Below are 69,512 nucleotides of genomic sequence, written 5' to 3' on the forward strand. Positions count from 1 at the left end.
AAAAGCAATGGCACTTGGGGCTTCCCTGGTGGCGCAGTGGTTGAGAATCTGCCTGCCAATGCAGGGGACACGGGTTCGAGCCTTGGTCTGGGAAGATTCCACATGCCGTGGAGCAACTAGGCCCGTGCGCCACAACTACTGAGCCTGCGCTCTAGAGCCCACGAGTCACAACTACTGAGCCTGCGTGCCATAACTACTGAGTCTGCGCGTCTGGAGCCTGTGCTCTGCAACAAGAGAGGCCGCGACAGTGAGAGGCCCGCGCACCGCGATGAAGAGTGGCCCCCGCTCGCCGCAACTAGAGAAAGCCCTCGCACAGAAACGAAGACCCAACGCAGCCAAAAGTAACTTAATTAATTAATTAATAATAATTTTAAAAAGCTATGGCACCCAGGGCTTCCCTGGTGGCGCAGTGGTTGAGAGTCCGCCTGCCGATGCAGGGGACACGGGTTCGTGCCCCGGTCCGGGAAGATCCCACATGCCGCGGAGCGGCTGGGCCCGTGAGCCATGGCCGCTGAGCCTGCGCGTCCGGAGCCTGTGCTCCGCAAGGGGAGAGGCCACGACAGTGAGAGGTCCGCGTACCGCAAAAAAAAAAAAAAAAAAAAGCTATGGCACCCAAAACTGTGCAGGACCACTGAAGCTTCAGACCCTTCAGGAATGATTATTTGGGTCACTCCACCATGTAACAAACTCCAACTAGCTGAGATCCTGGCGAGGGCAAAGGGAACATAGAATGACAGTGGAAGAAAGAAGTTTATTCACTCAATTGGTGAAATATATATGATATATAAAGAGAAACATTTACTCAATTAAATGTATCTATGTATCTATCTATGCATCTGACAACTATGGCACTGTGATCAGTTACCAGAAGGAGGTCTACTGCAGCTATGTATATGTTCTTTGCTTGGTGTGTGTGTGTGTGGTGTGTGTGTGATATTAAGTGATTTTTTTCCCTCTCCTCTCCTTTTCCCTTATTATTATTATTATTTTTTTTTTTTTTGCAGTACGCGGGCCTCTCACTGTTGTGGCCTCTCCCGTTGCGGAGCACGGGCTCCGGACGCGCAGGCTCAGCGGCCATGGCTCACGGGCCCAGCCGCTCCGTGGCATGTGGAATCCTCCCAGACCGGGGCACGGACCCGTGTCCCCTGCATCAGCAGGCGGACTCTCAACCACTGCGCCACCAGGGAAGCCCTTCCCTTATTAGTTTAAGATTGTAAGCAATTGCTAACTTTACTCTTCAGTTGTAGGTGCAACTGTGACTGAATTAGAGTAATTAACGTCACTCTAATATGGATTCAGTGACTAACTCCTGGAGCTGGATACATCTATTGGATGTCGGGACTACTTGTTTTTCTCTTTCCAGGGAGTGAGTTAGAGTCTCTTCATTTGTATGCAGAACAGTTGTTAGATGGACGTTCAAACGTGTGGACTGACGTGTGTGGATACTGAGTGTCCAAAGGGGTGGGCGGTGCGAGTTATGAAGCTACTGTCTTTTCGTTCCAGATTCAGCCTTCTGTAATCTGCTCTGTGAAGCTGGAGCTGGGACTCTGCAAACCACATCAGCTTTGTCAGCTAGTTTTGACAACTAGGGACACTGGGGAAACACTGGAAGGCAGAAGGAGTGGAGATTTTCCTTCTTTGCTTACTAACCTCATCGGCAACAGCCTGGTAGCCAAAGCCGCTCCCAGCCCTCAGCTACTTTTCTGTACTCCCAGACAAGCTTCACTGTGTCCCCTAGGAGGTACTAGCATCAGCCAGACAGCACCCCCTCTCCAGACCTCTGAGCCCTAGCACTTCAGGGTTCCCCCAATCAAGCCTGTAGGTTCTGTTAGTCCCAACCTCTTCCCTGTACTCCTGCCTTAGGAGTGGAAGCTGCTTCCTGCAGTGGTTCTGTTTGTTCTCACCGTCTACCTACATCAGTGTAACCCATTCCCTATAGTAAAGTCTTTGTGTTGGAAAACCTAGTGTAGTTTCTGTTTTTCTGACTGGACCCTGACTGATACAAACTATTAGAAAAGTGGTACTCACTTTTCACTGGGGCACTAAACCAAAAGAAAGTAAATTTGGAAGTGCCGGAGGTCATTTTGAGAGGTCAGCCTGCCTAAGAGGAGAGCTGAGACAGAAGAGAGATCCCTGACACATTTAAGCATCTAGATCTAGCTGTGCATGAAGCCAAATCTATCCCCTGGACTTTTTAGTTATCTGGGCCAATAAATTTCTCCCTCCCTCCCCTTCCTTCCTTCCTTCCTTCCACTTAAGGCATATCGTGTTTCATTTCTGTTGTTTACAACCAAAAGAGTCCTGACTAATCCAAATCTCCTCGTCCTCCTGTGCAGCGTTGGTGGTATAGTGGTGAGCATAGCTGCCTTCCAAATCTCCTCATCCCCACCCCCAGACCAGATGCCCCACTCCACAGGCACTGAACAACCAAGGCCAACCACCTCCTGCTGAAAACTTTAATGAAATCAATAAGTTAATAAGTTAACAAAGTGAGGTACTTGCATATCCGAAAACCGGGTTGGTGGGGAACCTTGATCGTGGAAGCAGGAAGGGCTTCTTCCCAAGTCTCCTTTGGTCATAGGGTAATCCCATTCTCCTGCCCCCCTCCACAGCTCTGTCTCTCAGGGGGCGGAGGTGTGGCTCTCTGGGGACAGTGCAGTGCAGGTGAGGAGAGCCAGGATAGGCTCCATCCAGGGCATGATGGTCACATGCAGAGGGCACGTGGGGGCAGAGGCTGGGCACCATGGGGCTGAGCAAGATCCAACCCCAGCCCTGGCGCTGGTGCATGCAGGTCCCCAGTCATGAGATGCAGGCAGCTGGGCCTGAACCCCTTATTCCCTGGTGCCCCACAAAGGGTCACCATTGGTCCACTACCCATCACCCTCCTGCCACCTGCACTGGCTTTGCAGAAGAGGGACAAAGGGGTAGGGATACCAAAGAGGTGCTGGGGGCCTGGAGCAGATGGGGGCTTAGGCGGTATGGGGGCTGCCAACTGAAGTGAAAAGTGGAGTATGGAAGGAGGGGAAACAGTGCATGTGAGCGCCACATGCAGTTGGTGCCTGACAAATGGTACTCGCTAGATTCCTTATTATTCTCTCTGGGAGTGAGTTAGAGTAACTAGGAAGAGGGCAAACCTAGATGGAAGTGGGCCTGATAACCACCCTGCGGAAGGGCCTGTGGTCTTTCCAGTGCTGTCCAGGCCCCAGAGGCCTAGGCCTGAGTTGTGCTGTGGGGACGCTAAGGAGGGCCCTCGGGGGCAGGCAGAGGCAGCAGTTAGGGCTCCTGAACCTGTGCGGAGTAGATCTTCTTGAGAAAGGGGAGCTGGTAAAGTTCTGGAGAACTGGAGTCACGTCAGAGCTCCCTCTCCTGCTTGGACGTAGTTGGTAGGAGTGGACATTGCCCTGCAAGGCCAGTCCACTGGCCTCAGCTGCAGAGGCCCAGGAAAGGCTGAGTGGCTCTGTGCTCAAGTCACCAAGTGTGGGTGACTGTGTGTGTCAGCGCAAGTGTGAGAGACTTCCTGCATGTCTGGGGAAACTGTAGGGACATGTTTGTGTGACGGTGGGAGCATTGTCTACGGGAGGTTGGGGGGAGAACACAGAAACTTGTGTTGTCAGAGGTGTCTAGGGCCAGAGGGGAGTGAACATTGGCAGGAAGAGGGAGCCCCTGGGAGGGGACACCTGCAAATGGGAAGAAAGGCCCAGACACTGCCCTTTGGGAGGCAAGGGAGAAAGAGGCCCCATGCTGGGAGGTGAGCAGTTGATAAGCCAAAGAACAGGGATGGGGGTCATAGCCAAGCAGCCTGAGACCAGCTACTGCTGGGGGCCCATCTCCCAGTGGGGGAGGGGCAGAGGGACCCCATGGGGGTCCCCAAAGTTGCATATTTAACATAGTTTGCATATATGGTGCCCACCTGCCTTGCGGCAGGATCCTGTGCTTGTGGGTACCTGTATGGGCACCGTGGGCCCACCCCCAAGTGGGGCGGGGACTTGGCCGGAAGGCTTCCCTGCTCTGTCCAAAGGGCAGGCCAAAGACCTCACCTTGCATAGCTGGAAGCTGAGTCAGGGCCCAGGGCCCCAGCGCCCCGCTCCCACTCCCGGAGCAGTGCCCCTGCCCGGCGGGCCGTGTCGGGCCTTGATGGAACGGGCAGGGCACTGGGGGGCCCAGAGGCCGCGGGACAGCCGCCGCTGCTGCCCTCCGTACGGCCTGGCATCTCACGCTCCTGAGGTGGGGCGGGTCGCTGGCACCCACATCGCGTATCTCGCCCACCCAGGCAGCTCAATACTGCGTGTGGCCTCTCTCCCCACGAGGGAGCGAGTTCAAGTAAGAGGAGTCCGGAGGCCTCAGAGGGCGGTCCGAGTGCCAGGCCGAGGGGCTGGCCGTGTGCTACCCCGCCCCTGAGAAGCCCCTCAGTCCATGTTGGTGCTGACCGAGCGGGAGGTGCTGAGAGTCTGTGCGGAGACGGAGATGTCCTCGTGGTCCACAGGGCTATGGTAGTCGGAGGTGATGTCGGGGTCGAAGAGCGGCACTTGCACGGTGCCCAGGCTGGCCGAGGTGCCAGAGCGCAGGCAGCGCGAGTAGAAGCCCAACAGCAGGTCCAGCTTGTGCTCGATGGACTGCACCTGGGGGCGGGGCGCGGCTGGAAGCGGGGCCTGGCCGGGACTGGAGGCGGGACTTGGGGGCGGGACGCGGCTGGGAGGCGGGGCTTTCCCGGGGAGGGTCACATCTGGGAGACGCGGCTCCTCCGGGAGGGGGGTGCGACAGGAAAGGCGGAGCTTGGCCGGAGGGCGGAACGAAGCTGGGAACCTGGGGTTTATTCCCCGCCCCGCCCCCCACGAACGAAATTTAGTTGTGATTGGTTGGGATAGTCCGGGTGATCGACAGAGACAAGTGAGGAGGGGGTCAAATGAAGCAGGTGGGACTTCGACGGGCTTATCTGAGACGCTAGCAACCTAGGGCGGGGCTTGGCTGGAGAGGGTGGGTTTATCGGGGTCGTTTAGCAGGAGTGGGCGGGCCTCCTGGGAGGCGGGGCTTATCTGTGGGGCGGGGTCGGTCGGGCAGGGGATGCCTGCCCCGCGGGTGCTCTGGGTGCTCTGAAAAACGCACCCTCCCCTTGGGCTTGACCCGGGGGCCTTCCAGAGCTTCTCGGTCGACGACTAGCTCCACCACACCAGCGAAACTCCCTCCGACACTCACCTGCTTCTCCACCTTGACCACGCGTCCCATCATACTGATTTCATCCACCGCCTCCGTGTCGGAGGGCCCTTTGTCGCCCTTCTCCCGGGACTTCCGGTCCCCGGGGCTCCGGCCGACAATCTGGTCCACCCTGTGGGGAAAGGGAACTGTCAAAGGGCCCAGGCACTCGCCACAACTCTCTCCTACAAGAATTTGAGTTTGCCTGCTGAAAGGGGAGAGAGACATCCTGCAAGGTGGGAGCAGGCAATCTGAGGGAGGGGCCAGTTTGATCTGCCAAATGGAGGCCGAGTTAAACGGAGGTACCCGGCCGCTGCTTTGAGGGTTTTCCAAACAGGAGAGCAAAGGCACCACACGCAAGCATGACAAGTAAAACAGCTGCCTGATGGGAGGACAGGCAGGCAACGGTGGACTGGGTAGAGGGAGAGACAAAAGTGGGAATGTGAGTTATAAGGAGGACAAGGCTGGAACTGGATGCACGTTATTTTTCTACTCCTCTATATAGCAAAATTCTTGAAAGCGTTATCTCTACCCTCTATCTTCAGTTTCTCTCCTCCCTTCCTCTCCAAAACCTCCCCAATCAGGCTTTCATTCCCACCATTTCACCAAAACTACTGTTGTCAAGTTCCCAAACGACCTCCACGTTGTTAAATTTGATTCTCATTATACTTGACCTGTTAGCAGTGCTCAGCACATCTGATCACCCCTTCTTCCTGCATGTTCTTCATCTGGACTCCCAAACATCAGCCTCGCCCAGTTCTCCTCCTACCTCACTCACTGCTCCTTCTCAGTCTCCTTTGCTGGTTCCTCCTTTATCTCCACAATCTCTAAACATTGCAGGACCCAAGGCTCATTCCTGGGACTTCTTTATTTCTATTTACTCTCACTCGCTAACTGATGTCTTCAGTTCCAGATTTGTAATTCCTCTATACACTGTTGACACCAAATCTGCATCTCCAGCCTACACCTCTCCTCCCAACTCCACACTCCGCTGCCAGATCAACACTGCATTTAGATGTCTGACGGACATCACAAACCCAACACGTCCCAACGCTCCTGAGCAAAACTTGCTCCACTCGGGCTTCCCTGGTGGCGCAGTGGTTGAGAGTCCGCCTGCTGATGCAGGGGACACGGGTTCATGCCCCGGTCTGGGAGGATCCCACATGCCGCGGAGCGGCTGGGCCCGTGAGCCATGGCTGTTGAGTCTGCGCGCGTCCGGAGCCTGTGCTCCGCAACGGGAGAGGCCACAACAGTGAGAGGCCCGCGTACCGCAAAAAAAAAAAAAAAAAACTTGCTCCACTCATTGACCTCCCGCATGCCAATAAACAGCAACTTTTTTCCTCTTGCTCAAGCCAAAACCTTAGCTTTATCCTTGATTCTCTCCCTCTCTCTCTCTTTCTCTTACACCCCTTCCAAAAACCCTGTCAGCTCTACCTTCAAAATATATCGAGAATATGACCATTTCTCCCCACCTCAACTGCTGCCACCTGGTCCAAGTCCCCAGCATCTCTTGCCTGGATGTCTGAAGTAGCTCCCTCACTGGTCTCCCTGCTTCCATCCTAGCCCCTTATAGGCCATTCTCAACACAGCATCCAGGGTGATCCTTTTAAAATATACCTCAGATTTCATCAGTCCTTTGCTCAAGGCCCTCCAATGCTTGCATCTTACTCTAATGAACGCCAACATCTTTGCAGTGGCCTACAGGGCTTTATATAGTCTAAGTGCCATTAGCTTTCTAACCTCATCTCCTGCTTCCCTCATGCCAGGACAGGCGCACTGGCCTGCTTGCTGTTCCTAAATCATCACCCCAGGCACCTGCCCATCTCAAACCCTTTGCACCTGCTGTTCCCTCTGGAAACTATTTAAACAACAACCATGGGACTGTTTGCCTCACCTTCAATTTTTTTTTTCTCAAATGTCACCTTCTCGCCTATTTAAAAATCACAAATCCCAACACCCTAACCCTTGTTTTTCTCCTTAGCCTTTATCATCATCTGACATATTCTAGTTTCACTTACTATCATCTGTTCTCCTTCAGCTGGCATGAAAGCTCCACGAGGGAGGGGCCATTTGCTTTCTACCGTATCCCCACTGTCTGGTAAGTAACAAATAAATACCCAATAACTATTTCTTGAGAGAACAAATGAATGGGCAGTGAGAATGCAAGCCACAAGAGGAAAAGGGCGAGTTGTAGGTGATTGGGGTCTTGACGTGAGAATCTACCTATACGCTGGGTGGAGAGAAGAGGTGCTGGAGGGTTCCAGAAGCAAGAGGTGAGCAGCGTTGAGGACAATTTGCCTATTCCCTTAGGAGATGGGAAGTCACTGATTATCTTAAGCCTGTTACTTCAGGACGAGAAAACAGTCATCTAAAGACGTTCCCGAGGCAAGCAGGTCAGTAGGTTCGCAGGGAGGACCTGCGGCTTGGCGTTTCTTCAGGTTCAACAACAGGTGCGGTCTCTGGCTGCAGAGCGCTGCAGGCCAGAAACTCCAGCTCCCGCAGAGGGCCCTAGGGGGCGCTCGGGGCTCCGTTCGGGAGCCGGCAGAGAGGCTCCAGCGGACCTCGTGCGGGGGTTGGTGCCGCGGCCGCCCTGCCCCCCTCCCCCTTCGGAGGTCGGCTCACCCACCGGCCCTGCAGACTCTTGATCCGGCCCAGCATGTCCAGGTGCCCTGCTGAGTACTGCTCGATGACGTCCTTCACGTCGTATGGTCGTAGCGTCTCCTTGAATTTCCTTTTGGCTACCAGGAACTTCAGGATCCTGTCGGGGGAGGGGGTCTCAGAGGACAGGGATTCTTTTCCAGCCCCCACTCCGTCCTTTGCTACTTTGTCCAGCACGAGGGCAGCTCCTGCTTGGGCCACCGCAAACAGCCACTGCTGGGTGTCCAGCCTGCCTACATACCCGCCACGCTCCTGCCCCGGCCCCCTAAGTTTGTTTGGTATTCTTTAATGTGCCTGTATCTTCAGTCAGCTGGGAGGGCAGGGACTGGGCCTGGTTTCTCTCTGCTGGGCGGAACACAAGGTAGGCATCTGTGAACACTGTTGCTGATGACAGTTTAGGGAAAGACATTTTCGCATATGCCTGTTAGCACTGCTGTGCTGGACCCTGGGCACCCAAAAGGGCATCAGATCCAATCCCTGGCCTCAGGAACACTGGTCTGGGGTGGGAGACGGAGAGGACACAGACAATTTTGGGGTGACAAGGGTCATGTCAAGGAATGGAGAAAGAAGACTGGGGACCATGAGAAGGGAGAGCTCGGGTGGGGAGGTCAGGGGACAAGTCTTAAGAGTGATACTTTGCAGTCCCAGGGCAAGAGGTGGGGAATGAAGGGAGGCTTTCTGGACACAGACAGGCAAGGAGATGTGTGAGTGAGAGTCAGTTCAGAGTAGCTGGAACAGGATGTGAAGGAAGAGGGTTAATCCCTGGGAGGCAGGGGAGGTGTGTGTATGTGTGGTGGGGCTGAGGGGGGTACTCTGAAGAGCTCTGAATCCCCGGCAGCGACTGGGCCCTGGGAGGTCGGGGCAGTGGGGACGGCCGTGTGGCTTCCTCTGCTTCAGCATGACCATCCTCTGCAGGCCTGTGTGGAGGATGCCCCGGACGGGCAGAGTCCCGGGTGGGAAGACCCACTGCAAGGGAAGAGCTGGGAGAGGGCAGTGGGGTGGAGACACAGGACAGCCCTGAGCAGTGCAGGAGAGAGGACCGAAAGGCTTCTGAGTCTGAGTCCAGCATGACTCCCATGGCTTGGGCACCGGGTGGATGGCGGTGGCACTGCCTGACATGGGGACATGGGAGGAGGAACAGGATTGGGGCGTGCTGCGTGTGAGGCGTCAAGGAGAGCTGACCTGAGCCAGGGGGCAGCTCGGGCATTGTGTTCCAGAAGCTGGGCACTCGGAGGGGAGAGACAGGATGTGTAAAAAGCGGGTGGGGAGAGGCCTCAGACTCTCTGGGAGGAGGGTGCCCAGCTGACTCTGATTTAAAAGGGTTAGGCAGGTGCATGAGGCAGGGAGGAGAGGGGGTAAGTCTAGAAGGCCTAGGGGTGAAGCTGGAGCGGCAGTGTGGACACAGAGACTAGGCCAGAACTCCATTCCAAGGAGCGTGGGGCCAGATCCCTGGCTGGATGGCTAAAGGGCTCAGGAGACTCTGGCCCCCCCTGAATTGTTGAGGGAGACAGCCAGTAAAGCCAGTAGGGCAGGGGCCTTCAAACTTTTTGACCAAGACCCACCATAAGAAATACAGTTTACAGAAGCTAGTATACACACACACACGCACACACACACATACACACACACGCACACACACAACTGAAACAGAAGTTTCATCAACATTTTTATTCTTACTATGAGGGATGCACTCTGATACTTTCTATTCTTTTTTTTTTAATGTTGACCATGGCCCACTAAATTGATTTCACTAAGTTGATTTCAAAGTGTTGTGACCTGTGGTTTGAAAAATACTGCTCTGGAGGAAGTCTTGGGGAAGACAGACAGGCAGAGGTCAAGACACCCAAGGAGAGACAGTAAGTCTGAGTCACAGAGGCAAGAGGAGGATGAGACTGAGACACAGAGATGGAGCAAAACTGCCTGTAAGACAGAGACCCAGGGAGAAACAGGCAGATGCCGATACCAGCTAGGGAGAGAGAAATAAAGAGAAGAGAGCCTGACATAAAGTAAGAGAGAGGAAGGGGAGAGAAGCAGAGAGGACACCGCAGGTGTGAGCAGAGGGACCATGATGGGCAGCGGTGCCCACCGCCCCACCCGGCCAGCCCTCCAGACACGATGAGTCTGCGCAAACCCTGCTGGGAGCCATATGCCGTCTCTCCACCCCACCCGCCTTCCACTGAGGGGACCAGGCAGGCGGCAGCTGGCGTGCTGGATGCTAGGCCAGGCCTGGCCATGAGGGCGGGCCCCAGACGGGGAGCAGCAGTGGGTGGCCCACCTCCAGCTTCAGTCTCACCTGACAGAGCGGATGACCGTCTTCACGGCAGGCATGACATCGTCCACTGTGAGTTCACACTGGTAGCTCTTCTCCTCTGCCACTTCCTCTGAGGGGCCCTCTGAAAAGTCGGGGGCAGGGGGACAGGTGGTGGCAGCAGAAGGGGCCATTCCCAACCCCTACCACCACCCTTAGAGGTACGGAGAGGGAGACAGAGCCTCAGGAAGGGCCCAGAACCTTCCTGGGGGCACACTGCAGACCAGGTTCCTGCCCCCCTGGCTGTCCTGCCCAGAGTGAAAACCTCAGTTTGCCGCATGCCCGTCTGCCCTGTGTAAACATCTGCCTGCTGGCTGGCGCGCAGGAACTGCTTTAGGGCACATCTGGTCTGGCCTGGGGTAAACTGCACACAGCCCTAGAGGAAGTCCCACCCGTCCCACCACGCAGGCCAGTGAGCGCCAAAGACGAGGGGCTTGAGGCCTCCGCACATAACTGCGCACACAGCCTCATCCTTCAGCCAGGAGCACATCAAGGGACTGGGTCCCACCCCCCAGCTCTGCTACTGACGAAGCCTCTGAACCAAGTCATTCTCCCTCCCGCCCCCATGAGAGAAACAGCTTCTCCGAGGCTGGTGCCCTGCGCTGCACAGACAGGTAATGCTATCCTGGCCTCACAGGGGCAGGAGGGGCAGGAGGCCAGGCAGCTTCTTGGCAGGGAAGAGGAGGCCCCGGGCACCAGCCATGCCCAGACTTCCAGCACCTCCCAAAGACTGGTTTGTGGGGTTCTGTAACTTTCCAGGAAAGGGCTGTCTGAGTGGTCAGCCAGCAGCATGTTGGGGGCTGATACAGCACGGACAGAGGCACCATGGCTGGGTCCCCTCCCTCCGAGGTTCCCATCCCCAACCTCCATCCTTGTCTACCCCCCCAACTCCTTTTCCCACCCAGGGCCCTGAAGCAGGTCAAAGCTGGGAGAAGTCTTCCAGGGGACTTGGTCCAAGCCTCTTGTTTTCCAGAAGAAGACACCGAGGCACAGAAAGGGGCAGTATCCTACCTAGGTCACAGTGCAAGTCAGGAGCAGAGCTCGAACTCAAAACAGTGACCTCTCTAACCAGTTAAAAGCAACCCCACCAGGTTCACAGCCTCACATCCCCAGGCTGGGCTGGCAAAGAGGGCCAGGGTGGGGAGTGTGGGCCATGGAGCTGGACAGACGTGGCTGGGGATACCAGCTCTACCACTCACTAGCTGAGAGAGCTCAGTCTCCACATCCATAAAATGGGGATAGAGACAGACCCTACTTCCCAGGGTTGTTGAGAGAAGTAAACGAGATAATCCACCCCCCAACAGTCAGGGCTCAGTTCAGCAAGGATGGCTTCCTGCTCCTTCCAGAGCATGTTTGTAATACTTCTAGCTTTTGTTGGGCACTTACTATATTCCAGAACTCTTCTGCTCACCTACTGTGGATAATCTCATTTAATCCTCACAACAATCCTATGAAGTAGATATGCTTCTTGTCCCCATTTTATAGATGTGGAAAATGAGGCCCAGGGAGATTAGGTTACCTGCCCAACATAAGTGACAAAGCCAGGATTCAAACCCAGGCAGCCTGGCTCTAAAGTCTGTGCTCCTAACCACTACCAAATGCCACCTCTGCATTCTCCTCTGATTCTCAAACTGTCTGGAGCATCAGCAAAGCAGGTATGATGATGCCCATTTTACAGACCAGAAGACTGGTGCCCAAAGATAGTCAACCTGCTGCAAAGCTGGGGCTAGAACCAAGTTATTCCCACCCCCAGCCCAGACTCTGTGTCCGCCCTGCCACCCTCAGCAGGTCCTGGCCCCAGACCCGCAGGGGCTCACCCTCAGCGGAGGCACGGGGTTTGAGTCTCAGGGAGGCCCGGAAGCGGGTGCGGTCGTTGAAGCTCCAGCTCTTCTGCACCTTGGTGGGGCTGCTGGCCTCCCCCTCCTGCTCACTGCTCGGGGAAGTGGGCATCGGTGGAGGTGCTAGGTGCTGCTTGGAAGGGCCTGTCCGTCGCTGGGAGCTGCCCATGCGGATGCGGTCTTTGATACCCATCCGCCTGCTGGCACAGCAGGTCGGGTGGGGGAGAGAGCCAAGTTAGCCGGAGCTGGGGGCCAGTGCGAGTGGGGACACTGCTGACTTAGGGCTTGGGGGCAGCTACTGGGGCTGATTCTCCACCAAGGGGAGACTTCCTGGGATGGGACAAGGGTGTGGTGAGGGAGGCCCTGACTCCTATGAGAAGCTGATCCAGGGTCAGTCTGAACAGCTCCCCTCCCCACTCCGACCTCCCACCCCTTGTTGCCCAGACAGATAAGGGGTGCACAGGAGACAGATGTCAGAGTGGAAAGAGTGACAGAAACCCAAGAAGGGAGTCAGAGACAGACAGGGGGACTGGGGAGCTGGGCCTGGCCCAGGCAGGTGGGTGGGTGGAGGTGGTGACCCCTCTGGGGACAGACAGGCTGCTGAGGGATGGAGAAGCTCACCTGGCCACGCACACTGAGTTAGGCCCCCAGCTCCTCCCTGTACACAGGGGCGGGCTGCGTGGAGTTGAGGGCATGTGCATGTGTAGGGTGTGTGCTTGCATGCACACAGGTGCCAGTGTGTATACCTACGTCGGCATGTGTATACACGTGTCAATTTATATTTTCCTCCTTTGCCCACCGCTGGAGCTATCTGACCCCACACTGGTCAGGTCAGGGCTTTAGGACATGGTACAGTTGTACAGGCAGTGCACTGCAAAATTCCAAAGTCTCCATCACTCAGACTTCAGTGAGAATGGTGCCCCTGGAGGTGTGCAGTGCACTGGCCTGCTGGGGCTCTTGGCCCAGCATGGGCCCACAAGTATGCCCAGGCCATGCCTGGTGCCCCTCCTCCCAGTAAAGGTCTATAACCTGTTCTTCTGTGGTCTCCCCTGCCTGAGCTCTGCCCACCCAGACTGACGTCCTGCTTATGTGACCCCCCCCCAGCCTCCTGAGTCTGCAGTTCAACAGCATCTACATCTCCGTGTACGTGTGAACATACGTGTGTATCTGTGTGTGTACTCAGACTTCCCTTCCCGCACCCGAACTCCTCACCCATTCCCCAAATCTTGGAGGAAGACAGGTGAGGGGAGGCCTCAGGTTCCCCGCGACAGGCCCTGCTTAACCAATATCTGGTAGAGTAACTCTGTGTCCAAGAGGTTCAAGGACCATGTTGTCGCTGTCTGAATAGGACCTATGCAAACATCCCCATCCCATGGCCTGTGGTGTCACCACTGCCTCCCTGCTGTGGCTTGCCACTTGAAGGGCCCCCTTCAGACACGTCTGGGGCCCTTCCACCCCAGACGTCCAGGGCCCTGGCTCAGGAGAGCACCAGCCAGTCTGGGAGGAATTCTCAGATGGGCCCGGGGCTGGGGGAGGACACTGTGTCACCTGGTCTCTGGGACTTTCAGATCCAGGGTTGAGGAGAGGACAGACTCTGGTTTCAGGGCAGAGTGGGAGCTATGGTCCTCCATGCCCAGGGCATGGGGGACAGAGTATAGAGCCGAGGTGCTGAGGTGAGGGAGACCTCGAAACCAGGGGCACCTTCAGCAGGTGCCTTCAGGAAGGCAACTGGGATGTAGGGCCATCCTTGGGGGTAGGAACCTCTGCCCGGAGGGGAGAGGTTACAGGTCAAGGATGCGAGCCCTGACGATATGAGGACAGGGCGGCCCCTGCAATCCAGCATGCTGTTTGCTGGCCCAGGACCCCCTCAGCACATCCCAAAGATTCCAACCAAAGTTTGAGGTTGGCTCTCCCAAACTTTCCTCCGCCGAGCTGTTACTTCAGGCTCTCTTCATGCTGGCAAGCACCCCCCAACCCCGTCCGTGCAGCCCCTCCTTCTGTCCTCCACTCTTCCAAGGGGCAGAGGAAGAGAGGGGGGCGGAGAAGGCCCTGACACTCAGCCAAGGTCCCAGAACTCTGGACCTCTGTGGCCGGCACATCACTCCAATGGTGTTCTGGGGGAAGGGGGTGAGCTCCCTGTCACGAGAAGTGTGCAAGACTGAGTTTGCACTCAGCAGGATGGATAAAGGAAGGGGGTGGGGGCTTGCCCTAGAGGTCTTGAAAGGTCCCTCTCCAGCTCTGATTCTGTGATGGTTGAAGGAGCTTCCAGCGTGGTTTGTGGGTTCTGTAACCTTCCAGCCAGCCAGAGACCCTGGACTCCTCTTCAAGGTAACAAGGCACTGTTTTCCCAGGGGCGGCCCTGGATTCCAGCTCCTTGGGCAGCGCCCAGAAAACGGCTCATGTCAGCCTCTTTGAAGCCTAAAAGCTCAAAGAAAATGGAAAGAAACCTGGCACACAGTGGACATCGAAAGAGCTCCTTCCCTCCCTGGCTCCTCAGAACACACAAGGTCCACTCTGACTGCCTGAGCCTTTTCAGCTCTCAGCTACTTCAGGTGGCGGGCTCCAGTGTTACCACCCCTATTTTACAGATATGGAAGGGGGTGACTCGGCTTCCAGGTCATAGAGCTCCTCTGGATGGAACGAGGCCTGGAACCCAGTTTTCTGTGACCGCAGCCTATGTTCTTTCCCTGGGGCAAGCCGCCAGGATAGGGTCTCGGGCAGTGATGCTCAGGTGGGGGCTGTTTTGCTCACCAGGGGACATTTGGCTGGAGACATTTTTGGTCGTCACTCTGGGGGGTGTTCCTAGCATCCAGGTAGAGGCCAGGAACGCAGCTAAACATGCTGAACAATGCATGTGACAGCCCCCAACAACAAAGAATTTTCTGACCCAAGACATCAATGGCGCCAGTGAGAAACTGATTGCAGCGTCTGTTGGTGTCTGGGGATAGATGTGTGGGCTTGACTGGGGCTTCCCCGTGCGAGAGGGTAAGCTCGGGGCACTGGCTGCCCTCTGACTGCTCTGCTGGACCCAACCCCTGTGCTCACTCCCACAGGGATTTCTTTAAGGACTCCATCTGCCTGCCGAAGGCCAAGCTCAGCGGTGGAGGCGTGGCGGGAGGCAGCCTACCCCTACTGGTGCTGCATACAGCCCCTCTCTTCAGGACTGGGAAACAGCACGTGGCTGGCCTCGCCCTTCCTGCCCACCACACCCACACACCCCAAGGAATCTTGCAAAGGGGCAGATCTGACCCAGAGACTCCTCGGTTTTATCCTCCAGCATGTGCCCGTGTCCTACAGCCATGGTTTCCAAGCTCATATCATAACATACCAAACTGCATGAGGCCGACATTTATATAGCACTTCCTCTGAGCCAGGCACAGTCTGAACGGAAGCAGACCCTACGATCGTCCGCATTTTACATGGGAGGAAATGGAGGCACAGAGGGCTTATGCCCGAGGTCCCCTAGCCAGGCTCAGATCCAGGACCCATGTTTCTAAGCAACACTGCTTCTTGGTAGAGCAGCCAGGAGCTCCGTCACCCATCTCCTCCTCATGGGTCCCCTGATCCACCAGGCTCCTGATGCACTCTGGGAAACCCAGGACTCTGTAAGCCCAAGCTGCCAGGCAGTGCCAACAGTATAAAGCTCACACGGGGCCCTTGGCTTCTTCGTGACCCAGCCTCGGCTCCCGACCTCCACGCTGGGCTGCCTGTTCTTTGCCAAAGCCGCGCTCTCTCTCACCCCCTCCCCTTGGTGCGCGCCGCTTCCTTGGCCTGGAAGGCCCTCCCTCACACCCACTCCTTTGGGGGCCTTCTCCGGGTGAAATGCCTGACCCAAGCTCCACAGGCCCCCTGCTTCTGCCTTCAGTTGTGCTCATCACACCGAAGAGCAGTTACTCTTTGCAACTCTCTAGGCACAATGTTTTGTTCATCATTGTGTTCCTAGTGCAGGGCCTGGCACAGGGCAGGTACCCAGGGATGTAGTGGCTAAATGAGGCAGCTAAAGAACTGGGCTCTGGAGTTAGCGAAGGAGGTGCCAATCCCAGCTCCTTCAGGCGTCTGCTAGGATCTAGGTGGTCAGCGGGGAGCCAGGAAGCTAAAGGCCCGGCAAAGGTCAGAGTGGGAAGGACCCTCAGAGAGCCTCTAGTGCAATCTGCCCATTCCACAGATGGGAAACTGAGGTCCAGAGAAGGGAAGCAATTCGGCCAAGATCACGCAGCGGGGTCAGCGGCAGAGCCAGAACTCATCCCAAGGCTCCTGTACGTGTCCCTCCTGGCAGACTGGGCACCAGACCTGGCAGACTGGGCACCAGGTCCTGGAAGACTGGGCACCAGACCTGGCAGAGGCATCCCCAGGAAGGCGAGGGGCTCATCAGGGCCCCAAGGCAGATGGCAGGCGGCAGGCACATGCACCTTGTCTCTGGCCCATCCTGTCCGCCTCTCCAGCCCCAGAACTGGGTGGGGCAAGGAGGAACGGCAACAGGAGAAGGCGAGGGGGTACCTCGGTCTCCAGCTGGCGTGGATCCGAAAGAAACTCCGTTTATTACTAAACATCTGGCTGGAAAGTTGAGAACAAGACACAAACAGAGGTTAGTGGGAAGGAGGCAGGTGGGCACAGCATGGGGAGCTGCCAGGATGGGGCTGGCCTCCCGTGGCTGGTGGGAGAGAAGGACCCCCCAGCTCAAGTCATCCTCCAGCCCACGTGCCCAGAATGCAGAGGTTCTCCAGCTTTGCATAAGGATCTCATGGGGAGCACGTTAAATATGCAGAATTCTGTGCCTCTTCTCCAGAGATGCTCATTCCTTGGGCTGGGGGAGAGGGCCAGTATCTCTGCATTTTGAACAAATGTCCCATGGGATGCAGACGCAGGGAGTCAGCAGACCATGCTTTGAGAACCACTGTCTTAGCACCTCATCACAAAACCCATAGAGAGAGGTGCTGGCCCTGCAATGCCACCCCTCAGGAAGTCCTGCTCCGTGTAGCCCTGGGAACGTACTCAGCCTGGATCCACCCACAAGCACCACTAAAGGTGTGGCCAACCAGGGGTGTGTGTGTGTTGGGGAAGGGGGTCCTGTCTTGGGCACCCACCCCACAGGGCCCAGAGAGCCAAGATTAAGGATATGGCCATTTGGCCTGAGGCTGGTGCCTGATCTCCTAGAAATCCCAGCTCAGTCCCTGGCGTCCCTGGGAAGAAGGGACACTCCAGCACCAGCACCATAAGCCCCAGCCACACAGACACTGCAGGGCGGACAGACACAGGCCGGAAGTTAGTGATGGCCGAGCTCTCGGCAGTCATCTGTTCCTAGGCCTCGGGGGGCCAGAGACCCAGAGCAGCTGCGGCGGGTGGTACCAGTACTGGAGTCCAGGATAATCTCCATTTTCAGTGTCTTCCTACTCAGGCAGAGTTAGACGAGAGCGAACTGAAGCTACAGAGAGCCCTGGCGCAGGCCGTGGGCCGTGGTGCTCAAATGTCAAAACTTCTGAGTTTCTACCTGTCAGCTGTGGTTGGGTGCGTGTGGGGATAACACTGTAGGACATTCAGATAGTGACAAAGGATACAAATGGGGCTGCACCGTGGACCCTCTTCCAGTGAACTCCCAGCCTACCCTGGCCAATCATGCTTCCCTTCCTCCCAGAGACCTGGAGGGGCTCTCCCTCTCTACCCACTTCCTGTTCAGCCCCTGGCCAGAAGTGCCCTCACTGAGACCGGAAAAGGAATTCTGCTCCCAGCATCCTCTGCACCAGAACCCCCTCCTCCCTGTTCCCCAGGCCCTTTTAGCCCAGAAACCCAGAGCCCCTGATCAGCCTAAAAACTGCTGATTTTCTGCCCAGAACCCAGAGGCTCAGAGTAGCTTGATGACTTTCTCAAGGACACGCGGCACCAGGCGGCGGAGGCTTTCAGGGCACCTCCACCTTCCGATCCCCGAGTGGCTCACCTCTTCTCCCCTCCCTTGTTCTGGGCCTGGGACTCAGAATCACACCTGAGGCTCAAGGACCAGATGTCCACCTGGCTGATTCAGGGATGATATGTAAAGATGAGACAAAACAAAGAGATGGGTAGGCAACGGGGTGATTGTGGTGGCGGGGGGATTGAATCCTTGACCTCAAAACTACACCTCTACAGGAGAAGCCGCTTTCCCATATTGTGAGTTAGTGGGCCTCCCTTACCCAAATATGCCTGAAATTCCACTATTTATGAACATTTACGTGAGGGTAAGCATTGTTCTTTCTTTGTTCTTCTTTCAAGATGCAAAAGCTCCAGGAGAGGCAGGTCAAGGGGAAAGAGACTGTTGGGACAGCAAAATGTCCCTCTGTAAGGAAGAAAGACATTGTGGGAGAATCCCAGGAGGACCCTCTGGGATTAGCAAAGCTGTGGACAAGGCTTGCACAAGACAAGAGCATTAGTCATTGGTTGAGTTTACATAGGCCCTACAGCAGTTCTTAGTCACAGAGCTCTCTTTCCAGGTGGCATCTCGTTCCCGAGAGGCGAGTTCAGCGTCAAGCCCCTTCTAGAGGAACATGCTGGGGGCGGGGGGGGGGTCCCTGCCCTCACACCCCAGTATGGTGTCCACGATTACCTGAGCTGTAAGCACCTGTGGCCAGCGGCCTCCTCCTCTCTCCAGCTTCCCGGGAGGGATGGGAGTGCAGGGATGGAAGAGTGAGGGGGACGTGGAAACAGAGAAAGAAAGAGGACAATGGAATGAATGGAGGAGGTGATGGGAAAGGATGGTGTGGACATCTCCCCCACTCAGACCCTTGGAACCCAAGGTGACAAAACGATGAGTCCACTCTGGCCTCTCCAGAGAGACCCTCGTTCTGTACCTGTCTGACCCTCTGATGACAACTGGTCCAGGCCTCATGACAAGGCCTGGGAGTCCCCAGCACAGGCCCAGACACCCACATAGTGGCTGGAGGCAGGTCTGAGAGAGGATGAGACAAAGAATGGAAGAGGAGGAGGAGAAGCAAGAGGAGGTGGCAGCCCCGGGGGGCCCCTACCTTTCCCCAGGGCAGAAGTAGGTGCTGCCCGGCCGGTGGCAGGTGGCAACGGGCGGGTAACGGGAGGGCGCTCCGTCGGGTACTGGCGCCCGCCGCACCTCCAGGGGCCGTAGGCCCCCGTTGCGGGCCCGTTGCACGTGCTCAAACAAGAGGGCCAGCTCTCTGCAGGACAGGGCACCGTCAGCAGCAGGCAGGGCCCTGGCACCGCCCCCTCACCCAAGGGCACTGAGCTCCTGACAGATCTTGCCAGGCCCTGCCTCTCTGGAGGTGCTCGGCAAACACCCCAGGCCCGCGTGGGCAGGGGTGGGGGTGGGAGACTAGCCTTCCCCCCTCTCTCTCTATACTCAGCTCCTGGGAAACCCTCAAGGGTGCCAAGTATGACAGTGCAGGGTGGGTGCCACTCGAGGGCGCCCTCCCAAGGGGGCAGGTGGGAGCTCAAATCCACCTCACTCTCTGCTCAGCAAGCCGAGCTCCTGGACGTGGAGCTGTGCCCACCCGGAGGCCAGCGGCAGCCCTGAAATCCTCGCCCTCCAGATCCGACTGGATTTTAGGGGGAAACTGAGGCTGAGGAGGGAGCCTTGATAGTGCAGCCCAGCTTCCTCCTCCTGCAGCATTCACTCTTGCCACTGGGCTCTTGGAGACCAGATTGAGGGCTCAGCTCCTTCTTAACTCTCAGGCTTTCTTGTTTCTATAACAAACTTTCTTGTTTCTATAACCCAAGAAGGATATCTCCTCTCTTTGTCCTCTTTGTCTATGGTATGGATGAGGAAACCGAGGTCCAGGGAAAAGGAGGATCAGTGGACCCAGAATTTCCAAACCAAGCTCTGTTCCTCTTTCCAGAGGACCCAAGACCACCTTCCCAAATCTTTCCTCCCCATCACACACATCATATTTCTAACAAACCAGCCCCTGCCCCACTCCCCAAGGCCTGGCCTTGAGTCCTTAGGACTACTTCTAGAAAGGATGACTCCTTCTAATCTAACCAGTATCCCTGTCTCTAAGGTGGGAGCTTGCCTCTGCCAGGTGGAGAGTGTCTAAGGTGGGAGCCCCTCCTTCCCAGCCCCTTCTCTCCTGCTCCTCCCCTGGAAGGCCCCTGGGGCTGAGAGGGAGCGGGGATGGGGGCAGCCAGGTGTAGGGGTGAGCGGGATCACGCAACAGCTGCTCTTGGAGAACTAATGAGGCAAAAAAGGCACCGGCAGAAACGCTGAGCACAGCAGCCTGGCCCCGCCTTGCTCACTGCCCGCCTGCCCACGGGACTGAGCCGCTCTCCAAGGTCTTCATTCCTGCCTCAGGGCCTGGCCAGGCACCTGGCCACACGAACCTTGGTGATGCTATTAATGATCCCCCGTGTGGAGCCACCCCCGTGCAGTCTTACCCCAGCCTGGGCCAGTGGGGCGAACCCACTTCTGGGCCCTAAGGCTGCTGCCTGGGACAGTAAAATCAGTTACGCATGGGGGTGCTGGGGTGGGTGCTTGTACCCAACATGGTAGAGCTGGTGCTCTACCCAGCTGCAATACGCCAGGCTGGCGAGCACTAACACTGCCCCCAACTCAGACCGCGGGAAGTGAGCTGCCTGGGCCACTGCCCTGAGTGGCAACAACTCTGGGTGAGCATGTGGCCTGCTAACACCCCAGGACCCAGGGCTCAGCCAGCAGGGCAGGGTTCCACCCCATGCCCTGTGTCCAGCGTCACCGCATTCCCTGGCATAGCAGAGTGGGAGAGAGGACGTTCCAGGCTCTGGGTGACATAGGATCTACAGGGCCAGCCCCAGATGCTCCCATGGGAGCTGCCACCCCTTTGCCCCCCCACCAGGGTTGAGTCCCAGCCATTTGTCCCCAAGGGGCATTACTACCAGCCACCCACCTCCCCTTCCCCCTGCAGTAGGACCTACTTGAAGGACGGGAGGATGCTGTCATAGTAGTACCAAGTGGCTGTCAGGTAGGCCCGGCTCGCGTCGGTGGAGTACAGGCGCCATGCAGCCTGGTGGTGTGGAAGAAACGGGAAGGAGGTGGTGGGGGACAAGCCATCAGAGAGGCCTCTCAGCCCCCCACCAGCCCTCTGCCCCCAAAAGAACCCAGTCCTCAGGCCAGTTGAAGGGTACTCAGAGCCAGAGGCCAGTTCCAACTCCATAGCCACCAGCAGGGCTAGAAGGAGGCCTGGAGAGAAAAGACTGCCCCAAGGTGACGCACAGTCAGCATCAGAGCCAGAGGCCTTGGAGCGTGGGAGTTAAGAGCTGCGGTTTTGTCATCAGGTAGAAGTGGGTTTCCAATCCCAGCTTTGCCACCTACTCACGTGGGCAAATTAAGTCAATGTGCAGAGCCTCAGGTTCCTCATCTGTGAAACGGACATAATACTACTTACCTAACAGAGTGCTGTGAGGACTAAATGGGCAAAGGTACATTAAATGCCAAGCGCAGTGCATGGCACATAGTAGGCACTTAATACCTAGTTCCCCCCCTTTTTTTTAAACATCTTTATTGGAGTATAATTGCTTCACGATGGTGTGTTAGTTTCTGCTTTATAACGAAGTGACCAAGTTCCAGTTTCTGCTTTATAACAAAGTGACCAAGTTCCCCCTGTAAACACTCCTGTTATCCTGTTACCACAGCTGATAAATATCTATTCATTGTGTATTTAATTAACTTCTTTCTCTCTCCTTAGACTGTAAGCTGTGTCTTGGTCAGCACTGTATCCTCTGGCACCTGATGGGTGCACTGCAAGTGTCTGGGGAATGAACACTGACTGAATAAACCATTGTTACTAATAATAACCCCACCCCCTCCTTCCCAGCTGCCTGTCACTGCCCATGGGATTGACGAGGGGAGGAAACAGCATCACCTACCAACCCCTCAGCACCCATGAAGTTGCAGGGTTTCCTCTGCGGCAGGAGGGATGACGATCAGACAAGAGGAAGGACAGTCCCTCTCCCCCCAGGTAAAGAGAAGAGCCAGGTAGGGACTGTGAGTGGGGTAATCAGTGAGGGCAAGAAGGCTTGGGAGGTGCTGGGCAGGAGGAAGCAGAACTGGACCCTTCTTTGGGTGCCTCTTGTCCTTAAGGGACGGCCCACTGCTGACCTCACTGGCCAGGCACCCTCCCAAGACAGGAATATTTTTACTTCCTGCTTGCCTAGGCCCCTGGCTTGGGCTGGGGAGCAGCTGCCAGAGCTGTCTCATTAATTATGGGCACCACAATACCAGCTGTCTCTCGGCCCGGCCAGTGCCAGCCGCCTGCCCCTACAATGCCCCTCGGAAGGCCAGCTCCCAGGGAACAGCAGCCATTGTGCCCCAAGGGATGCTAAGAAGGAAAGGTTGGGCTGGTGGCTGGAGATAGTAGAGATGGGAGGGGGGGTTCCACCCTGGGGAGGAAAGATACGGGGGCCTTGAGTCAGACCTGGGCTGGGGGGTCAGAGCATGGCCAGCTGGGGAGCAGGCCGAGGCAGGCTGTGCATAGGTGCCCTGAACTATTTCTCGCCGAGGTTCCTCTTGCACAAGGCTGAGTCATGGAGTCACAAAAAAATCAGAGTCTTGCCTCAGCCCGTGCCCCGTCGGAATGCCTCAGACAGTGGGGGAAACTGAGCCCACACACTCCTGCTTTTTTCCCACCCGTCTGGCTGTTCCTCCTCTGCCTCCTTGGCTGGCTCAACTCTGACCACCCAGCCACGAAGTGCTGAGGTTCCTTAAAGCCCAGCTCTGGACCATCTTCTCTTCTCCTTCTGTCCTCTCCCCACTGGGCAAGCACTTCATTACCGTCTGCACACAAGGCCCAGCACATTCCTCACCTCGGCTGCACACCAGTACATCAGTGACCTCCTCAACATCCCCCCTCGGGGGCTCAGAGGCCCCTCAGACTCTGCGTGCCCCAGCCAAACTCACACTCTTCATGCCCCCAAGTCTGGTCCCCCTCCAGTGAGGAGGGTCATCCACCATCCAGTCAGGCAAGCCAGTCACCCTGCCATCTCCCTCTCCCTCACTCCTGATGTCACCAATTTCACCTCCTAAATACGCAGCATCTGCCTATTTCCTTCCATCTCATCTGTTGCTACCCTAGTCCAAGTCACCCGCCACCCCGCCTCACCCAGACTGTTCCCAGAGCCTCTTATCTGCTCCCTCCACACACCCAGGTCACCCTCCAATCCACTCACCACCTTTCAGAACACATATCTGATCATGTCACCCCTTCCTCCTGCCCCGTACCTGTTAATGGATCCTCATTGTTCTTAGGAAAATGTTAAATTCCTCTCTGGCCCTCAGGTCTAGGCCTCGCCCACTTATCCAAACCCTTCCACTTGAGCTTTCTGTTCCCGTCTCAACTAGCTTCCTTCCTGTTCATCAAACACACCCTGCTCCCTTTCACCACGGGACCGTTGCACACGCTGTTCCCTTACCTCGAAGGCTTCCCCCTTCACCTCTTCACCTAGTTAACTCCTACCCATCCTCCAGCTCTCTGCTCAAGTGTCAGTTTCCCAGTGTAGTCATCCCTGAGTTCCCCTTTAAGGTCAGATCAGGCCAGGTCCCCTGTAAAATGCTCTTCAGAGAACCATTTCTTTCTTTCAACGTGTTTCTCTCGGTTTGTAGCTACAACATTCACTTGTGGGAGCGCTTGCGGGGTGAATTAAGGTGTCGCGAGTAGAACAGGCTTACTGATGACTGCACAGCTGATGGGTGGCAGGACTGGGTTTCCACTAGGGACCTAGGGCCTCTTGTCCAGTCTCCACTCCACTTCAGGCCATGTAGAGTTGGGGTTGCAGTGGGTCAGTGGGACAGCTGTGGCTAGCCCTGAACTGGGCATGTGGTGCAGGGAGAAATTTCCGACAATCTTAGCCAGCATCCTAGCTCTGTCCCTGACTTGGCATGTGACCCCAGAAAAGTCACATCTCTCTGAGCTTCAAAGTGGAGTCATAGTTGTGAAGCTGGGACACGAGGGTCATCATACAGAGCTGACACACCAATTCAGTTCAGGGGCTTCCTGGGCGTCCTGTACCTGGATGAGGTTGGCTGCTGGCATCCTCCGCTTCTCAAAGTGCTTCTGCCTGTGCTGCTCCTGCACCTTCAGGGCAAAGCCGGAGCCAAGGATGCCCTAGGAGGATAGGCATGGTTCGCGGAATATGGTGATGGTGGGGACAACAAAAGGCAGCAAAGGTGCCCCCACCTCTGCCCATCTGAGGTGCCCACCACCACTCATGCAAATGCTAGACGGGGCTTAAGCAGGATCTGTCCCCAGAACGCCCCCGCCCAGGGCTGGGCCATCCTAAGTGGAGGGGGACTCACGGCAGGCAAGGCAAAGAAGGAGACGCCTAGTAAGGCGAAGCCAGCAGCCAGGACCCTGCCCAGCCACGTGTGTGGTGTCTTGTCACCATAGCCAATGGTCGTCAGTGTAATCTGGGAACACAAACAGGTTACCTGCAGGGCTGGTTACGGGGGCCACCCACAGGAGCTTGTTGGGTCCCAGGCAGGTGGGAGCCTGATCACAAGGGAGGGGGCCTCCATGGTTGCCCACAGGGACTGGTCACAAGGACTTGTCACGGGGGCTGGTTAGAGGCATAAGTGGATTCTCCACCTCCCCCGTGCTGGTGGAGGAGAGGGGTACAGGTCACAAGGGCTTGATGTAGGGAACTAGATGGGGTCACATGCTGGTCCACTGGAGGACTAACACAGAGGCTGGTCACGAAGGTCCCAGCCTTAGTCGAGAGGACAGGGACAGGCCCCTAGGTCGGGGTCACGACGATCAGGCCGGGGAGGGTCCCAGGGAGAAGGGCGGCCCTGCACAGACCCTCACGCACCGTCCCCCACCACAGCGAGTCGGCGTAGGAGGAGAAGTCGGAGTTGGCGTCCTTCTCAGCCAGATAGACCAGGAAGGAGGCGAAGATGAGCACCAGAAACCCGATGTACCAGGCGGTGATCAGCTCCTGTGGGGTCAGCAAGGGATGAGACCATACACCTGGCACAGGTGGGGAGGTGGACGGCTCCCAGAATGGCCTATGGGAGGCGTTCTGAAAGGGGATAAGAGTACCCACCTCTCGGAAGTCCCTGGAGGTGGCTCTGCCTGCCTTTCTTTCTCAGCAACTCCCTTCAAGGAGACCCTGCCCCGCCTTCAAGGAAGAGCGAGGCCCTCACAAAACCTCAGAGCACGCCCCGGCCCTGCCCTTGACCCTCCAGGTTCCACGCTCAGACCTCCGCCCACAAGCCCATCTTGCACCGCCCCCCAAGCCCCACTTTCAGGCTTCCATCCCGCCCCACATCCTGTCCCGCCCCAGCCCCACCCTCAGACCCCGCTCCAGCTCCCCACTTCCCTGTAAGCGTAGACCCCCAAACCCGGAAGCTTCCAATTGAGACTCTCAAGCCCTGCCCTTCAGGCCCCGCCTCCTGGCCTGGTCCTGACCTCCCCTCCAGACCCCGCCCTTGCCCCGCCCCCCGAGGTAGCCCCTGTGGCCTCCCCCGCGCTGGGTCCCTGGTCTCCCCTACCACGGCCCCGCCTCCGCTCGGCCCCGCCCCTCCAGCTGCCGCACCAGCTCCGCCCCGGACGCGCCCCCGGACACGCCCGGCCTCACCTTGCTGTGAGCGAGAACCACCGAGCCCAGCAGCTTCCAGGTGCCGCCGCGGCGGTCCATGCGCACCATGCGCAGGATCTGCAGGAAGCGCATGCTGCGCAACGCAGACGTGGCAAAGATGTTGCCCTGCGTGCCGGCGGCGATGACGGCCACCGAGGCCACGAACACGATGAAGTCTGCAGGGGCGGAGAGCGGGCGAGGTCATGGCCAGCGCCGGGGAGCCAACCTACCCTGTGCCTGGACCCGAGGTTGGGGGTTCCTGGGGCCGAGGGGGCGATTGGGAAGGTCTGTTGAGTCTGTGTCAGCAGCCAGGGTCCTGGGGTCAGGGTGTTAACCCTGGGGCTTGGGGGTCAAGAGTCAGGCGGGGCTGGGTAGGCCCATTACCGATGACACAGAAGGGTTTTCTGGCAAAGCGGAAACGGCCCTGCCATCCTCGGTAGCGGCAGCAGCATCCCGCGGACCAGATGCGGATGATGTACTCCAGACCAAACACCACGATCATCACGAATTCCTGTGGGACCAGGGGCCTGAGTTCTGGTCCCCACTCTTCAGGACCGGGGTCTAGGTCACACGGCACCCACCCAGCCCGGAGTCCCTGGGTTAGGGGTACTAGGATTTCCTCAGACCACCTCTCCTGGAGGTTCTTACACCTGGATGGACCTGAGGAGGATTCCAGAAGGAAGTGGCTTCTTCCATGTCTTCCAAAGAGACTGAAAGCCCAAATCTATCCTCCCTTGCTGTCCCAATGAGCTGTCTGGGTTTTTCTTCTCCTCATCCCACCCTCCCCCTCCCAGCCATCCCAGCCTCTGTAACCCTGACCAGGTGACATAAGAGGTGGTTGGTTGTCTGTCACTGTGACCCTCCAAGGTGCTTCCCGTTAGGGGGAAAACCCCCATCACACCAGGTGTGGTGTTAGCAGTTTTGATCCTGAGAAGGAGTGGCTCTCCTCTGGGCCCATCATAAGCCCTGGCATAGAGGCGGGAGCTCTCCCAACACCTGCTATAAAGCAAGGGATGAAGCCCAGAGAGGGGCAGCCACCAGGTCAGAGAACACAGCACAGCAAGCCACTCTCTGAGCCATGGTATGAGAAGCCTCACTCCACCTTCACCCTCAGACCAGAGGTGCCACCCCGACACAGCCTCCCTCAGACCCAGACTCCGGCACTCACCAAGATAAGGAGACACTCGTTGGCAATTTCCTGGTGCTCCGGGATAGTGGACAGCACGGACAGCACCAGGCAGCTGAAGACCAGCAAAAATCTGCAATAGCAGCATGAAGGAGAGGGTTAGACTGCTGGATGGACAGGGCAGCCAAGGAGCCTCTGGCAGGGGGCTGCAGAGTCAGAGGAGAAGGAGGAGGAGGGAAGCTTCATTTGGGAAGAATAATCTGGAAAGCAGACTAAGAATCAGAGTTCCCTGGAGCTGTGGCTTGGTGCTGGACACCAAATGGAGAAGCCCCCGAGCTCCAGGAGGCTGCTGAGCTCACAGACACCTTACAGCCCTCTCAGTTGCCCTTGAGGCAGCTGCCGCTCACAGAGGTGGTCACTGAGCTGTGGGTGGTAGGTCTGTCCGGGCTGGCCGAGGGAGGGACCCAGGAATCCCCCCTTCCCTATGAATTCCAAGATGGCAGAAGCATGGTTTCACCTGCAGAATGAGGACAATTGCCTCTGCCTTCGTGAGTTCTCATGGAATTAAATACTGAGACAGCTAGGGAAGGAAAGGGGATTGGGGAAGACAGATAGGGAGGGAACATGCAGAGGGGGAGAGGGTGTGGGAGGGCAATCAGGCAGCAGGGAGCCATGCCATCGAGGCCTGGAACTTCCCTGGAACTTCCCGGAGGGCAGTGGAAAGCTACTGAGTGGCTCAGAACCAGATGGTTAGAAATAATCCAACTCATCTGACACTCCCCTCAACCCTAATTGCACACATGAGGAAACTGAGGCCCAGAGGAGGAAAGGGATTCACCCAAGGTCACCCAGGATGTCCAGGACAGGGGTGAGATTAGAGCCAGGGTTTCCAACTCCCCAGTGGATGGGAAGAGGGGAAAGGGCGTGAGGAGAGAAGCTGCTGGACTCAGGGAGAATGTGAATATGTGAGGGAAGACAGGATGTGGGGCACAGGCTGCAGATGCGGCAAAAGGGAACGATGCTGGCCTCCCGGAAGCACTCCTCCTTTTGATGGGGGTGTTGCTCCTGGAAGAGACTCCAGAGGGCATGGGCTTCTCCGGAAACGCACAGACCTACAGCCTCTCCAAAGTGTTCCCAGAGTGTCCCCACCTGGGACTGCTGACACTGCATTCTGCCTGAAACGACTCACCACTGGAGCCTGATGAGATGCTGTTCACGCTCCCCTCGCCCCAGCGCTCCTGCTAGGATGCCCCCATCCCACTGTTCCCTCAGAACGCCCCTCCCAGTGCTCGCCTCCCAAGTCACTGTCTATGGCGCTTTATTTGTGTTCACATTTCATCGCGGCAGGGGCATGGGCTCCGAGTCAGAGAGACCCGGGTTCAAATTCTGGCCCTGCTGTGTGTGTGACCCTGGAAAAGTCACCTATCTTCTCTGAGCCAGTCTCGGCATCCGTAAAGTGGGGGCTGACGGGGAGATGGGGTGGGACATGGGAAGGGCGTGGCTCCACCCTGGCCCACTTACACCTCCCTGGACAGGGCTCCCAGCCTGCGTGGAGGGCAGGTATAGGGCTGCAGCCCAGCACATGCCCCGGGGCGGGGGGGGGGGGGGGGAACGTAGGTGGTAAATGTCAGTAAAAGGTTTTGGTTGAATGAGTGAGGAAGAGGAGGCCTCCTGTGCCAGTTCCAGGCAGGAGCTGAGTCAGCAAAGACGTAAGGCACAGGGAGAGGTTGGGGAGAACACCAGCTCCTCATGTTCAATAATTAACCACAGCAAACGCAGCGAACCCAGTGCCGCATCCACCGGGAATGGGGACCACCACCGACACAGGGCTCAGGTGTGGAAGGGTACTCCTGAGGTTACTCCATCCAGCCCCCTCCTCTGGGAGGCCTGCAGCCAAATTCTGATGGGCCTTCACCCCAGCCCTGGACAGAAATCCTTTAATCCCACTGCTCAGCTGACCTCAGAACCTCAGGCAAATGGGTCACGTTTGGGGCTTCCTGCTGAGTGTTTCAAGGTTTTTTTTTTCTCACCACTATTCTTTCCATGTCGATAGGTACACATCTCTAAAATGTCCACTTCACAATAGGTTACGTGAAAAAAGCAGATTATGAAACCTTAAAGCAATGTGATTCCAACTTTTAAAATATAGATTTTTTGTGTACACATACCAAGGGTCAGCAGGGCTGATCTCTGGGTGGCAAAATTAAGAATGATTTGGCATTTGTTTTGCTTTTTGCTTATCTTCATTTCTTAGTTTTTTGGGTTTTTTTTCGGTACGCGGGCCTCTCACTGTTGTGGCCTCTCCCGTTGCGGAGCACAGGCTCCGGATGCGCAGGCTCAGCAACCATGGCTCACGGGCCCAGCCTCTCCGCGGCATGTGGGATCTTCCCAGACCGGGGTACGAACCCACGTCCCCTGCATCAGCAGGCGGACTCTCAACCACTGCGCCACCAGGGAAGCTCATTTCTTAGTATTTTTAAAGAATAAACATGTGCTGCTTGGGTAATAACAAACTAACATCAATTTTAAAATGCATTTCCTTAAAAATACAAACGGGGGGGAAAAAACCTTTAAATTCTGTCCCCACCCCTTTACCACAAGAGCCCTGGCCACTTTTTTAAAATAAATTTATTTATTTATTTATTTGTTTATTTATTTATTTATTTTTGGCTGCGTTGGGTCTTCATTGCTGTGTGCGGGCTTTCTCTAGTTGCGGTGAGCAGGGGCTACTCTTCATTGCGGTGCACAGGCTTCTCATTGCAGTGGCTTCTCTTGTTGCGGAGCACAGGCTCTAGGCACATGGGCTTCAGCAGTTGTGGCACGTGGGCTCAGTAGTTGTGGCGCACGGGCTTAGTTGCTCCATGGCATGTGGGATCTTCCCGGACCAGGGATCGAACCCATGTCCCCTGCATCGGCAGGCGGATTCTTAACCACTGCGCCACCAGGGAAGCCCCCAGCCTTGGCCATTTAGCAGGTGTGAGGGTGTGGCAGCCTCTCCCCGAGTCCAGTTCACCTGTCAACGGCCTGCTCAACATCTCTTCTCGGTTGTCCAGGGGCCTCTCAAACCCAACGTGTCCGAAAACAAACTCTCAATTTGCCCTAAAATCTCTCTCCTCTCCAGTTGCCCCATCTCAGGAATGGTGCCCCCTTCCATCCAGGGGCTCAGGCCAAGTATCTAAGAGTGACCCTCGACTCTTCCTTTCCCTCCCCCTCCACATCCTGTCCTTTAGCAATTTCTATTGGCTCTAACTACAGAATGTAGCCCTGGACAGACTAACCCCCATCATCTCACCCCGACTGGTCTCCCTGCCTCCACTCTGGCCCAACAGGAACCCTCTTCAAAGCAATCAGTGTGATTTTCCTACAAAGCAAAGCTGGAAACCAGGACTCTCCACAGAACTCTCCTCTGATTTCCTACGGCACTTAAAGAGCGGCAGTCAAATTCCTCAGCATGTCCAGCAAGGCCCTGTGAGATCCTGTCCCACCCAGCCCTTGAACTTGATCTGCTTCTCTCCAGCCCCTCCATCATTGTGCTCCGGCCATTCTACCTCCCTGCCATTCCTGGAACACATCAAAAGTTTTTCCATCTCCAGGCTTTGCACTTGCTTTGCTGTTTCCTCTGCCTATTTATTGCTCCCGTACTCATCCAGAACTCTGTTCAAACATCACTTCCTTGGAGAGGCCTTCCCCAGCCACCCCCTCTCCAAAGTAATGGCCCCATCCCCGCTCTCTCTCCCCTGAATCTGCTTTATTTATTTTTTCATAGACTGAGTAAACGAACAGCAGAAATTCACCTTAAACAAACCTCAAAACATCATGTCACCAAAGCCCCCAGTTTGTACTCACTGCAGAGGCTCCCAGAGTTCCAAGCACATCCATCCCTGACCCGTTGGGCCCCCCAGCAGCCTTCCTGAGAAGCGAAGAGAAGGCAAGTCTCCAACCCTGACCAGCTCTATTTGGTAGACACTGTTTAGAAAACGCCTGAACTTCGCCTCCTCCAGCCTTCATACACTGGCTAGGGGTTAGATGCTCAATACGGTTGAACAGATATACTTAGTTTGTCAGAGAACATCTTGTGTTCCAGGCAGCTGAATAATTATCCCCATCTTCCAGTTGAGGAAATGGGCCCAGGGAGGGGCAGACTTGCTCCAGATCACTCAGTGAATCCATGGCAGAGCTAGGGCCCAAGCTGCCTTGGCCCTCCTGAGAGGTCCTCACACAGACACCCATTCTTGGGACAGCAGAGAGGGATCATGTCTGGAGCTTAGGGATGGAGGGGACAGGGAGAAGGAGCCCTGAGCTGGGATCTGGTCATGTCTGCCAGAACCAGTGTGTGACTTCATTCATACAACAAATAAGGATTGTCTAAGGATTGTCTCTGGCCCCTTCTGAGGCTTCAGTTTCCCCATCTACAAAGTATAGATGGTACACAGGAGCTGGCTGGCTTGGGCCCTCTAAAATCAATCCAGGGCTTCCCTAGTGGTGCAGTGGTTGAGAGACCGCCTGCTGATGCAGGGGACACGGGCTCGTGCCCCGGTCCAGGAAGATCCCACATGCCGCAGAGCGGCTGGGCCCGTGAGCCATGGCCGCTGAGCCTGCGCGTCCGGAGCCTGTGCTCTGCAATGGGAGAGGCCACAGCAGTGAGAGGCCCACGTACCACAAAAAATAATAATAAATAAATAAATAAATAATAAAATCACTCCAGCAGAAAGGCCAGGCTGGCAGCCGCTTACTGGAGCATCTTTGCCCAGCACACCTGGCTGCACCTTGGGGCCCATGTTCTCCCTTGCGCAGCCCAGCAGGCAGAGCTGGGACGGGTGGGTGATGCCTGGCTGGCTCTCCCTGGTTAGAGCTTATTGTGAGACTTACTGCAAGCCTTGGCCCACTCACCCGTTCTGTAACTATCCCACTCATTCAGGAAGGCAGCAAGGAGATTAGGGATGAATAGGTGACTGGTTTGCTTGGATCCATGGTTGTCAAACTACAGCGGGCATCAGAATCACCTGGCAGGCTTATTAAAATACTGATTTCTGGGCCTCACTCCTAGAGCATTTGATTCAGTAAGTATGAACTGGGGCCTGAGAATATGCATTTCTACAAAGTTCCTGGTGATGCTAACGCTGCTCCCCCAGGGACCACACTTTGAGAATCACTAGGTTAGTGAATGGGGGTGGTCGTGGCTGACTCAGTTATTAGCCAACTCAAGGCTTTTTAAACAGCTGTAATCATTGCCGCCCCCCACCCCCACCCCGCCCCGTGGCCTTCCTCAAATTAATGCCAGGGAACCCCAACCCTAACCCTAACCCTAGCCACAGTGTACGAAGGCGGGGGTCGGGGTGGGGGAGGAAAAGCCTGCTGGGGAGGTGGGTCTCATGCCAACCTCAGCTTCACCCCAGTTCGCTGTGTGACCCCATAACTGGTCCTGCTGGCCAAGGCACTGGCGGGGCCCTCCACGTGCATATTCATAACCCCTCCTCCCAGCACTTCCATGAGAGCAGCACCACAGTCACCATGGTCCATCAGTGAGGAAACAGGCTCCAAGAGGTGTACGATGGCTGTACAACTCTGTAAATACACTAAAAACCACTGAATTGTGTGCACTTTAAAAGGGGGGCACATGGGGGGCTTCCCTGGTGGTGCAGTGGTTGAGAGTCCGCCTGCCGATGCAGGGGACACGGGTTCGTGCCCTGGTCCGGAAAGATCCCACATGCCACAGAGCGGCTGGGCCCGTGAGCCATGGCCGTTGAGCCTGCGCATCCGGAGCCTGTGCTCCGTGACGGGAGAGGCCACAACAGTGAGAGGCCTGCGTACCGCAAAAAAAAAAAAAAACGGAAAAAAAAAAGATAGAAAGAAAGGCATACTAGGTTGTCCAAAGCCATAGGGCCAGGACCCGAACCCAAGTCCACCTGGACCACCAAGGCATAGTGCCTCTCTGGGCCTCAGTTTCCCTGTCTGCAATATGAGGTGGGGAGTGTCAGCCTTACGACTACCCAGCAGTGGGGTAGAAGGGAAGGGTGAGCCATGAGCTCAGCTCCACACTCTTTGGGGATGTCCCTGGAGAGACAGATGCTTGAAGGCTGGAGAGATGGGGATATGAAAGACAAGAGGGCTGGGGTAGGGTGGATTAGGCAGCAGAAAAGAGGTTATCGCCTAACCTCTCTGAGCCACATTTACTTAAGAAATGTTCATTGCAGGGACTTCCCTGGTGGCGCAGTGGTTGAGAATCCGCCTGCCAATGCAGGGGGTACGGGTTCGTTCCCTGGCCCGGGAAGATCCCACATACCGTGGAACAACAAAGCCTGTGTGCCACAACTACTGAGCCTGTGCTCTAGAGCCCGCGAGCCACAACTACTGAGCCCAAACGCCACAACTACTGAAGCCGGCGTGCATAGCACCCGTGCTCCACAACAATAGAAGCCACCGCAATGAGACGCCCGCACACCACAAGGAAGAGTGGCCCCCACTCACCGCAACTAGAGAAAGCCCATGGGCAGCAGTGAAGACCCAACACAGCCAAAAATAAATAAATCATAATAATAAAAAAAGAAATTGTTCATTGCCATCCACACTCAGCCAGTTTTATTGTAAAGCCAGCAATTAATCATACAGGCCCCCAAGAAACTAACAAGTGTAACACAGTGGTGATATGATGGATGAAGTGATAACAGTGTACCAAGAGGCTGGGGGGAACCCTAAGATGGCTTTAGCAGAGTCAAAGTAGAGGGATCAGTGAAGAGGTGGAGGTGACGAGGACAGGGGTGGGGTGCCCCAAGCAGAGGAAGCAGGATGTATGTGCAAGCAACAGAGATGTGGGAGCCTGGAGGCAGCACAGGGCAGCCGGTAGTTCTAGCAAGTGTGGGCCTAAAATGAAGGGGCAGAGGAGAAACCAGAGACGGCCAGATCAGGCACCCTCAGACCTTATGAACGTTACCTAAAGGCAATGGAGAGCCATTGAAGAGTTTTAACAGAGGGAATGATATGGTCTGATTTGTGTTTCACGACCACAACTCAGGGGCAGTGGGGACCATGGATTAGAGACTGATCAGGAAAAGCAAGTAGGAAGCTCCACAATAGTTCAGATGAGAGATGACAGTGCAACGCGAAAGAGAAGTGAATGGACTGGAGAAAGTGTTAGAAAGTGTTAGGAAGTAGGACTTGATGGTTAATTGGAAATGGGGACAATGAGAGAGAATAACTCATATTTCTGGTGTGGGGACTGGATGGATGAAGGTGCCATGACTGAACTGAGATGGGAGAGCCCAGGGGAGGAGCGGGTGTGGGGGTGATGAGCTCCGTTTTGGACGTGTTGAGATGGAGAGGGCTGGGCAAACACTCTGGGTATGAAGATAGAAACCTGAGCCGGAAATGTGGATCTGGGGGACATCGAGGGAGAGGTGGTGACTGAGGCCATGGGTGCGGCTGAGACAGTCCAGAGAGCATGAGGCAAATTTAGAGGAGGAACCAATGGAACCCCAGAGGTGCAGAGGGTGGAGAGACCCTCTACCCAGACTGGGAAGGAGCAGCCAGTGAGATGGGATAGAAACCAGAAGAGAGAGGTGCCAGGCCAGGAGCAAAAAGTGTTTCAAGGAGGGAGTGTGGACGACAGTGTCAAATGCTGCCGAGAGGTCAAGCAAGGCCTGAAAAATGTCCACTGATTTGGTGACACGTTGGTCGCTGGGTGCCTTGGCAAGGCCAGCCACGGGGGGGTGGGCGGGCTGGAGCAGGTCTAGATGGGATGAGAAGGGGAGAGGGGCCGTGAGGAAGTGGAGACAGTTGAGTGGAGGTATAACTATTTAAAGAAGTTTAAAGTGTAGAGGCTGAGATCCGTAGCTGGAGAAGGATACGGAGCACAGGGAATAAGCCATTGTTCTTTTTGTGGTTGTGGTTGTTGTTTCAAGATGAGAGAGCCAGAGTGGAAGGAGCCAGGAGAGAAGGAGAAGTTGAAGGTGTGAGAGAGAGACGGAGCGATCAGTGGAGTGAAGTCCCCAGGGCAGCTGGGAGGCTGGGATCCAGAGCAGGGGAAGCGCTGGTGCTGAGCAGAGAGGACCCCGGCGGTTTCCATGGTGACAGGCGGGAAGAGGGAGAGACCAGGTGGGAGAGGAGATGGGGGGACAGATGGGAGAAGCCTAGGGAGTCCCCATCAGGGGACTCGACTTTCTCTGGGAAGAGGAGGCCAGATCTACTTTTCAGTAGGGAGCAGAGTGGGTGGGGGTCTGAAGAGGTTTGAAACCGCAGGTGTGGAGAATGGGAAAGTGAGCTGACCAGGCCCTGGAGAGGGGTCCAATGGGAACACAGGACCGTTATCCCCATAGGGGAGGATGGGAGAAAAGACCTAGAACATCGCAGGTGCTCCACACACGCATTTTTGGTTTGGCTTTTTTTGCTTTTTAAAGCATGATGATTCTGAGGGAGGAAGGAGCCTGTGTGGGATGAGGGGACCTCCCCGCTCCCCACAAGGCCAAAGTAAATGCAGTTCCAGGCCCTGCCCCTTCCTTCCCACTGGGTCTCCTTCCTTCCTTCCTTCTCTCCAGTGTCCCTCCTCCCACACTGAGCCCTGCCAGGGTCTGCCCCCCGGCCTGGCCACCAGCCGGCTCTCTCATTTCTGCATCTGGCCTTGGGAGAGAGTGACTCTTTCCTTGCCTCCCAGGCCAGGACCCCAAATGCAAGGTTCTATCTTCCCTTGGCTATGGAACCCTGGGGCCAGTCTGTCCCCATCCAGCCAAGGTTCCTGGAGGGCAGAGGCCATGACCCCCACCACCTTCCAGCAGAAAAGGGCTTCTTAAACCCCAAACCCGAGCTGATACTGACGAAGGAACTTCAACTAGACCTGAGAGGCACTTCCTGACAGAGGTGCAGTGTGGCCCAGAGGGTCCCAGGCTCCTCTGAGGAGAACAGGCTCGAACTTTCTCTTGCAGGGGGATAAAGGGTAGGGGCACTTAGCCAGGCCTCAGAGTGAGGCTCTTTCCAAGAATCCTCAGGGGCTGAGACGAGAAGTTTCCCCTGATCCAGCGATTCTAAATATGGCAAAGGGAGCAAAAGCACGTGACCCAGGGCCCCGCACCAGGGCTGCTGCTGCTGCGGCCGCTGTTTCTCTGGGCCAGAGGCCTGTGCTGGGGCTCAGGGCTAGGAGTGAGGTCTCAGTGGAGTCCCAGTTTCCCCATCTGCAACATGAAGGTAGGGGACAACTCAGCAACGGCTAAAGTCCCTTTAGCCTTACAGCTCTCCAGCCGTGGGGCAGAAGGGAAAGGGCTGGCCTTCAGCTCAGTTCCAGATTCTTTGAGGATGTCCCTGGAGGGACAGCAGCTGCCAGTACATAGTACAAACTATGAAAAAAATGCGCCCTCCTGGAGGACCAATTAGAAAAGGCATTCCCTTTAGCATGAAAAATGATAGAAACTGACCCTTCCAAATGACCCCATTAGAACCAGGTAACCCTTGCCCTGGGCTGACCCACCCTCAAGCACAGGCTGCATTTGGCACCACTCACCCTCTCGGCCCAGCCCTTTGCATCATACAGGGCACACAGGACATGGGGCAGCCCTGGAGATGGCCCTGACAGCCAGCACAGCCCTGGAAGGGCCAACCCCTTGTGGTACCACGTGTCTCCGTGCCCCTCTCCTGGCTGCCGGGAGATGGACGCTGACCCAAGAAAGCACCCCCACACACACATAGGTTGGGCTGAGACAATCAGATTCTTTGTCTTAGGCATGGAATTAAGGCCTACCATAGAGACCTACTCAATATTCTGTAATGGCCTATATAGGGAAAGAATCTAAAAAAGAGTGGATATCTGTAGATGTATGACTGATTCCTTTTGCTGTACACCTGAAACTAACACAGCATTGTAAATCAACTAGATTCCACTAAAAATTTTTAGGGCTTCCCTGGGGGCGCAGTGGTTAAGAATCTGCCTGCCAGTGCAGAGGACACGGGTTCAAGCCCTGGTCTGGGAAGACCCCACAGTCCGTGGAGCAACTAAGCCCGCACGGCACAACTACTGAGCCTACGCTCTGGAGCCCACGAGCCACAACTACTGAAGCCCTCATGCCTAGAGCCCGTGCTCCGCAACAAGAGAAGCCACCGCAATGAGAAGCCCCCGCACCGCAACGAAGAGTGGCCCCCGCTCGCCGCAACTAGAGAAAGCCTGCACGCAGCAACGAGGACCCAACACGGCCGAAAATAAATAAATTTTTTTTTTAAGTTTAAAAAAATTTTTTTAAAGAAATAATACATGAATGAATGAAAAAAAAGAACAAAAGATTATGTATGACTTAGGGAAGAAAAAGAACCATAGAAGCACGTTGGCGGAGGTGCAGAGAGAAGTGGAGATGAGACTGTCGTTCCAGAATCTCATCTCCCCCTCTCGACTCCACAAAGCCCAGATGTGCTTCCTGCTACGAAGCCTTACAAATTCTTCCCTCTCCTTCCGGGAGGTGTTCTCCACCTCCACATGCTTTCTTGAGCCCGTGTGAATGGTCTTGGTCCCAGTATGGTATGGAAGGCGGTGTCTTCTCGACAAGGTGCTTTATGAGTCAGCCTCGTCCTCTCCCACCTGAACCAGCTCCAAACCCTCCTACTTGTTCTTGCTGCTTCCCTGTACCATGACAGCTAGACTACCTGGTGCACCAGGTAAGTGGGCCGAACAACATGTCAAGGGTGGCAACGAGGAGGGGGCAGGGGCTATCCATCTGTCCAGGGCTGGCCAGGCAGCGCCGACTCCTCAAATAAACAGGGAGCGTGCCCTCCCAAGCCCGAGGCCAGCAAAGTGAAAGCAAACTAAGGGGTGGAATTCAGGCAGCCTGAATTTTGGAGACTGAAACAAGATGGCCAATGGAAACTTCCCCCTGGTTCTACCTGAGCAGCTTGTGTGGATTTGGGTGACTCAGTTTTACATGCTGAGCTTGGCATAAGATTTCATTTGAACAAAGAGCTTTGCTGCTTTTTGTTTGTTTGTTTAAAGTGTGAAATCCACCGACTTGCAGGCTCAGGCCCAAGCACCTTAAGCATGGTTGCAAGGCAGGCTCTTACTCACCCCGCCACCTGACTCTCCACCACTCAGTGCCCCACCTGGCACAAAATACTCCATTGTCACAGCTCTGTTCCCCCCCAAAAAAGCAAACAGAGCTTTTTTGCTCTGTTTTTTGCTCCTCACCTTTGCTCATGCTGTATCTGCCCCTCCTCCAATACGGCTGGGTTAGGTGGGAGCCCCCACTCTATGCTCCCTTAATCCCCCATCTCCAGCTCTACACTCACCTCCATCATGGCATTTGCCTCAACATGTGAAAAGCACTGTTTGAGTACCAGTCTCCTCCCCCAGACCAAGAGCTCATTGAGGTCCTGTCCTTTTCACCTGGAATGCCCTGTTCCCAACTCAGGATGGGAGCTGGGTAAAAGTTTCCTGAAAGAGGGGACGACCGAGCACTGGACCTCTGACTGGTACTGGTACCCAGGGTGCCCACACCCTGCTGGCCGCTCCCAGCTCCACACCTCAACCCTCCCCGCAGCAGACGGGATTATGAGGGAACTGGGGTGGGCAGCAACACCCAGGAACCCCACAGTCCAGAGCCACAGAGCATTCACTCACTCATTCAGTAAGTACGTATTTACTTAGTGCTCACCGTGAGCCAGGCACAAAGACCGACAATATCCCTGCCTTCATGGAGCTTACGTTCTCATGGGGGGAGATGGACAATAAATAAGACAATGTTCAAAATGTCAGATGATGATGGAGAAAAATAAAGCAGGAAAAGGGAACAAAGAACACTGGTATGGGAGTCGGGAGCTATTCTATAGAGGGTGGTCAGGGAAAGCAGCATTGAGAAAGTGACATTTGGGCAGAAGGAAATGAGGTATGAGAGAGGTGCCTGAGACCTGAGCCAGAGGGTGCCTGGTGTGTTCCAGAACCAGCAAGAAAGGAGTGCTCGGGGCTTCCCTGGTGGCGCAGTGGTTGGGAGTCCGCCTGCTGATGCAGGGGACTATATTTTGGCACTGAAAGATCCCTTAGGGTCAATGAATCCTCTCTTTATAGTTGGGAAACTGAGTCCCAGAGAGGGGCATGACCTACCTGTGATGATACAGGCGATCAGTGGCAGAGCTGGGACTGACACCCAGATTTCCCTATTCCTAAGGTAATGTTTTTTGACTTCTCCTCTTTCTGTAGAAGGACCCAGGCACCTGTCCCTCATGCCCACCTTGAAAATTCCTTCATCCTGGCGGCAGAATGGGCCCCGCCCCTGCCCTTCTCGCTGTATGTGTCAGGGTGGCACTGGGTTCGAGGATTACCCAGGCCTCCAGGTACTTGAGCCTGGCAGGGGTCAGGGTCACCTCTTAGAAGCCTTCTGTCCTCTGAATCAGCAGAACTTGTGCAAAGGGGGAAGGGGGAAGGGAGGGAAGAGTCAAAAGAGGGGAAAGAGCTTGGTTCTCCCAGAGCAGAGAGGGCACCAAGAGCTGGCAGGGTGGAACAGGAGCTTGGGGAGGGCCGGGCCCCCTAGGGAGGACACCCTGGGAGTCCTGCAGACTCAGCCATTGAGGATCTCACCCAGGGGGAGGTTTAGGGGGATTGATAGGGGAGGAGCGTTTGGATGCATTTGCTATTAACAAGCAAAGCGTCATGCAAACTCATAGGCCACACCTGGGGCAGTTGGCTACAGCTGCCCTGAGAGCATTGCTCACCATGGGAATCCCAAATCCAGGACCAGCCAGACTGAATTCAGCAAGACTGTATCCAATGGGCCCTGACAGCTGGGAAAGGCTTGCTGAGTGACCTTGGCCTGCTCCACAGCCAAGGTGGAGGGGTGGTGAGGAGGGTCTTAGGCTGGAAGCACATCTGCAGACATCTCCACCCGCAAGTTTCCTCGGCCTTTAGGGGGAGAGGTTCCGCCTGATTCAGAGTCCCTTGAAAGGCAAGGCCCTGCTTCGTGGCTCTGAGAAATGTGTCAGGGTTGGGGGCAGCAGACGGGGAGGCACAGGATGTGGACACAGCTAGGAACCTGGATCAACAGGCTCTCTATCCTGACTCTGCCACCACTCAGGAGGGGTTGGAAAGCTGTCTCTGAGTTACAGTTTACTTCTCAGGGAGAGGAAGGGGTTGAGTAAGGGTCTCCAAGAGCCCCATGTTTTGCTGATCCATCTGGGACTGATGATTTTGACTTCCCAATGGGAAATGAAGGAGGCAGCTCCTGAAGCTGCCAGTCCTGAGGGACTTCTAGGGTCTCCCGGAGGTGGAAGGTCTTTTACATTTCATTTGCATGGCACTCCTGTGCCTGGAAAGTCTAGAGAGACCTCCTTCTACCTCCAAAACTCCCCTATGATTGAATAATCATAGCAAGGAGGAGTCAGGGTAGACCAAAGAGGGACTTCCAATAGCTCATTAACCACAGAAACAGTGCTGGAGGTCGGGGGAAGGGGACAAATTGCACCTCTGGTCCTGACGCCCCCTCCTCTTCTGAGGAAGACAGAACCCTACACGTTTGAGAGCGAAAAGAACAGGGCTTGAATTCAGCTCCGATCCTGACCCCTGCCAGGCTCAAGAATTCAGCCTTGGCTGCATGACCTTGAGCAAGGGAACTGTCCCTCTCTGGGACTCAGTTTCTCCATCTGTCCAATGGGGCCAATGATCCCTAGTGCGGCAGCCTGGAGGCAGGGGTCTGGCCCCGATGAACCCCGAGCTGAGGGGTTGCAGAAAGGCTTGGGTTCACTTCGGGACGCAGAGGAGGTGGACACCAGGCGGGGTTCCTCGGGGAGAGAGAAACGTTCCTGGGGAGGAGGGCTCCTGGGGGACTCCTCCCCCGGCACGGCCTCTGCCCCTTCCCCCTCAGGGGCCCCTTCCCGCTCAGGGGTCCTCGGGGCTGACCCCGCCTTGTCAGCAAGGGGAGGGACATACTGGAAGGGGCGGGACGCGGTGGTGGGCGGGGCCCCGGCCTGTCCCTGGGAGGGGCGGAGCGTCGCCGACACCCGGCACCGCTCGCGGGAGGGGCGCGGGCGGCGCTGCGGCTCCAGTTACCTCCCTGCTGCCTCCCCCGCCCCGCCGGCTTCTTTTTCCGTTTCCAAATTAACAATTGAAAACGCGGCGGCCTGAAAGGCGAGCAGCGGGCCAAGCGGAAAGTGTGAAGGTGCCGCCGCGTCCCCGAGGACGGGGGCGGAGATGGGGGCGCGACACCCCGACTGCCCGCGGCTCGCCCACCCATCAACGCTGCGTGCTGGGGACTGAGCGCTCCCGGACCCAGAGGTGCCAAGGGCCCTAAATCGGGTCCTGGCCTGATCCGGCCCCTGGTACTGCCCTGGCCAGTGTTGTAGGACCCAGTGCCCAGACTCGGGGTGGTGCCAGCCCCCGAGGGAGGCGGGGGGGAGGCACTAGGGCTGGGTTACTACTCTTGAGGCTGAGTGCCCAGGAGGGGCAGGTGCCAGGCAACACCCTCATTGCACAGTCCTTAAGGGCTCCCAGAGTCAGGTAGGTTCGCATGTGAACTCAAACAAGTCATTTCACCTTACTGAGACTCAGTTTCCTCACCTGGCATATGGGGAGGGAAGATACAGCGACCACACAGGGCTGGTTGTGGGGAATAAATTAAATGAGAAGATGCATGAGGCTGGCCACAGTGAACACAATAGATAGTAGCTATTATTATCTTGGGTTGATAATGACGATGATATTGAGCCCTGGGCACACCTCCACCTCCACCCACAGCCAAAGGAGCTGTCCACCAATGGGGAATACTGGAGTTGACAGGCCTTTCCCTCCCCTCACTTCCTCTGGGCTTCCCCAAAGCCCCACTTGACAGATAAAGAAACTGAGGCCAGGAAGGTTCTTGTAAGGGGCTCACAGTCACACGGAAATGAAAAGGGCTAGGGCCTGAGCCCAGGTCCTGCCCCCAAGCCCGGGCTCGTCTTATGGAGATGGGTGGTCCCTGGGGTCGGGACCCTGAGCACTGGACCCCCTTCCTCAATGTTCTGAAGATGGGTGCTGATACCAGGGCAGCTGGGATGAACGAGTGGGTAATGGAGAGAGTCCCTGCTCCCGGGTATCCAGAGGTATGGGCCTGAGGGTGGACACCAGGGAAAGATACAGTTTCTGGGCCCCTGGCCCCCCATAATGTAAGCTCCATGAATGCAGTGACTTATCTATCTTGTTCACCACTATCCCTCCTACACCTGAAACAGGGCTTGGTGCAAGAGCAGATTATCGATAAATATTTGTTGAGTGAATGAATGAATGAGCAGGTCCCCTCTTATACAGCTTATACAGTGGCCTCACACTCCCCACCTAGATGGGGAGGGGGGTTTGGGAAGAGGAACTCCTCTCGCCAGCATGGAGACCCAGGGCAGCAGAATGGTGGGAGACAAAGGCAGGAACCAAGACAGAGCGAAGGAGGACATAGCGAAGAGGCTCCAGAAGGCAAAGTTGAGATCAGCTCTTTCTTCCCAGCCCCCCACTCCTGCCCGGTCAAGCACTCGCCCCATTCCTCCTCCCTCCAGCAGCTCTTCACTGACCACCACGATTCCAGCACCATCCTCATCCTCACCCGCAGCCCACTTACCTTGCAGTCTGTGCACCCCTCCCCCATTTACAATCCTACAGTGGCTTCTCATGGTTCACAACCTGAGGTCCTCAGCCCAGAGCTTGAGGCTGTGCACACACTAGGCATCATCCACACTCCACCCCTCCATACTCTGTCTATTTCCACCCTGGTGACTTTTGTGCTCTCTCCTCTCCTTGGGATGTTCCCCCTTCCTCCCCAAGAATCCCTGATCTGCTTTGAGGAGAAGTGCTCCCCCAGCCCCTGGCTGGGATTCCTGGCCCTCTCTGGGCACCCCAGGACCTCTTTGTGCTGAGACAGTTCCTACCTCTGTCCACTCCCCACCCCCCACCAGCTCATTAGGATCCATCCGTCAAGGGCAAAGCCAGTTCTGACTCCTCTACTTCCCGCGGGCTGGCCAGTACATGCTCAGACAGTATCTGGGAGGCAACAAGAAGGTCCAGGTCTCCAGGGCCTTAAGCATCAGTGAGTCAGGAATGTCCCACTGTCCTCTGAAGCCCAAGAGTTCTCAGCAAGGGCATCTTGGGGTTGCTACAGAGGTGGGTGGGTGGGTGGGGGGGTGGAGGGAGGGCCAACGCAAGCCTACCTGGTGGGGCTGGGAAAGAGGACAAATGGAGACGCACACACTATAAGTCTGAATATTTAAAAGCTTAAATCAAGCTAACAAGCTGTTAAATAAAATATGATCTATCCTTCCTGACACATATAGCTTCATAAGGATCTGGAAGGCTAGGCCTGAATTTAAAATCTTGGATCCCTTGGAGTCCCATGTTGGAATCTGGCAGGGAGGGGACAGCCAGCCCCTGCTACCCTCCAGTCCCTGGCCCATGGTGTGCCCTCTTCTCTTCCCACACTGGGATCGTCCCTCACCAGAGGGGGCCTTGGGTACATTCCTGTGGCTGCCCCCAGCCTGCTCTCATCCACACTGGCTGCAAACAGCTGCCCTTCGACCTAGGAGCACTCACACAACAGTGGCCCTTAGGATGGCGAACCATCAAAGAGGTCTGTGCAAGCCATGGGGTGGGAACTCCAGGGTCCCCTGGAAGGTGTTCTAGAACAAGGAGGGCCGCGCACAGGCTCCAGGTTGGTGGTATGCAGGGCCATAGAGTGAGTGGGCAGAATTCTGGAACCCCACCTTTGACTCACCTGGAGCAGCCCTGCTTTAACGTATTTTATATACTGTGTCACTCCTGTGCTCCTGTGTCACGTTTCATTTAAAGAACCAGATCTACTGCTTAAAAGCTTGCAAAACAGCAGTCAGGACCCTTCCCTCCTACTGAACAATGGGGAAGCTGAGGTTACAGGGACCACAGTCATGCAGCAGTTTAGAGCAAATCCAGTGCTCGATCCCAGGGCTCCCGCTTCCTGGCCAGGCCCTGGCCTCCGTGGGCACATTTCTGATCAGCAAGACCCAGTGCCTCCAATGGACATGCCATTGGGCGGTGGTGAGTGCCCAGTCCCTAGTGGGGTTTAAGCAGGCCTGCTGCTGGGGACTCCTGCCTTGACGGGGGCTGGACCCTCCACTCAGGACGCTCAGCTCAGGAGTGGATTGAGAGGCCAGACCAGGCCCAAGAAGGAGAGGGAGTCCTGGTATAAATAACCGTGGGGGGCTGAGATGTTTGGGCTCGTCTCCTGGGCGACGGCTGTGTTTACCGCCCAGCGAGGGGGGGCATAGCCCACACATTTGCCTCCCTGACTTGTAGCCAAATTTCTCCAGGAAGGGGTGGCCCAGGATTAGCCCCAAACACTCCAGCTCTGTACCCCTATGAGGTCTTCCCCCTAACTCTGCCCCAACGTGGGCCCAAAACCTCCCTGACATTGCCCCCATCCTTCAGCCCCAAATCCTGCATGGCACTGCATCTCCACCAGCCACAAATGCCCCAGCATTTGGCCCCATAAGTCCCAACTCTGCCTAAATCAGTGGGGGGATGGAGGGTGGTGGGAGCGTGAACCGGGCAAGGGAAGGCCCCAAGCAGAGTAGCTGGGTGTGTGCCAGGGATCTGAGCTGGGGCCACTGGGCACGGGGGCAGAGACAAACCTCTCCCACGGCCCTGGCCAAGACAGAGGAGGGCTGCAGCCCCCAGATTAGGAAAGTACAAATCCCTTTCCCCAGCCCAGTGACCACGCCATGCCTGTCATGTGCAGGGCATTAGATGGCCAGACTCCATCGTGGGAGGGGCTGGCAGGTGCCTGTTGGTCATCCCACGACCAGCTCCTCTCCCCAGCTAGCCAGGCCAAGAGAAAAAAACCTCAGTGCAGGAGGGCAAGTGGAAAGGTCCCCTTCCCCATGGGGCAGCAGCTGCAGCCTGGCCCAAGCACGGAAGCACAGGGGTTGATGTGAGCTGAGTTCCAGCCTGCAGGCCAGCCCAGCCTAAAACACACACACACACACACACACACACACACACACACGCACACACACACACACACACACACACACACACAGCCCAACCGACTGATGGATCCTGCTTGGGACACCAGCTGCTTTTCACTGAGAGCTCAAAATAGGAGCTGTGTCCATCAGGGGTCCTAGACAGGTGCCCAGACACCTGGGCTCCAGTCCCATATCAGCCACTTCTCAGCTGAATCCCCTTGGGCAAGTCATTTCTCCTTTCTGAGCCCCAGTATAAAATAGTGTAATAAATATCTTCCTCCAGCATTATGAGAGTTCAATGGGATTCATTGAGTAAAGGTTAATTAAGCCCCACAATGGGCCAGGTATGCCTTAAAGCATCAAGTGGGAGAGGCGATGTTCTTCCCAGTATGAGGCAGCATTTTGGACCCAGAGGCTGAGGCTCAGGGATGTGAAGAGACCTACCCAAGACAACACACAGGGGACCTGAGCCCAGGCCAGCTCTGCAGAGAGGTTTTCACTGTTATTTATTGTTGTTGGGGACAATTGAGACTCTTGGGCTGAGCCTAGGCTCTGCCACTGACCTAAGTTTGGTCTATGCCCTGTTCTGGGCCTCAGTTTCCCCATCGGTAGAGTGAGGGGGCCGGGTGGGATCCGTGATTTGCACACCCTATTGAGCTGGCAGACAGGGAGGGAGCAAGGAGCTTGGCAGGCTGGGCCTCCTGGGCTCTGCCCCCTCCCCAGGGCACTCCCGCCATCAACTGGGCCTAACCCGGTGCTTTCATGGGGCTGCTCTAAGGTCACTGTTCTGGGGACCCCCTTAGACTCCAGACCCCCTTTGCAGGTGGTCTCAGGGCCTGCATCCACCCCCTCTGCCTCCAAGGCCTCCCTCAGCTCATTCACACACACCTTCCCCCAAGCCAGCCTTTGCATAAGCAGCTGAACTTTCCATACAGGCAAAATCCGAGGGCTTCAGGCCAGGTCTGGCCAGGCCCTGGCAGGGTTCGTGGGCAGCTCCAGAGGAGACGCTGAGGGGGCTGGGCCGTGAGGGGAAGGTGGAGGGAAAAAGAGGCCAAATGGCTGGCATCCCCAGGGCACCCTGCTAGAGCCTCCCCACAACCATCCTCCTTGCCAGACCCAGAGAGGTGTTTCTAAATTACCAATCTGCCCATGGCACTCCCGTCCTCAGTTCCTTCCTGAACTCTAGCCTCCTCCAGGAAGCCACAGCTCCTCAGCCTGCAGTTCTCAGCCTGGCCTTGCTCACGTTCCAGCCCCTTCTCTGCACACCTCCTGCCCCGTCTAGGCTCCCACTCTCCTGCCATCTTTCAGTTCTTTACAAATGTCATGTTCAGACCCACCTCTGGGCTCTGCCCATGCTAGTCCCTCTGCCCGGAATGCTATTCCCTCCTCCTGTTTGCCTTGACTCCTACTCACGTTTCAGGTCTCAGCTGAAACCTCTTCCTCTGGGAAGCCTTCTGAGCCACCGCCAGTTTGGGACTGGGCCGGCCCCCACAGGACTCCACCCAGACAGCTGCCAGCCTCCTGGTGCATCTCCCCTGCCCCACCCGGGGAGCACAGCAGGGTCTGATTCATTGCTCTGTCCCCAGCACGTGGGATAGGCCCTGGCCCCCAGGGACTGCCAGTCAAGGCTTCCCAAATGAGAGAGGAAGAAAGAAGGAATGAATCCTCAGTGTAGAACTGGGGTGGAGATAGGACCTGAACTTTAAGGCTCAACTGGTCCTCACAGCAGCCTCCCAGCAGGCAGGCCCATCAGGGCCAGTTAGGCATAATATGGTGGAAAAGATGACAGCCTCCAGAGCTGGACTTCTGGGGTTTGAATCCTGGCCCCACTACCTACACCCAGGCAAATTACTCAACCTCTCTGTGCCTCAGCCTCCTCATCTGAAAAATGGGCACAACCGTAGTAGCTACCTCCTCTGGCTGTTGAGAGGAAAAAGTGAGAGAAAAAGGGCAAGTCCTCAGAGCAGCATCTGGCGTACGGCAGGCACTCTATAAGCATCGGCTGTTATTGTCTTTATTATTATTATATATTTTTCTTTTTTTGCGGTACGCGTGCCTCTCACTGCTGTGGCCTCTCCCGTCGCGGAGCACAGGCTCCGGACGCGCAGGCTCAGCGGCCATGGTTCACCGGCCCAGCCGCTCCGCGGCATGTGGGATCTTCCCGGACCGGGGCACGAACCCGTGTCCCCTGCATCGGCAGGCGGACTCTCAACCACTGTGCCACCAGGGAAGCCCTGTTATTGTTTTATTGAGAGCCATAGCAGCGGGGTACGCTGAGCGTCCGAAACGGAGGTGACTGCCCAAGGCCACCCAGCAGGAAGGTGTCTCTTGCTTTCCCACCCTAACCCACACACCCCACATACACTATAAGTGCCCCCCACGCCAGCCCGCCCACGGTGGCCCGGCAAACCTGCTCCCACCCGCTCACTCCACGGAGTCCCTGCACACTCAGGCTTCAGTTCCATCCTCCTGGACATTCACCGCTTAGTGGCTGCAGGACAGGGCTTATGCTGACCATTTAAACTTCAGTGTCCTCTTCTGTACAATGGGGTAATGACAGTGCCTACCTCCTAGGGCTCTGAGAAGGATTAGAGGAAGTAGCATGTGGAAAACACCCCAGATCTGGCACCATACCCCGTATAGGTTAGACTATGAAACTTATTACTATGTGAAAACCGTTAGAACCCTTGAGCTTCTGAGCCCCCAGTAAGGTGGTCACAGAGCCCCGGCTGCCGCGCAGGGGGCTCCTGAGGAAAGCAAATGCCAGTCTGGCCGATATGCTCTTACAGGCCGTGTATACCAACCACCCTCCCCCACAATATCCCCTCCTCAGGGCTGAAACCAGTGCAGGCCAGGGCGAGATGAGGGGTCCAGGACCCAAGAGAAGAGGGAGCACGCGCCGGGGAGCAGGGAGAGTGAACGCACAACAGGCCCTCTTCTCGTCAAAGCACTTTGTAGTTCATGAAGCACCTGATGCAGGCAGCGGCCCTGGGAGGTGGGCAGGTGGAGGTGATAATTGTCATTCTACATGAATGGAAGCTGGAGCCTCAGAGAGGTTGAGTCGCCTGCCTGGGGTTACACAACCTTTAAGAAACAGAGGCGGGAGCCAAACCCCGGCCTGCTGACATCTGGTTCAATGTTCCTTTAACTGCGGGGTAAGCCCTGATTCTGGGTGACCTAACCCCCAACCCCTGCCCCGAGAACAATCTTGGCAAGAGCCCTGGGCTGGTCCTCACCGCACTCCAGGGCAGGCAGGCCCTGAGGCCCAGGAGGAATAGACCGGGGAGACTGATGGCTGCCCCAGCCCTCTAATCCTTTCATCCCCACCCGGACTCCTCCCAGCTCTGGCCCCAGAGCTCAGGAGGGAGAAGGCAGGATGGCGCCCAGACTCAGGGATTTCACGCACCGGTAAAATTTTCAAAAACAATTTAGGGACTGCATGAAGTTGTCAGCTTTTTATTTCGCCAAGTAAGGACATTTTTAAAAAATTCCCAGGCCCGTCATTTCATAAAAGAAAGGACATAATCTCAGACTAAAAGACAGTCCTTTAAATGAAATAAATTTAGCTTTGTGGCCAAGTCACCACGTTGTCCTTATTTCTCTCAGTTTTGCCTTAGGCCACTGAAGAAAGCCCGGGTCTGCTGACGCGTGTGAGAACCATTTTGCAGCTTCGGTTTGGGAGTCGCACAGACATGGGTTTGAATCCTGATTCCACCACGGGCAAGTTGTGTCATTTGGTGCACATTATTTCCCCTTTCTGAGCCTCAGTTTCCAATCTACAAAATGGGAACATGAATAGTGCTGCCACACAGTGGTACCTGGAGCGTTAAGTGGTCTAGAGTTTGCAGAGCACTGGTTCTGAGATGAGATCAATCAAGCCCAGGCTCCCAGCCAGCGGCGCCTCCCTGTCCTGACGCTGCCTATGGCTCCCCGTCGTCCACAGGGTAAAGCCCACCTCTGTAGTCAGACCCTCTGGACACACCAGACTCTGCAGATCCTGGGGCAAAGAGAGTAGAATAACAGAGTCCTGCCTCAAAGCCTTTGCTCTAGCTGTGGCCTCCATGTGGAACGCACTCAGGACAAAAATCACAAGGGCTTCCAGCTCACTGCCTGCACCCAGAGGACCCAGGGGTCATTTTTCCACTTCCCTCTAGTCGGCAAAACCCTTCTCATCCTAACAACCCGCCTCAATGTCACCTTCATTCCCTGGCTCGGCAAACATTCACTAATTACCAACCATGCACTGTGCTCAACCCCACCATACAGAAGAGCGCAGAATACACAGGGGAGGGTGAGTAGAGATCAGAGGGCTCCACAGGGCCCCTAGTCAAGCCAGGGGTGGGGGGCGCAGGGAGCGATTCCAAGAAGAGGTGGTGCTCAAACTGGGATCTGAAGGATCAATAGGAGTTCGCTAGATGATGGGGTGGGCGGGAGAGGGGACGGACTGTGGGGTGGAAGGAGAAGCATCTGGAGTATTAAAAGCACACCTGGGGACGCTCTAGGTTGTTTCTTAGGCGAGGAGCAAAGGATGCTCGAGAGAGGGGTTCCTGACTTGGGCACTGCCGGTGAAGGAGTCACTGTTGGGGGGAGGTGGATACGTTTGGAGACAGATGCTGAGTTTGAGGTGCCCAGGGCATGAGCAGGTGAGGCGTCCACAGGAAGCTCAGGGATGAAACTGCAGAGGGGGAGGCTGTCATCACAGAGGTGACCCCCCAAAGTCACAGGAGTATGTGCACACACATGGAAACTGTGCATGGAGAGGAGGGCCCAGGACAGAGTCCCCAGGAGACCCAACATTCAAGGGGAGAAGGAGGGGGCAGAGCTGCTGACAGAACCCAGGGAAGAGCCAGGGGCGGGTTGAGGAGAGTCAAGGGAAGGGTGTGTGCAAGGAAGGGCCCCTCGGGAGGCAGCCCAGCAGCATCCCAGGAGCCACAGTCTGGGTTCAAATCCTGTCTCTACAACTTATCAGCTATGTTGACTTTGGGCCTTAATGTCCCTATGTGTAACCTGGGGCTAATTTACTTTTCGACAAAAAGGAAGATAAAGGGCACGGAGGGAGGCTTGGGTCCCATGTTCCCCCGGCCCCCATCCTAGGTCTCTCCCACCAGACTGGCACCAGTCCCCGGAGGCCAGAAGATTAGATGAGCGAATGAAATCAGGGGCTGCCCCCCTCCCTCAGAGTAGAGGGCAGAATGGGAGGCAGCTTTCCTCGGTCCTCGGCAGCTCCAGCACCAGTTTCATCTATCGCGGAAGGGAGGTGGAGAAGGTCCCAGGTGTGCTGTGTCCTTCCTCTTGGCCTCAGTTTCCCCACGTGGGAAACAAAGCCATGAATCTGCTTGAGCTCGGAGGCCCTTCCGCCTCTGATGCTCTGCGGCAGGACGAACAGAGGAAGGGTGAGGGGAGAAAGACCTAATCCAGACCTACTGGTCCTGCCCCAGGGGAGGAGGTCCCACAGGGGTCTGGGTCCCCATTGTCCCCAGAGACTGGTCCCTCCAGAATAGGGTGGCAGCCGGACCAAGGAGGGCAGGAGCAGAGGTGCCAGGATTGTGCTGACACAGCTGTTCCTTCTCCCCTCCTCTCTCCCTACCCCTCCCCTCCAAGGGGACAGCCGAGCCCGGCAAAAAATAAACCCAAAGGCAGTGACCTGGACGGGCCCGAGGCTCCCAGGGCGGAGTGGCAGGGAAGCAAGGACAGAGGAGATGACCACACCCCCCACAAAAAGCGAAAGGGTGCCTGATCTGATCCCCCCTGCCCCCCCACACCAACAGAGGGGCTCAAAGGGAGCAGCTCCATCCACTCTCCTTCCATCACGCTGGGAGGGTTGGGTGCCACCTGCTTGATAGGCACAATGGGCAGAGTAAATCTTGTCCAGGCCAGCTAGACATGGGTTCCCAAGTTTTGGAAAAAGTACCCCAGGGAATCTCACTCTACCTCCTGGTTTGGGGCAGTCAGTCCTTCCTCCTGTCTGACCTCTATCTCGCCTGCTTCAGTGGGCCCATTTATCTCCAGCAAGCTGCTCTCCCCCTGTCCCACCTGCCTGGCCTAGATGTCTGAGGAGTCTCAGGAGAAAGCGTTCCCCAGACTTCCCTGCAGGGATTGTGGAGGGCCCCTGGGCCGGAGACCCCGCTCCACCCACTGTTCCCCAAATCTTTGAGAGGAAGGAATCGCTGAGCTCCCTGCTCCCTTGCCTCCCTCCCTCAGGCACTGCCCAATTAGTCTGCTGCCTGGGGCTGCCCCTCCCGGTCTCACCTCCCCAGGTGCCAACCCCCAGGGCACGCAGATCCTGCCCTAGGGACAAGTTGCCCAGAAAGCCTAGAGTCCTGGGGGGAGTGCTTTACGGATGCCCCAGAAGTGTGACCAGCACCCTCTCCCCGGCCCCTCAGAGTCCCCGCTGGGGGCAGGCAGCCTTCCCGGTGCCCTTCTAAGTGCTGCCCAGTCCTCTGAGGAGCTCAGGAAGAAGGTACTGGAGAAGAACTGCCACCACCCCGTACCCTACCCCTACCCCCACCCTATAAAACTCAAGGTCTGAGACAGCGGCTCCTCCCATGCATCCAGAGTCCCTCTGTGCCAGGCAGCCCTTAGGATCCACTTTCCTGCTCAGCCCCATTTTACAGAGGGGGAGAGTGAGGCTCAGGGATTGGGGTAGAGCAGGGGTGGGCACCTTCCCAGTAAGTGTCGGGACTGAGACCTCCAAGTCTCCTGTGGGATTCCCTGTCCCTATTCCCCAGAACGACAAGCTCAGGAGAGAGTGGGGGATGGCCCTCCCCGCCCAGGAGTCCCTGGCTGTCCCCCTGGGCACCACGGCTTCACTTCCGCCTGCCTGGGGCCAGACTAGCTGCAGAGTTTGATAACGAGGCCCACATCTCAGCCGTACAGCAACACCCTCACATACGCCATCCTCCCTGTACACACACAGACACGCTCACACCTACTCCGTCTCTGCGAGTCCCTGGGAGAGGAGGCAGGAGAGCCCAGTGGTCCAGGCAGCCTCTACAGCCTCCTCACTGGGCAACCCTCCCCCCCCCCGCCCCCGCACTCCCGGCGGGGCGCAGGCGTGGTCTGTCTCTCCCTCTGCCTCCCCAGACCTGGTACGGAGTTGATGCTCTTTAACTCTGTTTGTCAAGTGAAGGAAGAAACAGTCAGTGAGATCCTAGGCACCCAGGCTGACGTCCCGGTGCCACCATTACACTCGCTGTGTGACCTTGGGCAAGTGGGTGATGTCCCCTCAGCAGCCCCACTTTCCTCAAGTGTGAAATGAGGATATGTGCCACTATTATGTGCCCACCTGATGTAATGGCTGTGAGGGTTAAGTGAGAGAATGCCGGGAAGAGGCAGGGCACGGCGCATCCTAGGCGCTCCTCGGATGTCCACAGAAACGCGTCCTCAGGCTCCCAGTGCAGAGCCGCTCACCCCGTAACCCAGGCGAACGCAGCTCTTGGTCAGTCCCAGGTACACCCAGACACACTCACCGTGCTGACAAGGACATCCGTCAAACCTCTCTCCAGGAAGGAGGACGATGATGATAATAACGATATAATAATAATAACGGTGATAAGATAACGGCTACTATTTGCACCCAGCATGGTGTCAGGTGCTTTAACTCGGCCCTGACAATTCCAGAGGCGGGTATTATTAGTCCTACTTTTCAGATGAGAAAATGGAAGCTCAGAGAGGTTAAATAACTTGCCCAAGGACACATAACTGCTAAGAGTGGAACCAGAGATGAACCCACATCTGTCAGACTCAGATCCCATGCTCTTAACCCCCTGCGGGGCAGCCTCTGGAGAAATGAAAAGTAGCCCCTCTTCCTCCACCTCAGCCCCACAACTCCCATACAGGGGCCTTTAACAAAGGGGCCGCCTACAGGTCAGACACTCAGAATTCCCCGCTGGGCCCCCTAGCCCACAAGAGGGTCGGCCCTGGCCAAAGACCCACATGGGTGCAGGGGAGGAAGGGGGATGAGAAAACCTCCAGCTGGCTTCTCCAAGTCTGGGGAAGTTCCCTGCACAGCCTCCTCTGGGGACACGGCCTTGGCCCGCTCTGCAGAGCCTTCCTCTCTCCTTGTTCCCCAGACAATTTCAGCTCCCCTGACTGGCTCAGAGAACCTTAAATTAATCACCCATTCAAACTGCTGCCATCAGCCCAAGAATAATCACCGCTTGAAACTCTCCTGGCTCCGGCATTCTGAGAATATAGGCTTCTGCAGCAATAGGGATTGAAGTTAGACAACCAGCAGGGCTTCATCGATGGAAGGAATGAATGTACCATGGAGTTGGGGTGGGGTAGCAGACAGTGAGAAATCCAACCTGCTCCAGTGACACCAAAGGAGAACGTGGAAAGGAGGGAGCAAAGGGGGTGTAAGGGGTAGGGAGAGAGATAGAATAAGGGCTAGAAGCCCGGCAGGATGGTCTCTCCATTATGCCCTTCTTACAAAGACCAAACAGAAGGACCAGGACTGAAAAATAGCAGCACGAAAAATTTGGGTCACACCTTAAGACTTTCTCCATCGCAAAGCCAAGTTCTTGGAGCAGTCTCCCCTATTGGCCGGGCAAGGAAAAATACTATCTAAAGGCCTGATCTGGGAGGCAGAAGGCCTGGGTTACTGGCATAGTTCTACCACCGACTCATCGGATGTGACCTCGGACGAGTATCTGCCCCCTTTCTGTGCCTTGGTGAACCCAGCAGTGCACCGCAGGGCTGGACAGAGGACCTCGGAGGGAGCTTCAGGAGAAGCAAAGGCCAGCAAAGTCCTAGGAAGCCAGCCACACACTCCCACAAGGGTCTAGGGCTGCCCTCCAAGGCGGATGCACAAACACACACAGATCCATAAGGGCAGACCTGTAGCTGTGAACAGGTGGAGGCAGAAAACGCAAGAGATGGGGCGACTCAGCTCCATCCTAGAGGTCTAGCCTGGGGCGCAGGCCCAGGTGTGCGTCTGTGAAGGCAGAGAAAAGGTGGGAGCAGCTGTGCATTCGATTTCTTTGCATTGGATGTATGCTGTGTGTGCGCTTGTGACACCCCTGGGCAGGTGTTTCCAAGTGGCCAGGAGTGCGTGCATGAGACAGACCAACGGGCATGTAGCAGGGATGTGTGTGTGCAAAGCCGTGCACAACAGAAGTGTGACTGCACTGGGTGAGGCTGGGCAGTTTCCACCTGATTCCACAAAATTCTGCCGCTGCCCACTCCCCCAACAGCCTGTGTCCTGGGGGGACAGGGGGACAATGACGCAGGAGTATGGCTCCTGAGCAGCCCAGGGTTGGGGTGCCGGCTGGAGCTGAGGTGCAAGAGGAAGACAGCACCGAGGCAGCACCAGCTCTGGGCTGAGGCTCCTCCACGCTGACCGGGGGGACCTCTCTTGAGCCTCAGTTTCCTCACCTGCAAATGAGGAGGACCCCAGCGCCCGCCTTACCGGGCTGCTACAGGACACAGTGAGAGTGGTTTATAAAGGGCGTCAGCACGGTGCCCGGCACATGGCTGATGCTCCACGTGTGACCAGCAATTTCAGTTCAAACTCCAAGGGCCAACCCAGGCAGCCTCAGGGAGCAGCGGGGAGGCCCTGGACAGAGCATCAGGAGTCTCCGGCCTGAGCCTGCATCTGCCACTGATCCACTGTGTGATGTCAGTCTCCAGAGCCTCAGTTTTCCCATAAACAAAATGGGGCTGTCAAAATGTGAGGACCCACCTAGCAGGGGTGCCTGCCCGGGGGTTCTGGGCAGCTTTTGCTGGGATTATTTCCAACGCAGGTGATGTTCTTTCTGACAGTCAGGGTGGAAGCTTGGTGGGAGGCACTGGGGTTGGGAGCCTGAGGGGCCCAGGAGCTGCTGCTACCTCCTCCCCTCCCCATTCCCACAGCTTCTGACCCCAGGGACAAGGCTGACGAAGGATGTTTACAGAGCATAAACCTTCACTTAGAGAAAGTTCGCGGGGCAGCTGGGGGCTGGGAGCTGCGAGAGTCTCACAGCAGCGGCAGGCGGCGTGGGGAGGATGAGGGGAGATGGGGCTTTGGTCTGTACCTGCCCCTTTCAGCCCTCTGACTTCAAAAGGGAGGCCAGGGTGGCCTTTGACAGGGTGCAGCAAGGAGGCGAACATCCCTTCCAAAGGCTCAGAAGCAGGATGGGCAGTGATGTGGTGTTTCTCAAAATTCAGGGAGCAGGGACTGTGAAGGGCTGAGGGCTGAAATCAGGGACTGGGGCACAGGGGGTGTAGTAGGGGCTTGGTGACAGGACCAAGGGCCTAAAGAGACGAGGGAGAGCTTGGAGAGGGGACAGCAATCCTTCCTTCTGGGTCTCAATGAGAAGACAGGAGTCAGCGGTTCCCACTTCCCAGAGGCCTGCGGCTGCTGGCAAAAACGCTAGAACTGGGGCTGGTCCTCTGGGTGATGTTCCACACCTCGGGGCCAGAGAAGGTGCAGGTTCTGGGTGGGGCTCAGAGGGACATGGCTGGCAGGTGTGAGGGAGGTGTCCCCTGGGGTGAATGGACCCGGCTCACCTCAATTCCCTCCTTGCTGAGTCCTTCTCTGGCAGGCTTTTCTTCTGGGGCCCCTCCCACCAGGGCCTGAGTCTCTGGGAAGGGGGTCCTAGCTACCTGTGCACACTGGACTCCCCTCACTTGGGCTGCCTGTGAGAGTCATTGGGGCTGGGGAAGGATTTGACCAAAAGTGCAATAATCAGGCTAGAATTCCAGCAGCAGGAAGAACTTCCTGGCTCGCCCAAGACCCTGCAGTGAGTGACTGCAGAGCCCCACATCTGGAGCTCCTCACGAACAGGAGAGGCCTCCTGTGCGGCCCCCTCCCCCAGGTCCAATCATAACACCAACCCCTCACACTCCCACAGGCCCTTGCGGCTCACCAAGTTCTTTCCCACCCATTACCTCGTCCAAAAGGGAGGCCCGCAAGGCTGGGGTTTCTACCCACTTGGATGGCCTAGAGATCTAAAGCTCAGAGAGGCGCAGTGATCAACCCAAGATCGCACAGCATGCAAGAGGTGGGGTTCCTGGCCCCTCAGCCCACTCTGACCTCTAAGATGAATGACCCGAGATCCCCAAATGTCCGGACGTTTTCACACCACATTTCCTCTCCCAGAGTTCCTGAGAGATGCCTCAGCCCTGGGATCCTGGTGACAAGTGGTCAGAACAACCATGTCCCTGGCCAGGGCATTCCTGGCATCCAGAAAGGGCAGGATGTGGGGCAAAGGTACTAGCGGATTTAGCTCCTGGAGAGGAAGGAGAGGCCCCTCCAGAGGAGGTGAAGACAGTGCTGGCCAGAGGACACGAGGCAAGTCCTTCACCCTCATAGGGGCTGAGAGGCCAGGCCTGGGGACTAAGGACCTCCACCTCAGAGCTCTATTGCTTCCCCAGGCCCAGCCTTGCCGCGGAAAAGTCATCTCCCAAGAGGAGCCCGCGGAGGATGCAGCTGCTCCCTGCGAAGTGTCTCAGCCTCCACGGGCACCCAGGCTGCAGGGTGGGCAAGGGCGCCTCAACGCAGCGGCTCTTCATTAGCAGTCCCCTGCCCCTCATCCCCAACTCCACCGTCCCTGCTACCCCAGCAGAGAACCCGCAGCACTCCAGCAGCCCTCTCTGCAGAGAAAAAGATTCATCCAGGCCCTGCCAATGGGCATTGGGGGTTGGGCTACTCCTAACCATTGACCCTGACCCTAAGTGCGACCTCACGTCCAGAGCATCTCAACTCTCTGCCCCCGCGCCCCACCCCCCCGGCCCGCCACAGGAGGTCTCTGCACCAAATCGTGGCTGCTACCTTCAGGAGCAAACAGGCTGAAAGAGTTCCCTTCCGCTACCCTCCCTGTGGTCAGGGGGCTCCTTTGCCAGCATTTTCCTCCCCTCCGCTCTGAAATTCTGTGGGCCAGCTAGGATGGGGCAGAGGCAGGCAAGCAGACAGCAGAGGGTCAGGCAGGAAGACAGACCAAAAGACAGGTGGAAGCAGACAAGTAGAAGAGTAAGATTCAGGTGGACAGGTGGATAGACAGATGGACAGACAGGCACCCAGATAACTGGACAGGCCAACAGAGGGATGGAAACAGACAAGCAGAAAGACTGTTGGATAGCTGGAGAGACAGAGACAGGACAACTCACACACCGGCAGAAACTCACTCCGGCAGAGGGACAGCCAGACAGGCAAAAGGACTGTGGGACAGTCAGGTGGACAGGCAAGGGGACCACCCAGGAGACCCCAAGACTAGAGGGCCCTCTCTGGGGGCAGCAATAAGGGATTAATATCGGCACATTTCCCAGGGACCAGAGGTCTCTCTCCCGGGCACCTTCCAGCGTCCGAGAGCCAGGCCCAGCCCTTCAACTGATATCTGCGGGGCCTCTCATGTTCCCGGCTGGGCCAGGCCGTCCCCCAAGACTGAGCTCTGAGCTGCCAAAATTCGCTCTTTACATCCAAGAAGGGTCAGTGTTTTTGAAAGTTGTAGGAGCCTGGCGAGGGGGAGGAGGGGGCCCGCAGCGTGAGTGTTTCCAAACTTACTCCTCTCCTCTTTCTTTTTCCCCAGGGTGCCCAGAGCCAGGCCTGGTGCAGCGGCCAGCAAGCTGGGCAGGCTAGCTGGCCAAGCCTGCAGGGCAGGCGGCAGGGCCCACTGCTGCCACTGGGAAGTTGAGGGTGGATGGCAAGACTGAGTGAAAACTCAAAGTCAGACAGCACACGCCAGTGTCAGAACTCTGGTGGCTCAAGGGGACCCCAAACACCTATAATTGGGGACCAGCCCTCGGCTGCGGGGGAGATCGTCCCTGGAGAGGGACATCTTCGAGGGGAGTCCAGGTGGGAGGCCACTGTAGCTACAGAGCTGGGGAGAAGGTGACGGAAAGTGTGCGGGGGCCAAAGGGCCCTCTGTGTCTGGGACACAGGGAGACAGAAGTGAGGAAGAGGAAAAGGGAGCCGCACTTTAGTGGCTGCCGATTGGAGAGAGATGGGGGACAAGAAGCTGGACGTGGGGCGTACAGGGGACAGAGAAGCAGGGGTTGGAGATCAGGATGGAAATCAGGAGTTGAGGTGGGGGAGGTCAGAAGCCAGGTCAAGCTGGGGTCAGGACTTGGAGAGCGGGGGTGGGGGGGGGTTTAGGGGCAGGCTGTGGGGGGGAGGGGGGGGCGGAAATCGGGTTCAGGCCTGGGGTCAGAGCTATGCGGGTCGGCCGACCGGGGGGCGGGGGGGCAGGAGGCGGAGCCAAGGCGGGGCAGCAGTCCCCCGGGAGCCCAGGCTCCGGCAGGGGCCACGCGGGGCGGCAGCGCGAGGGCACGGTCGGGAGCTCGGGGTAGCAAACTCACATGAAGACGTGGTAGACGAAGGCCCAGCCGCGGGGTCGCTCCAGCACGTTGTAGACCCAGTTCTGCAGGCGTCGGTAGCGCTTGTACGCGACCGAGGAGCGCTGGCCGCAGGCGGAGCCCGAGCCCGAGCCCGGCCCTGGGAGGGGCGCGCCCGGCGGCAGGGGGCTGCCCAGGAGGCCCAGGCGGCGCGGGGAGCCGCCCCCGCCCGCCTCGCCCCGCTCGCTCTGCACCGCCGTGAGCGCCACCAGCTCGGCGCGGGGGGCGTCCGCAGGCAGGGGGGCTAGGCCGAGGCGGCGCGGGGGGGCCTCGGCCATGGGCGGCGCCAGGCGCGGGGGCCGGGGCCCGGGTCCGGTCCGGGGCTGGGGCGCGCGAAGGGCGCTCAGCGGCGCATGTCTCGGACCCAGGGCCGGCGGGGCGGCCCGAGGCGGGCGCGGTCGGCGGGGGCTAGGGGCCGGGCCGGGGCCGCTCCGGGGCCGGGGGCGGGCGCTCAGAGCCGGGGGGCCGCCGGAGCCCGCGCTGACCGCCCTCTTCCCCGGCGACTGGGGCGGCTCTTTCCGACTCCAACTCTCTTATTACGCGCTCCATGCCGCTCGCCTTTCCACCTGCCGCCGGCGCGCCGCTCACATGTCAGCCTCCCCCGCCCCGCCCCTCCCCCGCCGCCCCCGCCCGCCCCGCGGCCGCCTTCCCAAATCGGGAGGGAGCGAGCGAGCCGGCGAGGCCGGGCGGAGGGAGGGGACGTGCGGAGAGGCGGCGGGAGGGCGCCCCCGCCGCGCGGGCCGCCGAGTCGGGGCGGGGACCGGACCGCGTGGCGGCGGCCCCCGGCTGGTGTGAGCGGAGCGCCGGGCTGCGCGGGGCTGCGTGGACCCGAAGGCCGGGCTGGGGGCGGGATGCCTCATGTGCGGTTGTGGCGAGTGGGGCGAGGAGTCGCGGCCGCCGTCGCGGATGGGACGCGGGTCCCGCGGAGTTTAAGTGTGAGTGGATGCAGAAGTGCCTGCTGTGTGGGCGCAGTGGGTGGCTGTGATGGTGAGATTGAGTGAGGAGGTGCGGTGTGGATGGGCGTGCAGGGTCCGGGCCTCTGGCGGTGGCGGCGTCAGCGAGGTGTGCCCCGTCTGGCCGTGACCCGTGCGCGTGGGGCGGGGTGCGCTCGTGCCTGAAAGGCCTGTGTGTGCAGCACCGTGGGCCTCAGGTGTGTCTTCTTTTCTGCCCACCCCACCCCCGCCTCTGAGCGTCCCTTCTTTAGGATGAGGGAAGAGCCTCCGCTTAGGCCACTCTGCCCCAGAGAAGAGTCTCCTCTGATCAGAGGGGCCTGCTCCGCAACAGCCCAGTCTGAAGCGCGCCCTTGCCTCGCTTCCAGGGCAGGGCAAGGTTCAGGGCACACAGGTGTTGGGAGGTGAGCTCTGAACCAGCGCGTAGGCCGGACAGCCTCCTCCCCAAAGGCTCACAGAATCGCACCCAAAAGCGGCGAGACTTTCCCCCACGGCACTCCCTCTCCAGCCGGAAAGTTCCTGGTGCCTGACCTACTCTCTCTAGCTTTGGGGGAGGCCTTTTCGTTCCCTTTAGCCCTCTTGGCCCAGCCCACGGTGGTCATATGGGTTTCCCGATCCTCCTTCCCTCGTCCCCTGACGAAAGCTTCGGCCACACCAGCCGCTGCCCCCGCAGGCCCTGCCCCAGGGTGAAGCGCTTCCGCAGCGAACTCTTCCCGGTTCCTCCGGGAGGATCTCGGGGGACGAAGCAGAGCGGGAGGGGCGGGGGACGGGGTGGGAAGGCGAGCTCGATTCTCAGCTGTCAGCAAAGGCAGCATTGATCTGCTGAGCGCCAGTGGGGGAGGGAAGGAGGCAGAGCTGCCGGCGTGCTGGGAGGGGGCTGCAGGGACCTGGGGGACCCCAAACTGGGCTTGACAGCCGTTTACACCCCTACCCCAACAATGACCCTTTTCCCTCTGCGTAGCAGAGGCTGCCTTTGGGGTCCGACCTGAATCCCTCTGGCTGCTCCTGGCCCCAGGTGTGCCGAGGGCCAGAGCCTGGTGCCCCTGGGCAGTTTATGTCCCGTCCTCACTGGTAGCTGGGGAAGGTTTCTGGACCCGGGGGCTCAGCTATGAATGCACTGCCCCGGCTGTGTCAACCCATCGTCTCCCCATGAGCTGCAGCTAGCACTCCCTAGATAGGCAGCACTGCCCTCCCAGACGCTATGGGACTGCCTGACTGGGCTTCCTCAGTCAGGGGTCCTGGGGGGTGGACTAAGGCCTGGGGACTTGAAATGGTGGGAAGGAAAGCAGTTGTAAGGGATCTGGGGGGTGTTTCTTGGGGGGTCTTCTTTTTTTTTTTTTTTTGCGGTACGTGGGCCTCTCACTGTTGTGGCCTCTCCCGTTGCGGAGCACAGGCTCTGGACGCGCAGGCTCAGCGGCCATGGCTCATGGGCCCAGCCGCTCCGTGGCATGTGGGATCTTCCCGGACCGGGGCACGAACCCGTGTCCCCTGCATCGGCAGGCGGACTCTCAACCACTGCGCCACCAGGGAAGACCTCTTGGGGGTCTTTTTGAGGCTCTTCTTATGCGCAGAAATGGCACTTGAACACAGGTTGCCCTTTATCAACACTCAGAATATCGGAAATGGGGTCTGTTCTGGGAAAGAGGATCATCGGGCTCAGCATCACCCCCGGATGCCACGCCTCTCTTCCCACTTAGGGGGCTGCGAAAGTCCCTTCCTCTCCTTGTGAGGAGCCCTCGCTGCGAGGAGAGGGTCTTTCCTCACCTTTCCCAACTCCAGCTCCGGATGCACCCCTCAAAGGCAGCAAGAGGAAGAAAGAGACTGTGGCTGCAGCTAGAGGGAGGGAAGTTAGATCTCAGGAGGGAGTTTCATGGGGCACAGAGGCGTGTTTCTCCTGTAGGTGTATGTGTAATGGGACAGGCCCACCACTTTTTAAAGTGGGGAGTTGTGGGAGTTCCCTGGTGGCCTAGTGGTTAGGATTCTGGGTTTTTCACTGCCGTGGTCCGGGTTCAGTCCCTGGTCAGGGAACTGAGATCCCACAAGCTGCGCGGTGCGGCCAAAAATAAATAAATAATAAAGTGGAGAGTCATGGAACTCTTCCTAAGGGGTGGGGGGATGGGGGATGGTTCTAGGAGGATGTAAGCAAAGTTAGGTTGGTGTGTGTACGTGTGTGCATGGGAAAGTGGAGGAGGCAGAGGAGAAAGTCCAGTTCCAAGAGGACAGGTGGCCACTCTGAGGGTCACCCGGCGGCCTTCCTGTCCCGTCCGGATTCCCGGGACATGAGCGTGACCAGGAGGAAGGCCTTTCCCCACCGCAGCCTTTAGTGACTAAGACACTTTTCTGAGCACACAGCTGTCTCAGCTCTCTCCCTGCTGGGGGGAGGGGGGGTGGAGCTATGGTTTCCCACACTCCTCCTTCCCTCTCTCCCACCTGTTCCCTTCACCCCACCCTCAGCAGCTTCCTTCCCACCCACCCCCACCAGCCGCCACACCTCTCCCAGGTAACACTGCCAAAAAAACATCCCGCTCTGCCCTGACTCACTCACTCTGTCCCACCTGGGCAAGTCCATTCCTGGCTCTGGGCTTCAGTTTCCCCATCTGCCCATAAGGAGGGGGTGGGGCTCCAAGATCTTCTGTAATTCATCACTGTCGCTTTCATCCATCAATGAAGCAAGTATTGATTGAGAGGAAGAGTGGGGAGGGAGAGAGCTCCCATTTGCTGAGCACCAACTGAGGCTCAGAGACACGTGGGGACTCACCTAAGGATACACAGCCAGTATCCAGAACTGCCTGTGACCTGTCCTCTCCCCTGGCTGGTGCCTACCCACTGTGCACAGGGTACTGGGATCAGTACTGAGGGGAACGACAGATGGCCCAATCTTTGTTCTCTAGGACTTATTCCTGCCAGGGGTGGAGACTCCTAGGTCTGAAAGGGTTGAGGTCTAGAAGTTGTGGGGACCTTGCGGCCAGGTTCAAGCCTGTCATCGACTGACGGCCTGCTAGTGTGACTTCAGGTCAACCAAGGATGCAGATTTCTTGGAGTGGGAAGGGGGTTTTAGGTCAGTGGTTTTCAGACTTTATTAGCAATGGAATCCTTTCTACAGACAGAATCTTAAGGTAGCACCCCAATATGTAAAGAGCATTCAAGCAGAGGTGTTCTGGTTGAATTGAGGTGAGGAGGTCAAGGTTCCACCCACCAGACCTCCTCCTCCTTTCTCTCCACACCCCAGAAACTATTTGGACTTTCTCTCTCTTTTTATTTTCTTTTAAATTTATTTATTTATTTTTGGCTGCGTTGGGTCTTCATTGCTGCACGCGGGCTTTCACTAGTTGTGGCGAGCTGGGGCTACTCTTCGCTGCGGTGCGCGGGCTTCTCATTGCAGTGGATTCTCTTGTTGCAGAGCACAGGCTCTAGGCATGCGGGCTTCAGTAGTTGTGGCTCTCGGGCTCTAGAGCACAGGCTCAGTAGTTGTGGCGCACGGGCTTAGTTGCTCTGTGGCATGTGGGATCTTCCCGGACCAGGGCTCGAATCTATGTCCCCTGCATTGGCAGGCGGATTCCTTTTTTTATAAATTTATTTATTTATTTTTGGCTGTGTTGGGTCTCAGTTTCTGTGTGAGGGCTTTCTCTAGTTGCGGCGAGCGGAGGCCACTCTTCATCGCGGTGCGCGGGCCTCTCACTGTTGTGGCCTCTCTTGTTGCGGAGCACAGGCTCCAGATGCATAGGCTCGGTAGTTGTGGCTCACGGGCCTAGTTGCTCCACGGCACGTGGGATCTTCCGAGACCAGGGCTTGAACCCATGTCCCCTGCATTGGCAGGAATATTCTCAACCACTGCGCCACCAGGGAAGCCCGGCAGGCGGATTCTTAACCACTGCCCCACCAGGGAAGCCCCTGTTTTGGTGTTCTTATAGCTCTAAGTGTTGCTAGAAGTCAGATGAGGGAAAGTCTCCACTGGCAATGGCGGAGGAAGCCTTCTTGGGGACAGGAGTAGGGAGGACTTGGAGAGGTGCAGAGAAGTGCAACCAATAATGCCTGCAGCTACCATGAATGAGGCCCAGAACCTTGTGTAGGATGCTTTAACTGCATCTTCTATTTCAGCATCCCAACAGCCCTCTGAGGTAATCCTATTCACACCCCCATTTTACAGACAAGAAGGCTGAGACTCAGTGAAGAGACTTGCCTAGTGTAGCTCTTTACCCCTGTGCTATAGTGAGTGAGTGTGTGTGTGTGTGTGTGTGTGTGTGTAGGTGGGGTGTGGGGATAGGGAGGATGTTACAGAACATGGGGGAGGAAAAACCAGTTTGACAAGGGGGACAGAAGGGACCTTGAATGCTGTGCTGAGGGTCCAGTTCGGCCTGATGGGAAACAGGGAGACTGAGCATGCCACAGAGGCTCGGGCTCTGTACGAGACAGCTCAGGACGGGAAGATTTGGAGGTGCCAGTACCCAGGGAGGTCGGCAGTTGGGGGGCGGGGACAGAAAGATCACTGAACCACAGGTTATGCCTGGGCTTCCTGGCTCTACCTTTGGACTAGTTGGTGACCTCGGCCGCTCCATCTCTGACCCAACTTCCCTGGCTATCAGGAGGACTAAATGCAATAATACATGAGAAAGTCACGACCGTGCAGGGAGCGGTACAAATGTGTCCCATTGATCTTGTCACCCTTCAGGTGTGCGTTCGGATGGCGCTGGGAGATGCTGTGAGAACTCCCTGGTCCTAGCACCTCTTCTCCCTGGGAGCGTCTTCCTAGCAGGAGGGGATTGGAAGGGAGGGTTCTCATGGGTGTCGGCATCATGTGTGTTATTGCCTCCAGAGATCCACCTCCACTGAGAGCAGGAGGAATTATGAGAGAAGGATCGAACCTGCTTCATTTTCCCAATGAGGCCAGAGAGGACAAGAGACTGAGGCCACCTGGCAGGTAGAGGTGCTAGAGGGTCCCAAGGAGTTTCTCCCCCATATCTGGGTATGCCACTGACCTGTCCCTAGCCCAGCCCCTGCTACCCTTCTGGGCCAGTCAGCTCAGAGCCACAGGAAGCGGAGGGAGCAGTGTCGCTGATCTCAGTGAAAGTGAACCCCCATTGATCTTCAGGGCTGGAGGGGGGCCCACAAGGAGGAGACACTGAGGGAGAAGGGGGTGTGGAAATGAAGGTCAAAGCCATCCCTTCTTGCACCGCTTCTCCTCCGCCTTCAGGATTCTTCCTCTATGACCCCAACTCCTGGAAGACCATGTAGAAGACAATACTACTGCAGCTCTGCTGGCGGGCTCCGCGTTCTCAGTGAGAGCCACTGGGACAGTGGAGTTCCTTGGAAAATGAGGAGGAAGGCCTTTTCTGAGTTGCTGAGAGTACAATGGGAAAAAGCTTCCCTTCTCTCTGGTCCCATGATCAGAGAAACCTGGAGGAGGATTCAGGGAGGGAGAGGACGTGAGTAGGAGGGATGGCAGATTGAGTGTCAGGGAAGGGGACTCTGAAAAGGGATGAGACTTGGTAAGGGACATAGAGGTTCAGAAAGGAGAATGGGGGCTCAGAAGGGAGGCTAGGGGCTCAATGACAGGGATAGGAGGCCCAGTGAGCAGGACTGCCAGGTCAAACTTTTTTTAAAAATAAATTTACTTATTTATTTATTTATTTATGGCTGCGTTGGGTCTTTGTTGCCGTGCGCGGGCTTTCTCTAGTTGTGGAGAGCAGGGGCTACTCTTCGTTGCAGTGCATGGGCTTCTCATTGTGGTGGCTTCTCTTGTTGCAGAGCACGGGCTCTAGGCACGCGGGCTTCAGTAGTTGTGGCACACGGGCTCAGTAGTTGTGGCTCGCAGGCTCTAAAGCGCAGGCTCAGTAGTTGTGGTGCACGGGCTTAGTTGCTCCGCAGCATGTGGGATCTTCCCCGACCAGGTCTCAAACCCGTGTCCCCTCCACTGGCAGGCGGATTCTTAACCACTGCGCCACCAGGGAAGCCCTGCCAGGTCAAACTTGATTGAACACCTATTAAGGTCCCTCCTCCTTAAAATAGTAGATACACAATATAAATGCTGGATAATTAAAAACATAAACAAAAACACGTATCCAAGTTCAAAGGCAAGAATAAGAAATCTCTAAGGGCCAGAAATTCCGGTGGTGAGCAGGAGTTGCAGCTGTACCTCTGAGGAAGGATTCAGCATTCCAGCAGGATGGGAAGTACACTTGCAGACCCCACTAGTGGCAAGGGCTGTGGTAGGCTCCCTGCTTAAAGCTGGGCCTGGGAAAGTGCTGCCTGCCATAAACAGGACTAAAATATCTGCCTGCTAGCCGCCTGGTCCTGGCTTTGGGTAGAAAGAGTACCCATATGATTAGGACACCTTAAGCCCGTTCACATGGAATGCGGACTCAGAATCTGATATTCACGACATATAAAAAATCCCAAAAGACACTTATATAAGAGCTAGTTTGGGGCTGGTGCTTTTCTACAAGGCTTGGGCAGATACAGCTGAGAAATCGCCCCAAAGGGTGGCCTCCATATCCCAGGGTACAGCAGGAAAATGTGCTGAAACTAACCATCTCAAGGATAAACTTCACAACATATAAGAAATACAATATTTTAAGAGGCACCTCTCTCAAGGAAGAATTCATATTTAAAGATCTAGAGATAATGGAGCAATCTGAAAAGAAGTTTTAGTTAAAATCTTCAAGAAGATGAAGGAATAACATCTATAGAACAAAAACAGAAAGATATCAGACAGAAACATGTAACAGATATGAACAGAACTATCTAGAAATTTTGGAAATGAAAACTAACGTCACTGACATTTAAAAAAAATCAGTAGATGGGTTAGTAAATACAGGTGAAGAGAGAATAAGTTAATTAGAAGCTATAACTGAGAAAATCCTCCAGAATGAAGCATAGAACAATAAAACAGTTAAACATATGAAAGAAAAGAGACAAAGAAGATTGAATGAGAAACTCCAGCATACATATTATTACTTCCAGAAAAAGATACTGGAAAGACGAAGCTCTTTCCAGAAATAAGACATGAATTTCTAGATTTAAAAGGCCCACAGAGTGCCTAGTAAGATAGCTTTAAAAACAAATCAAAACTACATCTAGACACCCTGTAGCCAAAGTGTAGAAAGACAAGAATAATGAGGAAATTTAAAAGCCACCAGAAAGAAAAAATAGCTTATCTACAAAGGTCCAATAATTGAATTGACAGTAAGCATCTCATCAGCAACAACAGATGCCAAAAGACAGTGGAATAGTATCTTCAGGGTGCTGAAGGCAAATAACTGTGAACGTAGGATCCCACACATTGCCAAACTGTCATTTAAATAAAGGGCAAAATAAAGACATTTTGGCACATTCAATATCTTAGAAACTTCTGTCCCATGGACCTTCGCTGAAAGAGAGAGGCACAAGGGCTTGGGAGCTGGAGAGGCAATGTGGCTCAGGGCTGCGGAGGGAGGCTGGGCTCTGTTTTGGACCTGTCTTCAGCACCAGCCAGCCTGAGGAGCTCAGCCCAGCCTGGCTCGGCCAGGGCCCAGCTCAGGTTCTCCCCTCCTGAGTGCCAGCCTTGCTATCCTCTTATCCCCTCATGGTAGTGGCCCAGCACCCAAGCTGGGGAGTACCACTGCCAGTCTGGCTCAGAGGCCTCCTTGAGGAGGCCAGGCCCAAGTTTCTCATGTGACCAGGTTTTGCCTGGCCCTCTGCCCTGGGGCCCTCTCCTCCTGGGAGGTCAGTGAGCAATGGGACAAAAGCTAGGTCCCTATGCAGGAGTTGGGGGGCGAGGACTTTCATTCTCTGTAGGAAAAGAATCACTTATCAGAGGGGACGAGACCAGTGGGGCTGAGCCGCCTGGGACGGGAGACTTCTTGGAGCACCTGGCTCCACTCAACCAGCTGGTGCCCTTGGGTAATTTCTTAAACTCTTTGAGCCTCAGTTTCTCATTAATGAGCAGGATACCTACCTAATGAAGATGTGAAGATGAAATGAGAGAATCCATCTAGCTTTAGATGTATTTTCCTACACAGAAATTTCTTAAAAGAATCATCTCCATCGAATACTCCTGCCTAGCATATCATCAGTCAGTGCTCAGCAGAAAACTGTTCCCAACAAAAAAGTGACAGCGACAGCCAATGAGCAGCGGTAGGAATGTGTGCAGTGTCGGAGGCCCCATCTTCAGGGAAGAGTTCGTGTTTGTGAACTCAGTCATCAGTTACTGTCATTCTCTTGGTGCCAGGCCCTGAGCTGGGCTCTGGAAGCATGGAGATGACCCTGAACTGGAGGACCATCGGTGAGGAAGACAGCCAAAACCAGAAAGTTCTAACAGACTGTTCAGAGCCTAACTCGTCTTGTGTTTGTTGTCTATCTTTCCCCTCCCCATTCCCACCTCTCCCCCGGCCCCCAACCCAGTATAAGCTCCATGATAGCACAAACCTCATCTGGATGGTTTTCAGCTGTCTTCACAATGTCCAAAACAATGTCTGAAACACAGAAAGTGCCAAAGAAACATTTGTTGAACGACTGTGTATATGAGCACTAATAATAGAGGCTGTAGAAGTTGCTGTGAGAGCATCAAAGAAGTCTTTGCTAACTCTGTCCTAGGAGTTAGAAGTTTCTCAGCAAGGGCCATTTAAACTGGGCCTTGATGTATGTATAGGATATCAATAAGTGGAAAAGAAAGTAAAAGGACATCCAGGCGTTGGGGCCAGTTGAAAACATGGAGGTGAGTTCAGGGACCAGTGAGTAATTGAGTGTGACAAGAATGTAGAGTTCAGGAGGGAGGAAGAGTGGAAAGACACAAAGCTGGGGAGATAAGAAGGGCTGTCAAAAAGTCTCCTTATTAAAATCTAACCACCTACCCTGATGTAATACTCTGGAGAGGATAGTGTTTCCAGCCCTCACTGTTGCCCCAGGAAGGCCCCTCCCTTCAAAAGTTAAGGGTCTTATCAGGAAAGGGGTTAAAGATCTAGTACCAAAGATCTAGTACCCACTGAGAAAGGGGACAGTCATACCCCATAGTTCCTAGAGTTGTCTGAAGTTGGGATAAGGGTGGGACAGGGCACCTCCCAGATTTGGGCGAGTGCTACATGCTGCCCCCTTGTGGCCTCAGCAGAATTAAGCAGTAAGGAGGCTGGCCAGGTGGTCTGTTCATAATCCCAGGGCCCTCCAGCCCCCAGCATCGCCTTCTGGGAAAGTTATCCCAACCACCAGCTGTCAACAGACCAGACCTAACTGCTCTATTTATTCCACGTATACTCAAGGCTGGGCCAGTGGGTCTGGGGAGGCAGAGCGAAAGGAGACAGTTTATATTTATAAAGCCCTGTCTCTCTCTCTCACATACACACACACACACACACACACCACCTTTGGCCAGAAAGCAACTATGTATGCACAGGGGGTCAGGAGACCAATGTTTTGGTTTCAGCTCTACCCCTATTCATGGCATGACCTTGGGCAAGTCACTGCACTTCACTGGGCCTCCTATGTCTCCATCTGTAACACAGGGATCACCATCCCTCTTCCTGTCTCCCCTTGCAGGGTCATTGTGAAGATCATTGGGAGGACAGATGCTGCAAGTGCTAGGAAAAATGTTTAAGAGTGCTCCGGATGTAAGGGGATCGTGCTGGGTATTAGATAGGGGCTCTCTTGGGCAGCACCAAAGTGTTTGTTTACACCCGCATGGGCCCTGCTGGCGGGGAAATTTAAAGGGAACGTGCTCAGTAAGGCAACTGATCGAAACATTTCCAAAATAAGAATGGAAGTCTGCAGGAAAATGGGGACCCATTGACTGGTCTGAAATTTCAGTTATGCTTGGGTTTTCATGAATGGGAGGAAGAGCAGCAAGGTGGGACTGTGCAGTGACCTCAAAATGAGAGGTTAGCCAGGAAATGAAAAGAGCTGAGCTTCTGCCTTTTCTGAGCCCAGCCTCCCTTCTGGGTGCTTCTCATTCACAAGCGCTCTCTTGAATCCTCTCCACGTGGGGCTGGGCACGTGCTGTCAGTGAATTACCTGCATGTCTCACTGAGACGTGTTTGGGTACAGGACAGTGGGAAAGGCCAGATGATCCCCTTCAGAGAAAAGTCCAGGGCTAGAACGAAGGGGGCAGACCTGACTTCTCATGGTGACAGTATCACCTGCTTCATCTACCTTGATGACACTGGAGGGGTACCATGTATCCAAAACCTTACAGCAAGGAACATCTTTGCTTTTGCTAAAGAATGTTATCTTTCTTTGTTTTAGATATGAATCTCTTACCTGGTCCCATCTCTCTTTTTGCCCTGGTGGTCAGGAAGCTCGGGATCGAACGTGAAACCTAATTTTAAGAACTCTGTAGGTCTTTGCAGCCAGAATATTTGTTCTTGTTTTCGATGATCCTGATTTCCTACTCAACAATATTCTTCCTAATTCTCATCTGTCACATTTTTTCACTGTGTATGTTTTCAGTGCAAGCCGTCTTATTTTTTCTTGTGGAGTAAGGTAAGGTACACTTAGGTAAGTAACTGAAAATGAAACAGATGAGACAGATGTCCAAGTGCTTACCATGGTTAACAGTGGGGGATATTCGGTGAGGGAATTATTAGAGCATCAGGGTCAGACTTGAAATAATCGAATATTAAAGCCCCTTCCCTAACCCTGCTTCACACTGTAAGAGTCCCCCAAAGAAGGGAGTTGCCTAAGGTTTTATGACATATTACTGACTGAGAAGACATCAG

At 56.1% G+C, this 69,512-nt stretch overlaps 1 protein-coding gene across 1 annotated transcript; it reads right to left on the reverse strand.

Moving 5' to 3' along the window:
- Nucleotides 1-2,442: 2,442 nt before the first annotated feature.
- KCNQ4 (potassium voltage-gated channel subfamily Q member 4) lies at nucleotides 2,443-58,497 on the reverse strand. Its single transcript, XM_027108941.1, has 14 exons — nucleotides 57,845-58,497; nucleotides 26,702-26,792; nucleotides 25,918-26,044; nucleotides 25,534-25,709; nucleotides 24,766-24,891; nucleotides 24,254-24,364; nucleotides 23,967-24,062; nucleotides 20,878-20,966; nucleotides 18,987-19,148; nucleotides 11,974-12,194; nucleotides 10,142-10,241; nucleotides 7,817-7,948; nucleotides 5,194-5,323; nucleotides 2,443-4,619 (listed from the first exon to the last, which is right to left on the reverse strand). Exons 1-14 carry the CDS (start codon nucleotides 58,156-58,158, stop codon nucleotides 4,407-4,409), a joined length of 2,088 nt encoding a protein of 695 aa, XP_026964742.1. The 5' UTR covers nucleotides 58,159-58,497; the 3' UTR covers nucleotides 2,443-4,406.
- Nucleotides 58,498-69,512: the final 11,015 nt, after the last annotated feature.

Source organism: Aethalodelphis obliquidens, unplaced genomic scaffold (genome assembly GCF_003676395.1).
Source record: "Aethalodelphis obliquidens isolate GAN/ISIS:26980383/991018 unplaced genomic scaffold, ASM367639v1 scaffold9, whole genome shotgun sequence".
NCBI classification, from domain to species: Eukaryota; Metazoa; Chordata; class Mammalia; order Artiodactyla; family Delphinidae; genus Aethalodelphis; species Aethalodelphis obliquidens.

Excerpts from the sequence above, each read along its gene's own strand:
- KCNQ4 (XM_027108941.1), bottom strand. The coding sequence starts at position 58,158 with ATGGCCGAGGCCCCCCCGCGCCGCCTCGGCCTAGCCCCCCTGCCTGCG. Across the intron at positions 20,967-23,966 it reads CAGCAGCCAACCTCATCCAG|GCTGCATGGCGCCTGTACTC; the intron begins GTACAGGACGCC and ends CCACACCACCAG. Across the intron at positions 4,620-5,193 it reads TGGTCAAGGTGGAGAAGCAG|GTGCAGTCCATCGAGCACAA; the intron begins GTGAGTGTCGGA and ends CCCCGCCCCCAG.